This window comes from Bufo bufo, chromosome 1 (genome assembly GCF_905171765.1).
Source record: "Bufo bufo chromosome 1, aBufBuf1.1, whole genome shotgun sequence".
Classification (NCBI taxonomy): Eukaryota; Metazoa; Chordata; class Amphibia; order Anura; family Bufonidae; genus Bufo; species Bufo bufo.
Genome location: NC_053389.1, coordinates 95,527,571 through 95,599,659, shown reverse-complemented (window position 1 = coordinate 95,599,659; position 72,089 = coordinate 95,527,571). Strand labels below are relative to the sequence as shown.

The following is a 72,089-nucleotide window of genomic DNA, read 5'->3' as shown; positions in this document are numbered from 1 at the left end:
ACTGAGGGGATGATCTGTGAGGGTGCCCAGACGGCTAGGCCCTTCACAGTAGTTATTAACCCCTTTCAGCAGTCCTCCATTCACTGAAGGGGGGCACTGCTGAAAGGGATTAATAACTAATGTGAAGGGAGGACTGCTGAAAGGGTTAATAACTACTGTGAAGGCCCATGGGGGTGTGGCTTCATGGGGTGGGGGTGTGGCTTCATGGGGGCGTGATACAATGGTGTCACGACCATGGTCATGGTCGTGACTTCCCCGCATGCAGTTGCCTGCGGTTTGGTCTGTTGTCAACCACATGGTGAGGACTGCTGGTATGTTACCTCACATGTGGTTGCCGCTGGCAACATGATTGTATTCACAGTATAGCAGCCTGAGCTGTTGCTAGGCAGCTTGCTGTGAAGGGCATGCGGTAACACCTGGCAACCTCTCTTTGTTTGTGTGCACTTTCCCTGTTAGTTGTGCACGAGGTTGTTGTATGTGTGTACTGTGAGACTTTCCTGCACTTGCGGTTGTCCGTGGCAATGTGTGGATTTGTGTACATGTGGTGGCAGTGTCTTGGCCTTCTGGCTGTTCCCTAGGACATGGTTGCCACGCATGTCGTTGCCGGCGGTAACAGCTCCTGTGTGTTTATTGTGTGTGTATTCCCCTTTAAGTGGTTTCACTTCCCTGGTTGGTGTTGGTAGGGTTAACTCCCTCTCCAGTGTGTGTCTGTGTGGGTGTGGCCACTTTGGGCTATAAAGCTTCTGTGGAGAACTGAAGCTGAGGGGTACTCCAGCCTTGTAGTAAGCTGGAGGCATCCTCCTGGTCTCTAATACCATCTGCCAGTGAGGGCCACTCTTGTGGTCATAAACCTATGTATTGATGTTATTTTATGTTTATGTGGTGTCTGTTATTATTGCAGCTATGGATCTGGGTTCCTGTGTGTTTATGTCTGTGTGCTGTGTCCTTTTATGTTTGGGTTGGACATCAGCTTGTTAGCACGGGATCCAGTCAGTGTTTCTGTGGCAGGTAGGTGTGGAAGTGCTTTTCAATCTCCTGCCATATCCATAGGCTGTTTATGTTTCTCGTTTCAGGCAGCTTGGCCAGTTTAGACTCCTGTTCATCCGTATCCAGGAGGAACAGGTTGTCTTATCCAGCTCCTAGCTCAGGGATCCGTCCAGGGTTAGTAGGGAAGCGAGGTTCCTGAGTATGAGCCCTCCTACCATCAAGGTCGGCTCATACAGCTAGGAGTCAGGGTCAGATTAGGGATGCGATAGGAGGTGACCTGCTCCCAAAATCTGTTGTCCTGGTCAAGCAGCTTGCATTTAAGTTAACATCACACGGTGTCACGAAGTTGTCAAGAGCCACGCCTGACTCTGTTATACCCGGGGTCAGGAAGTCGCAGCGCATAGAGCTGTCTCTTTATGGTAGCTTTCTGGGTTTGCCTTGCAACCCTTTTTGGCTCACTCAGGGATCCGTAGCTCCTTTTCCTCAGCTGTTTCTTGTCCAGCAGTCCCAACCTCCTTATATTCCCCTCTCCCACTTCTCTGGTTGCCAGATATAGAGCTTCCTGCCTGGACTTCTATACTGACCCACTGGAGCTGTGTAGCTGTGTTCCCTGGTTGTTGTTCCAGAACGTTACCCTCCGGATCCCTGTTGGGCCTTTGTGGTCTGCTGTGGTCGCCCACCTGGGATTATATGTTTGTCTGTATTGTCTGTCCTCTCCTTGGTGTTTTCCTCTTAGTGTCAGTGGTGCGGACTAGTGATCCCACCGCCACCGCCACTAGTGATTCCACCGGACTAGTGATCCCACCGTTCACTACATAGGGCTCATCTTAGGGAAAGCCAGGGTTTAGGCACGTGATCCGCGTACGGGTGAGGAACCCATCTAGGGACGTCAGGTGCCAGCCGCAAGGTGAGTCAGGGGTCACCACCTTTCCCTCTCCCTTGGACAGGGCCTTCCCATTTCCCTCCCTCTGCGTGACGCCGATCATTACATTATATCTGGCCCTTATTTAATGTAAGTAAAAAAAAAAAAAAAAAAATATATATTTTCTTTCTACCTACTTAGAATCTAGTATGGATCCAATTGCTGCTTTGTCAAAGCAAATTCAAGGCCTGTATTTGGAGGTGGCAGGATTGAAGGCGTCGGTCCTCCAGCAACAGCAGCAATTACAACAGACCGCAAGCCCAGCGGTTGCTACAGGTAACCAGGTTGTTGCGGAACCCAAGGTTCCTCTTCCTGACAGATTTTCTGGGGGAAGGGACAAATTTGTGACGTTCCGTGAGGCCTGTAAATTATATTTTAAGCTGCGCCCTTACTCCTCTGGTAATGAAGAACAGCGGGTGGGGGTTGTTATTTCCCTGCTGCAGGGGGACCCGCAATCCTGGGCGTTCTCTTTGCCCACTGATTCCCAGGCTCTCCGGTCAGTGGATGAATTTTTTGGGGCCTTGGGTCTCATATATGACGACCCTGACTGAGTCGCACTGGCGGAATCAAAATTACGGAGACTCCTACAGGGAGAGCGGCCAGTAGAGGAGTATTGCTCAGAGTTCCGTAGGTGGGCTACGGATACCCAGTGGAACGACCCGGCTCTCAGGAGTCAGTTCTGCTCTGGGTTATCTGAAAGGATTAAGGATGCGCTTGCGCTTTATGAGACTCCCTTTTCCCTTGATGCGGTCATGTCCCTTTCTATCAGAATAGATAGACGTCTTAGGGACAGATTGAAAAATCCGGAGTAATTGGTAACGCTCCCAAGCAGCAGTTAGTCTGTACGGACTTAGACGAGCCTATGCAGGTAGGAGGAACTACTCGTCAGGTCCATCCTCCTGAGGCTCGCCGTAGGTGTGGGGTTTGTTTTTTCTGTGGGGAGAGGGGTCATTTTATTAATGTCTGTCCTTCCTTCCTCAAAAACAAAAGACCGTCGGAAAACTACTAACCCCAGGCTGTGTGGAGGATGTCAGCCGGGGGGTATACGTTTCCTCCATACGTACATCGCAATTTGTGTTGCCAGCGGTTGTTGTTTTTGGCGTTGAGACTATTTCTTTTTTTCTAGACAGTGGAGCAGGAGTAAATTTGATAGATGCCCATTTTGCCCACACTATGGGTTTGTCTCTCTGTACGCTACAGAGACCTATTCCCATATTCGCTATTGATTCTGCTCCTCTGTCTCAGAGAAACCTCACTCACATTGTCCATAACTTACACCTTCGGGTAGGGGACCACCATAACGAGTTGCTTTCATGTTATGTTCTGGAGGGGCTTCCCACTCCGGTGGTGTTGGGTCTTCCCTGGTTGGTAGCGCACAATCCAGTGGTGGATTGGCAGGCCAGGGAGATATTGGAGTGGAGTGAGCATTGCAGAGAAAATTGCTTAAATAGCAATTGCTTAGTCGCCTCCATAGCTACCCTACCTACATTTGTTTCAGACTTTGAGGACGTTTTTTCTGAAAAGGGTTGTCAGAAGTTACCACCTCACCGTCCTTATGATTGCCCGGTTAACCTGATTCCCGGTGCAAAATTACCCAAGACTAGGTTATATAATCTTTCGGGTCCGGAGAGACAAGCCATGAAAGATTATATCTCCGAGAGCTTGGCTAAGGGACACATCAGACCCTCTTCTTCACCCGTGGCTGCAGGGTTTTTCTTCGTTAAAAAGAAAGATGGGGGCCTGCGTCCTTGCCTAGATTTTCGCGAATTAAACCGGATAACCATCCGAGACCCATACCCTCTTCCTCTCATTCCTGACCTGTTTAATCAGATTGTGGGTGCTAGGTGGTTCTCCAAACTTGATCTTAGGGGGGCCTACAATCTGATTCGTATCAAGGAAGGGGATGAGTGGAAGACAGCTTTTAACACCCCTGAGGGGCATTATGAAAATCTAGTCATGCCTTTCGGTCTGACCAATGCTCCTGCTGTCTTCCAACATTTCGTTAATGACATTTTTAGTCATCTTATCGGCAGGTTTGTGGTGATATACCTAGATGATATTTTAATTTATTCGTCTGATCTGAAAACACATGAGGTGCATGTCAGACAGGTACTGCAGGTCCTACGGACGACTAAATTATATGCTAAAATTGAAAAGTGTGTCTTCGCCGTTCAGGAAATACAGTTCCTAGGTTATTTATTATCTGCTTCAGGTTTCCGTATGGATCCTAGGAAGGTCCAGGCAATTTTAGATTGGGATCTTCCTGAGAACCTCAAAGCACTGCAACGGTTCTTGGGCTTCGCAAATTTCTATAGAAAATTCATTAAAAATTATTCGGTGATCGTAAAACCCCTTACTGACATGACAAGGAAGGGGACTGATTTTTCTAAATGGTCTGACGCCGCTAAAATTGCTTTTTCCTCTCTAAAAGAGAGGTTTACCTCGGCACCTGTACTAATCCAACCTCATGTCTCCCAGCCTTTTATTGTTGAAGTCGATGCGTCAGAGGTGGGAGTGGGGGCTGTGCTGTCTCAGGGTCCGTCTCCTGGCAAATGGCGTCCTTGTGCTTTCTTTTCTAAAAAAACTATCTGCAGCAGAAAAGAACTATGATATTGGCAATAGGGAACTATTAGCTATTAAACTAGCGTTTGAAGAATGGCGTCACTTTTTAGAGGGGGCAATCCACCCCGTCACTGTGATTACGGACCACAAAAACCTTCTGTACCTCGAATCAGCTAAGCGTCTCACCCCTAGACAAGCTAGGTGGTCCGTATTTTTTACCAGGTTTAACTTTGTTATCACCTATCGTCCTGGGGCAAAAAATACCAAGGCAGATGCATTATCTCGTTGTTTCCCTAGGGGGGGTAATGTGAGGGATCCGGTACCCATTCTACAAAGAGGAGTGGTTGTCTCTGCGGTACACTCTGTTCTGGAGGGGAAGGTGTTAGAGGCCCAGGGGGACGCCCCCGTCTCTTGCCCCTCAGAGAAATTGTTTGTACCGTTGAACCTGCGTCTCGAATTATTAAAGGAACATCATAATTCGGCACTTGCTGGGCACCCGGGTAGTAAAGCAACCTTGGAGCTATTGTCTCGTCGTTTTTGGTGGCCAAGGTTGCGTCAGGATGTAATGGATTTTGTGTCTTCTTGTTCTACTTGTGCGCGCGCGAAAGTCTCTCATACACGTCCTGCAGGGTCTTTATTGCCACTTGTCATTCCCAATAGGCCATGGACACATCTGTCAATGGATTTTATCACTGACTTACCTTTGTCTGCGGGTAAAACAGTTATCTTGGTAGTAGTGGACAGGTTTAGCAAAATGGTACACTTCATTGCGTTACCCGCACTACCTAATGCTAAGACTCTTGCTCAGGTATTCATCAGTGAAATCGTGAAGCTTTACGGGGTCCCTTCCGATGTTGTTTTGGATCGGGGAACCCAGTTTATTTCTAAATTTTGGAAAGCTTTTTGTTCCTGTTTGGGGGTACACTTGTCCTTTTCCTCAGCTTTCCATCCTCAGTCGAAAGGACAGACTGAGCGTACCAACCAAAACCTTGAGACATATCTAAGATGTTTTGTGTCTGAAAACCAAGAGGTGTGGTCATCATATTTACCGTTAGCCGAGTTTGCCATAAATAATCGCCATCAGGAATCTACTAGTAAGTCACCATTTCTTGGTGCATATGGTTATCATCCCCAATTCTGTACTTTCAAAGAGGGGGGGGGTCTTCTGGGGTTCCCGAAGAGGAATGGTTTTCGTCATCTCTTTCGTCTGTATGGCAGAAGGTGCAAGCTAACTTGAAAAATATGGGAGGTAAATATAAATGCATGGCTGATAAGAGACGGTCGCCAGGTCCGGACCTAGGAGTGAATAACTATGTGTGGTTGTCTACTAGGAATATTAAATTAAAGGTTCCCTCTTGGAAACTGGGTCCTAGGTTCATTGGCCCTTACAAAATAGTAGCCATCATTAACCCCGTGGCTTTTCGCCTGGAGCTACCTCAGACTTTTAAAATCCATAACGTCTTCCATAAGTCGTTACTCAAGAAGTATGTTCCCCCTCTAGAACCGTCACCGCTGCTACCCCCTCCTGTTGTTGTGGATGGTAATCTAGAGTTTCAAATATCCAAAATTGTTGATTCTCGTCGGGTCCGCCGCTCTCTTCAATATCTGGTTGTCACGGATGGTGTACAGGAAACAAGACAATACAATATAAACAATGACTCACTGAATCCACAACTAAGGAACAAAAGGGAGACCCCTGCATGAGACCTGCCGCTCTCCCTTATTGCTCAGCCTATGCGACCACCCCAAAGGTGGATGGGCGCATATCCACGTACCTCGACTATCTTACACCTGAAGGCCCTACAATAGTGAGGGGATACGACCACCGGCTCCCTACACAGACACGGAGGGAGTCAGGGTCACCTGGATCCAGAAAACAGAAAATCATAAATACATAAACAGCACTTATCTTGCAGACGACTGGGGACTGTGGACTGAGAACTAGGAACAGCATGCACACACACTCCAGGAAGTTGTATAAGCCGCACACTACTGCATTCTGGGGAGGAACTTAAAGGGCAGCAATCAGTCCTACTGCATGACAGCTGAGATAGACTAACGAGATGAGGAACTCAACCAAAACAAAGAAATTCAAGGAGGAGGATCTGAAAGGCTCCTGTCAGAGCTTCTCAACTGTCTGGTTGTGACAGTACCCCTCCCTCTACGAGTGGACTCCGGACACTCAGGGCCCACCTTCTCAGGATGGGACCTATGGAAAGCCCTGATAAGACGAGTGGCCCTAATGTCCGTCACTGGGACCCACATCCTCTCCTCAGGACCATAACCCTCCCAATGAACGAGGTACTGGAGGGAACCGCGGACAAGACGAGAATCCACAATCCTAGAGACCTGAAATTCAAGATTTCCATCAACCATAATCGGAGGAGGAGGCAAAGGCGAGGGTACAATAGGTTGAACATAAGGTTTCAATAAGGACTTATGAAAAACATTATGGATCTTCCAAGTCTGAGGAAGATCAAGACGGTAGGCAACAGGATTGATGACAGACAGGATCTTGTAAGGCCCAATAAACCTAGGACCCAACTTCCAGGAGGGAACCTTCAATTTGATATTCTTGGTAGACAACCACACCAGATCACCAACATTCAGGTCCGGACCAGGCACACGTCTCTTATCTGCCACACGCTTATATCTCTCACTCATGCTCTTTAGATTATCCTGAATCTTTTGCCAAATAGATGACAAAGACGAGGAGAATCTGTCCTCATCAGGTAAACCAGAAGACCCCTCTCCCGAGAAAGTCCCAAACTGCGGATGAAACCCATATGCACCAAAAAATGGTGACTTATCAGAGGACTCCTGACGACGGTTATTTAAAGCAAACTCAGCAAGGGACAAAAAAGAACACCAATCCTCCTGATTCTCCGCCACAAAACAGCGCAGATATGTCTCCAGATTCTGATTGACGCGCTCTGTCTGGCCATTCGACTGCGGGTGGAAAGCAGAAGAGAATGACAACCGAACCCCCAAGCGAGAACAGAAAGCCTTCCAGAATCTGGAAACAAACTGCGTGCCCCTATCAGAGACTATGTCTGAAGGAATACCATGCAATTTGACAATGTGGTCAATAAATGCCTGCGCCAGCGTCTTAGCATTGGGCAAACCAGGAAAAGGGATGAAATGCACCATTTTGCTAAAACAGTCCACCACCACCAGAATCACAGTCTTCCCCGAGGAACGAGGCAAGTCCGTTATGAAGTCCATGGACAGATGTGTCCAAGGACGGGAAGGAATGGGTAAGGGAAGGAGAGGACCTAATGGCCGTGAATGAGGGACTTTGGCACGAGCGCAAGTCTCGCAAGCTGCCACAAAACCCTCAACCGACTTACAAAGCGCAGGCCACCAGAATCTCTGAGCGATGAGATCCAGTTTGGCTCTTGCCCCCGGGTGCCCAGCAAGGACCGTATCGTGGTGTTCCTTAAAAATCTTGTGTCTCAAAGCGAGAGGCACAAACAACCTCCCAGGAGGACAAAGATCAGGAGCCTCTGACTGGGCTGCCTGCACCTCTGCCTCCAATTCAGGAAAAAGAGCAGAGACCACCACACCTTCAGCCAAAATGGGACCCGGGTCTTCAAAATTCCCACCTCCCGGAAAACAATGTGACAGGGCATCTGCCTTCACATTCTTAACCCCAGGGCGGAACGTGACAACAAAATTAAACCTTGAAAAGAACAAAGACCATCTGGCCTGTCTCGGGTTCAGACGCTTGGCTGACTCCAAGTAGGCCAGATTTTTATGGTCAGTAAACACGGTAATAGGGTGTCTGGCTCCCTCTAGCCAATGGCACCATTCCTCAAAAGCCAACTTGATGGCCAACAATTCTCTATCTCCCACATCATAATTTCTCTCTGCGGAGGAGAGTTTCTTCGAGAAAAAGGCACATGGTTGCCATTTGGCAGGAGAGGAACCCTGAGACAAGACCGCACCCACCCCTACCTCAGAAGCATCAACCTCAACTATGAAGGGTAACGAAATATCAGGTTGTACCAGGATGGGAGCGGAAGCAAAACTCTCCTTGATATTAGAAAAGGCCTTACGTGCCTCTACCGACCAGGAAGAAAAATCTACCCCCTTTCTGGTCATATCAGTGAGTGGTTTAACAACAGAGGAATAATTTAAAATAAATTTCCTGTAATAATTGGCAAAGCCCAAAAAAACGCATCAGCGCCTTCTGATTCTCAGGAAGCTCCCACTCAAGCACAGCGTGGACCTTCTCGGGGTCCATGCGAAAACCAGAAGCGGAGAGAAGAAACCCCAGAAATTGAATTTCTGGAACTGCAAACACACATTTTTCCAGTTTTGCGTATAATTTATTCTCCCGCAGAATGAGCAAGACCTGACGTAAGTGTTCCTTATGAGTCTTGAAATCAGGAGAAAAAATCAAAATGTCATCCAAATACACTAATACAAATTTTCCCATTAAATGATAAAAAATGCTGTTCACGAAATGCTGAAAAACGGCTGGGGCATTCATCAAACCAAAAGGCATAACCAAATTCTCAAAATGGTCCTCAGGGGTATTGAAAGCCGTCTTCCATTCGTCTCCTTCTCTGACCCTGACCAGGTTGTATGCCCCTCTTAGGTCTAATTTGGAAAAGATTTTAGCCCCAACAACCTGGTTAAACAGGTCCGGGATCAGAGGAAGCGGATAAGGGTCACGAATAGTGATACTGTTCAGCTCCCTGAAATCCACACAAGGTCTTAAAGAACCATCTTTTTTCTTAACAAAGAAAAAACCAGCGGCAACAGGTGACTTTGAGGGTCGTATGTGTCCTTTTCTCAGACTCTCAGAGATATAAGCACGCATAGCAACCCTTTCAGGTTGGGAAAGATTGTATAAACGAGATTTAGGCAGTTTGGCGCCTGGGATGAGATTAATAGGGCAATCGTACTCCCTGTGCGGGGGCAAATCCTGAACTCCACTCTCAGAGAAGACATCCGAAAATTCAGAGAGGAAAGGTGGTACAGTCTTAGTAGAAACCTCAGAAACAGATGTCATGAGGCAATTCTCTCTGCAAAAGTCACTCCAACCATTTATTTGCCTCGCTTGCCAATCAATGGTGGGGTTATGTTTAGTGAGCCAGGGTAGCCCCAACACTAGAGGAGTAGGCAAACCGCTAAGGACGAAACATGACACATCCTCAACATGAGCATCACTCACAATTAAACGAATATTGTGAACCATGCCCTTTAATGATTTCTGAGAAAGTGGAGCGGAATCAATAGCAAAAACAGGAATATCCTTTCCCAAAGTGCATACCTGGAAACCATGAGTCATTGCAAATTGATTATCAATGAGATTGACAGCTGCTCCACTATCCACAAAAATCTCACAAAAAATGCTCTTGCTCTCTAGCGCCACTCTAGCAGGCAGGACAAAACGGGAACTACAAGCAAACGGAAAACCTTCAATTTCCGCCTCAACCCTGCCAATAGTAACAGACGGAACATTTTTAAAAGATTTTTTCCTTTTTGTTTCTTTATTACTCCCAGAAGACTGCCTGAATCTCCTAGAGGGACAAACATTTGCCAAATGATTTATACCTCCACAACAAAAACAAACCCTCCCATGCGGGCTGAATCTTCTATTGTCAGAGGCAATCAACCCCAGCTGCATGGGCTCCTGCTCAGAAGGGGCTGACGGCGACTGAGACCCCTGCGCACAGAAAGAGACCGCTGCACTGTCCCGGGACTGAGTATGACAGGAAGGAGAGATCTCTCCTCTCTCTCTAAGACGCCTGTCAATACGAACAGCCTGAGACATAGCAGAATCCAAGGAAGTAGGTCTCTCATGAAAGGCAAATGCATCTTTCAATCCCTCTGAAAGACCATGGCAAAATTGACTTCGGAGTGCAGCATCATTCCAACCAGTATCAGCTGCCCATCTCCGAAATTCTGAGCAGTATATCTCTGCGGATTGTTTACCCTGGCATAACAGACGTAGTCTAGACTCAGCCAGAGCAATACGATCCGGATCATCATATATCTGACCCAGGGCTAAAAAGAATTCATCCACTGAACGGAGGGGCCGTGCCCCCTCCGGCAGCGAAAAGGCCCAGGATTGAGCGTTACCCCTGAGCAGCGATATAATGATCCCCACCCTCCGTTATTCATCACCAGAGGAATGGGGAAGAAGGCGAAAATGGAGTTTGCAAGCCTCTCTAAAACGCACAAAATACTCACTACCCCCGGAGAACGTATCCGGGAGCGAAATCGTAGGCTCAGAACAAACTCCATGAACGCAAGCTGAACCGGTCACTTGAAACTGAGAAAAAGTCTTACGGAGATCAGCTACCTCCAATGAAAGACCCTGGAAGCGCTTAGCCAAAAGTGAAACCGGATCCATGCTTGAGACGGTTTTGGCGGCTTATAATGTCACGGATGGTGTACAGGAAACAAGACAATACAATATAAACAATGACTCACTGGATCCACAACTAAGGAACAAAAGGGAGACCCCTGCATGAGACCTGCCGCTCTCCCTTATTGCTCAGCCTATGCGACCACCCCAAAGGTGGATGGGCGCATATCCACGTACCTTGACTATCTTACACCTGAAGGCCCTACAATAGTGAGGGGATATGACCACCGGCTCCCTACACAGACACGGAGGGAGTCAGGGTCACCTGGATCCAGAAAACAGAAAATCATAAATACAGAAACAGTACTTATCTTGCAGACGACTGGGGACTGTGGACTGAGAACTAGGAACAGCATGCACACACACTCCAGGAAGTTGTATAAGCCGCACACTACTGCATTCTAAGGAGGAACTTAAAGGGCAGCAATCAGTCCTACTGCATGACAGCTGAGTTAGACTAACGAGATGAGGAACTCAACCAAAACAAAGAAATTCAAGGAGGAGGATCTGAAAGGCTCCTGTCAGAGCTTCTCAACTGTCTGGTTGTGACACTGGTGCATTGGAGGGGTTACGGTCCCGAGGAAAGAATGTGGGTTCCAGCGTCTGAGGTAAACGGCGACAGGTTAGTTCGGGCTTTTCATGCCTCTCATCCTGAGAGACCTAGTCCTGAGTGTCCGTAGGCCCCTCGTAGAGAGGGGGGTACTGTCACGAGGGTGTCAAGAGCCACGCCTGACTCCGTTATACCCGGGGTCAGGAAGTCGCAGCGGGTGGCTGCGTGCTCTATGTAGAAAGATAGAGCTGTTTCTTTATGGTAGCTTTCTGGGTTTGCCTTGCAACCCTTTTTGGCTCACTCAGGGATCCGTAGCTCCTTTTCCTCAGCTGTTTCTTGTCCAGCACTCCCAACCTCCTTATATTCCCCTCTCCCACTTCTCTGGTTGCCAGATATAGAGCTTTCTGCCTGGACTTCTATACTGACCCACTGGAGCTGTGTAGCTGTGTTCTCTTGTTGTTGTTCCAGAACGTTACCCTCCGGATCCCTGTTGGGCCTTTGTGGTCTGCTGTGGTCGCCCACCTGGGATTATATGTTTGTCTGTTTTGTCTGTCCTCTCCTTGGTGTTTTCTTCTTAGTGTCAGTGGTGCGGACTAGTGATCCCACCGCCCCGTTCACTACATAGGGCTCATCTTAGGGAAAGCCAGGGTTTAGGCACGTGATCGGCGTACGGGTGAGGAACCCGTCTAGGGACGTCAGGGCAGTCAGGTGCCAGCCGCAAGGTGAGTCAGGGGTCACCACCTTTCCCTCTCCCTTGGACAGGGCCTTCCCATTTCCCTCCCTCTGCGTGACGCCGATCATTACACACGGATTAGAGTTACCCCCACTCTAATCCGTGACAAATGGGCTTATTGTCCCATTTGCGTCCACCTCTTTCTAGCTGACAGTGGATCATGAGTCACCTACAAAATCAAGGTAAGGTTCTACAAAGTGGGATGCACTTCCCTGGGGTGAATCTAATAACTGGGGGTTTCATCGTCCTACACTTTGCCGCTTTTTGATGACAGTAATGGGATCTACAGCAGAAAATCACATTTAGGAACAGTTTTGGTTTTAGTTGAAGGTTTCTTTCTTTAACTCTTAGAAATTACTGCATCAATGATTTTCTTTTAGACTATTACCTTATTCCTCTGAGATAAAGGTCTCGGACTATAGAAAGAGGAAGACGGTACCTAAAAGGGCAGAATGAAGAAGCCAGAGTGCCTCTCCAGGGTAGAAGTGGACGATGCCGACGCCAAGATCCTTCACGGCGTGGCAGAGTGGAGGAAACCTGGCAGTGGAGTAGATCGCCATTATCGCGATCACCAGCTGGACCCCCCCGACCATCAGGAGTGGCCATTGCCGGGCCAAGCAGCAGGCCTATGGTTGGTGTAGCCTCCCAGACCACAAGCAATCCATTGGAAGGGAGAGCTTCTGTTCCTGTGCCAGCTGCTCCTGAGCCCGGCCCTAGTCAGCCAGTGCCACAGCACCAACCACCACCACCACAAACAAGGGTGCAGAGCAGGGTACGCAGAATAGCAGACCTCCAGTCACGCCCTTTTATCCAGGACGATGATATAACATCTTGTACCATCTGCATGGAGGAATTTACCATTGGAGAGCCAGTAACACCGCTTCCCTGCTCCCATCTATACCATCGTGACTACATATCCCTTTGGCTCAGTTGCAACCCGAGATGCCCCTTATGTAGGAGCCATTGCTTCAGATGAAACAACTAGGTTAACATCAAGTAGCTTGGATTGCGGCCCAGGTAGGAGGTCCATACGTACAACACATTTATAGTAGTCATAAAATCTGTCTTTCTAGTAATTATTTCATGTTTTGCTTCACTTTTAACCCACTGAAGATTTATTTCTAGATTTGTCTCCCTTCAGTTTACCACCACTGACCTGACACCATCAAGGAAGACCCTGCTCCCCGTTCCATCTACAACCTATGGTAAGAAGTCCTCTCTAGCATCTTCATCTGTCTCTGATGTTTTTTTACTCACTTTACTGATTATTGATGTGTTTCATATGTTGTATTTTAAATTCAGGGTCCCAGACTAGAACCATCTACGGAGCCGCCAAAAATGTCCTGTTACCATCAGCAGGACATTCTCCACCAGAATAGACATCTGCAGTGCCTGCTCATGAGGCTGAACCTCCAGTGCTGCCGTCCTTTTGCAATTATGTCTTCTTGGCCAAGACGGCAGTATCACTGGATTTGCCATCGTTCCAGACTATCCTACCAATATTCTTCAGAGCAAATAAAACATTTATGCTTTTACTTCATCCTTTCACTGACTAATAGTTTTTATTTTATAGTTTAGTTACGGAAAACTGTATTCAAAATGTAATGTTAGCCCTTTATTGACCACCGATATGTTATTTTAAGGCTGTCATTAATGACCTTTATACTAGGCCACCACTTTTTAGGCGGCCTAGAATCAGCATGGCGGCAATTGAGGGTTTAAATGTTCTTGATCAATGTTATCTATCTTATCATAAGCCATCTTTAACCCCTTCCTGACATGGCAATTTTCCACTTTTTACTTCCTGCTTTCCCAGAGCCATGGAAGAACCCCGGACATTTAGGTGTGGTACACATGGCAACACTGGCATTGCCGGTTAATGATAAAGGTTCATCACTGGGCTACAGATGAGAGGTTTTCTGCCCAGTGATGTGAAGGATATTTTTAGCCTAGGTTTTGGAGGGAAACAAATTTCCGCTTTTGTCAGGGTCACTGGGCAGAAGTTGGATTCTGCCCAGTGATCTCCCTTTTATTGGTCAGACTATATGACCTATTGTGTCCCAGGGATCCGGGCAGGGGCGGATTAAATGCATGATAGGCCCTGGGGTGTCTACTCGACCCTTGCCCCCCCCCCCCCTCCATTTTAGTTTTTTTTTCTGTATGAAGAGGTTGCGTTGCTTCGTAAGCGCCACAGTTTCTTCCTAGGCCATATGACATTGTTTACATGGTCCTGGTGCAGCTCTGTCCCATCTGAGTGATTGGGGCTGAGCTGCAGTACCAATCACAGTGCTATCAAATGGACAGCGCTGTGCTTGGTAAGGAGCAAAGAGGCTGCGGCACTGACTGGTGCATCGCGGTCTCCTCAAACAGCTGATTGGCGGTGGTGCCTGGAGTCGGACCCCCACCATCTCTTAACTCTCTGAGTACAGAGGTTATAGATGTTACCTGCAGTCCTATGTAACACCCCACATAACACAGTGAACTATTGTGTTATGTGGGGTGTTACCAGACCTCTATGACAAATTCTTCAGCCTCATCTCGTCTCTACAGAGTTTGTAAGGCTACTTTCACACTTGCGGCAGGACGGATCCGACAGGCTGTTCACCATGTCGGATCTGTCCTTCCGATATCCGTCCTTCCTTGACTATAATGGGGACGGGGGCGGAGCTCCGGCGCAGCACGGCGGTGCACGGCGAAAGCCGCCGGACTAAAAAGTCCTGCATGTCCGACTTTTTAGTCTGGCAGCTTTCGCCGTGCTGCGCCGGAGCTCCGCCCCCAACCCCCATCATAGTCAATGGGGACGGAGCGGCGGCACGGCGAAATATCGGAAGGACGGATCCGACATGGTGAACAGCATGTTGGATCCGTCCTACCGCAAGTGTGAAAGTACCCTTACACAAATATAATGTTGACTAGAGTGCCCCCAGTAATTATATTGTGCTCCGGATAATAATGCCTGTATAGTGTCCCTAAAAATAATGTCCCCTAATAGTAACACCCCCTCACTACCCCCATAAAGAAATTTCCTTCACACTGCTCCATATAGTAATTTCCCCCACACTGCCCCATATAGTAATTTCCCCCACACTGCCCCCATATAGTAATTTCCCCCACACTGCCCCATATAGTAATTTCCCCCACACTGCCCCCATATAGTAATTTCCCTCACACTGCTCCATATAGTAATTTCCCCCATACTGCTCCATATAGTAATTTCCCCCACACTGCTACCGTACATATAGTAATTTCCCCCACACTGCTCCATATAGTAATTTCCCCCACACTGCCCCCATATAGTAATTTCCCCCACACTGCTCAATATAGTAATTTCCCCCACACTGCTCCATATAGTAATTTCCCCCACACTGCCCCCATATAGTAATTTCTCCCACACTGCCCCATATAGTAATTTCCCACACACTGCCCCATATAATAATTTCTCCCACACTACACCCACATAGTAATTTCCCACACACTGCCCCATATAATAATTTCTCCCACACTACACCCACATAGTAATTTCCCTCACACTGCCCCATATAGTAATTTCCCCCACAATGCCCCATACAGTAATTTCCCCCACAATGCCCCATACAGTAATTTCCCCCACAATGCCCCCATATAGTAATCCCCCCCACTGCTCCATACAGTAATTTTTTCCACACTGCTCCCAAATAGTAATTCCCCCACACTGCCCCCATATAGTAATTCCCCCACACTGATCTCCATGTAGTAGTTTGCCCCCACAAAGTAATTTGCCCCCCACACTGCCCCATCAAGTAATAACCACCCACAATGCCCCATTAAGAAATTTGCTCCAACACTGCCATCCATTAAGTAATTTCCCCCACACAGCCCCCAATTAAGTAATTTGCCCCCATGGAAACATTTACCCCCACTGTCCCTGTAGTAATATGTCCTCCTCTGCCCCCATAGTTGGCACACACACACACACACACAAAAAAAAAAAAGGCTAATACTTACCTGTGTCTGGAATGGTAAGGCAGGCGCGCGTACGGCAAAGCCCTGTGTGCGCCCCCCCTATATAGGCGCGCGATTACGTCATCACACACGCCACGCGATGACTTCACCACACACGCCGGGCTTTTACCACCACATAGGCCTCAGGCCTACTAGGCTTGAAGCTTATTGCGGTAATTGGCGTCAGGGTAGGAAACTATGCTCTTCCGTGCCCCGCCATAGCTTTTTGGCGTTTGGGTCAGCATTGGGCCCCCCAGCGATGCTGGGCACGTGGCTACAGACCCAAACGCCCCAATTATAATCTGCAACTGGATCCGGGTAAGGTTACCCAGACCCTGGTAACAAAGATCTAATTGGTGGAGGTGGTTGAGGTGCAGGCTATAAGTGTTTGAGCTCCGTGGGCTGGTTTCACCTTTTTTCCTGCACCTGCGCGTGTAGCCGGACCCTTTTTGACGCATCTGCTGTGAAGAAAATCCCGATCGTTACCTGAGATGGACACCTCCGGCGTTAGAGTTCGATGTCCCAGCCGTGCCATCCCTGGATCCAGGGGACAACGTTGGTGGTGTTGCGGTGGGAGCCCCAGCTGTAGTGGATCTCGAACAGAGGATGGCGTCAGGATCCTGCAAGAGGAGCTGATGACAGAGAAGACAGAAGAGGAGGTTCTCACCATCTCCGGCTGCGCGATGACGTTCGGGCCGGCGAGAGGATGGCGCAAGAGGTTGATATCTGCGTGTCAAGCATCGTCTTCAGTGTTGCTGTCTGGTTTCGGGAGCGAGCAGACTTCTAACTCCCCTCTGCAGATCTTGGGCACGGTTGCGGGGCGCGGAGGGGCCTGCAGGATTCATCTATGACGGGCAGCGTGGAAGCAGAGGAGCAGGAGTCTTGGCTGGATCCCAAGAAGATGTCATCCATGCAACAGCTGCAGTTCCTCAACCTGGACCAGGTCCACAGTCTGGTAAATGGTCTCCTGTCCAGCTTGCCCCTGTGATGTCCTCTTTGTCAAAAGTTTTGTCGTCCCTTGAAGCTTTGATCCCTCAGTCGTTGCCTCCCCCCTCCTCCTCAGACTGCTGCCCCTGAGCCTGTGTGTTCTAATGTTGCTTCTGCTTGGCTGGCAGCTGGGGGGGGGGGGGGCTGGGGGAGGTGAGGCTAACAGTGTAGTGGAGCCATTATTGGTTCCCCAATGTTTTCCTTTGTTAGAAAAATCCAAGGGTATTGCTGAGAGTTGTTTTAAAGAGGTTCTACCATGCACGGTTTCCTCTTTAGGTTTGTATTTGTCTGCTTCGATTACAGAGAAGATTTGGAGTGGGGAATATGTGGATCTTTTATCTCTGGTCCCGGCCTCTAAGGACTTTGTGTCTAAATTGGAACACAAGGAGGAGAGATCAGAGGAGGACAGGTGCCGTCCTATTCCTCGCTCTTTTAATAATTGGTTGCAAGCATTTTGTATTTTCGCTAGTGTTTTAGGGGAAAAATACCCTGAGAAATGCTTGGGATTGTTCCAGGATGTGGATATAGTCTTGGAGGCTTACAAAAGTTTTGGTGGCTTGGGTTGGTTCCAATATGATGAGAACTTCCGGCATAAACTGGCGGTTTATCCGCAATTGTAGTGGGGCACGAAGGATGTGGGCTTGTGGCTCAATCTTCTGGTCCCACAAAAGCCTCCAGCTGTCAGCCAGAAGTTATCTACTGCTGGAGGTTTTATGAAGCGGGGCCTTTGCTTTGCTTATAATGAGTCGCAGTGCAAATGGCCTGCCAGTTGTAAATACAAGCATGAGTGTGGGTTTTGTTGAGCAAATCACCCAATGTCCAGATGCTTTAAGAAAGCCAATTTGCTGTCGCAAACCGATGGCAAAGGAATATCTTTTCGAAAGCATGGATGCCGGTAAATTTACTGAAAATTCTTTCTTGGCTAAGTAGGTTCCCAAACCGGCAGATGGCTGATTTGTTAACGGCGGGTTTTTCAGAAGGATTTGTGTTGCCTCCGTTTGCGGGTCAAGGTTGTGCAATGGTTAAAAATTTCTGGTCCTTTTGAGGTGCCGCCCTTTGAAAATTTCCATTTGTCTCTTCTTGGCGTGGTTCCAAAAAAGGAGCTAAATTCTTTCAGGATAAGGCTACTTTCACACTAGCGTTCTGCTGTCCGCTCGTGAGCTCCGTTTGAAGGGGCTCACGAGCGGAGCAGAACGCTTCCGTCCAGCCCTGATGCAGTCTGAATGGATGCGGATCCGCTCAGACTGCATCAGTCTGGCGGCGTTCAGCCTCCGCTCCGCTCGTCTCCGCACGGCCAGGCGGACAGCTGAACGCTGCTTGCAGCGTTCGGGTGTCCGCCTGGCCGTGCGGAGGCGTGCGGATCCGTCCAGACTTACAATGTAAGTCAATGGGAACGGATCCGCTTGAAGATGACACCATATGGCTCAATCTTCAAGCGGATCCGTCCCCCATTGACTTTACATTGAAAGTCTGAACGGATCTGCTCAGGCTACTTTCGCACTTAGAAATTTTTCTAAGTTATTAATGCAGACGGATCCGTACTGAACGGAGCCTCCGTCTGCATTAATATGATCGGATCCGTTCAGAACGGATCCGATCAAGCGCTAGTGTGAAAGTAGCCTAATTCATCGGCGTTTCGACTGCTTCCCATCCATCCAGCTGCTTTTTACTCTTTGGGTTTTCATTTTTAAGGTTCTTTTTATTTTAACAGATGTCTTCCTATAAGATGTTCTATTTCTTGTTTTTATTTTGAGGCCTTTTCCACGTTTATTAAATGGGTTGTTTCAGTACGTGCTATGAGAGGAGGAATTGTTCATTATTTAGATGATTTTCTGTTTGTTGGGCCGGCGGATTCTCATGTTTGTTGTGAATTGTTGTCGTTGTTTGTTTCAGTGTGTGCAGAATTTGGTGTTCCTCTTTCTTCTGAGAAAACTGTTTTGCCTTCTAGTTGTATTGAATATTTGGGAATAGTTATTGATTCTAGTATGGGGGAGTTTAGGTTACCTGTAGAGAAAGTGTTGAAAGCGACCTGGTTAATCAAAGGTTTTTTGTCTCGGTATAGCGTTACAGTTAAGGAAGTTCAGTCGTTGTTGGGTTTATTAGCGTTTTGTTGTAGAGTGATGCCAAAGGGGCGATTTTTTTGTAGGCAGTTAGCTTTAAGGGTAGCTGGGTTGCGGAATCCTCAATTTGCATGTCTCTTTGAATAAGTACTTGAAGGATGATTTGCTGGTGTGGCTCAGTTTTAATGGTAGGTCTTTATGGCAAGAGGATTTTGTGGATGCTGCACAATTAAATCTGATCACAGATGCCGCAGGCAGTAGTAGTTTCGGTGTTTTCTGGGATGGACATTGGTGTGCTGAGGCATGGCACAAGTCATGGGTTTCAAATTGGTGTTGTCAAACTTTGTTCTGTTAGAACTTTTTCCTGTTATGGTGGCATTGGCGCTTTGGGGTCAGTTTTTTAAGAATAAAAGGATCCGCTTGCATACTGACAACAAAGGAGTTATGTTTGCAGTAAATTGTTTATCCTCTAAGAGTAATGTGGTCGTCAAGCTGTTAAGGCATTTAGTTTTGCTTTGTTTAAAATTGAATGTTTGGATTAAAGCAGTGCATATTCCGGAAGTGAGTAATGAAATTGCTGATGCTTTGTCACGTTTTCAGATGGTCCGCTTTCGCAGTTTGGCTCCATCGGCTGATGCTTGAGGGATTCCTTGTCTGGAACATCTGTGGGTTCTGATTTGGTCGTAGCCTTGGAAATACTGAGTCGTTTAGTTGCAGCTTCAACATGGAAAGGCTATATGTCGGCATGGTTTACGCTGGGATAAGTTTACTTCTGGTTTGTCGGTATCACCTTCGTTGGTGAATGAATCTTTGGCACTGGCTTTTTGCTGCAGCTGTTCGAGGAGAAGCTGGCTCACAGTTCAGTATGCAGAATTTTGCCTGGCATGTCTTTCTTCCTTAAGTTATTTAGATCCCAATCTTTTTCAGAGTTTTTCTTGATTAAGCAGCTAATGAAGGGTTATAAATCTATGGGATGCTTACCTGATGGGCGGTGTCCTATCTCTCGGGATTTAATGGTTAAGTTGTGTGGAGTTTCAGTTTGTTTTTCGCAGTTTGAAGCGTCGTTATTCTGTACAGCGTTCATTGTATTATTTTTTGGGGCTTTACGGATTGGGGAATTATTGCCACATTCTCATTTGGGAAGGACAGGTTTAGCTTTGCATCATGTTTCGGTTCAGAATTCGTTGGTGTCAATTTTCATTGAGAGATCCAAAACCGATCAGGCTGGAAGAGGTCGTTATTTGAAGGTTAGGGCTATTGCAGATAAGAGGATCTGTCTGGTTAATGCTGTTTTGCAATATTTAGCTATTCGGCCTCAGGGAAATAGCACGTTTTTTCTTGTGCATCAGGATTTGTCTCCTTTGTTGCAATTTCAATTTAGAGCAGTTTTATCTAAAAGCCTAGTTAAATTGGGTTTAAGTGCACAGTTTTTCTCTTTTCATTCGTTTCGGATCGGGGTTGCGATGGCTGCCGCCCAGGCGGGGCTGCACAAATCTGTTATTAGACGTATTGGTAGGTGGTCTTCTAATAGGTATCAGCTTTTCATGAGACCCCATTTGTTAAATTAATCTTTTCTTAGCCTTTACAGGTCATACAGTTTGGATTCTGGGCCATTCCTCTATCCATTGGGCTAATAGGAGGGCTGCAGAGCGCTGTTATGGATTGTATCTGACCTTATCGTCAGAGGTCATCAGGATCTGCTGGGCTGGAGTTTGAGGGCTTCGCTGGTCAGGTTTGATAGATCTTGCTCTACATTTACACAATGATTTCCCTAATCCGGACATTATTATTATTCTTTTAGGTGGTAATGACACTGGCTGTGGAGACACCATGGATTTTAAGTTCCAGATGAGAAAGACAATGACGGACCTTGGCTGACTTTTTCCCGACACTAGGCTAATATTTTCAGAAATTATTTGTAGGTGGTGTTGGAGAGTTTACCCCGACCCAAAATTATAAGGTCCGGAAAATAATAAATCATGCAATGTCACATTTTATGCCATTGCTATGGGGTTTTTCTTTAAGGCACATTGACTTGGAGAGTGGAGAGACAGGCCTGTTTTTTTAAGGATGGTGTTCATTTATCGGATATTGGTTATGATATTTCTAATCTCAACCTGCAGGCTATGGTGGAAATAGCTGTTGGTGGGGTGGGGCCCTTGCCGCCTTGTTAAAGGCGATTCCGGCCTGGTGGGTGCTTAAGGATAGTCATCCCGTGATGGGATGGACTCTTATGTATGGTTATGGTTTAATTGAGTCGGAGTTTATGACTAGGCTCATAATATGGTTTATTAAAGTAATGGTTAAAGTTTGGTTTTAAATAAACAGGCCATGGCCAATTTTTACCTCCACTCTCCAGTCTGTGTATTTATTATTGTCTATGTCTACATGGTGCTTTATTTAAATTGAAAAAAGGGACATATATTTGCCATGTATTGCCATGATTTTTTAGTTTCTATGTTCGCATAGCTGTATGAGGGCTTGTTTGTTGCAGGACAAGTTGTACTTTCTTATTCCACCATGTAAAAATATTGCATACAATTTCCAACAGTTTTTTGTTTTTGTTTTTACAGTGTTTACTGTGTGGCAAAACTGATCTTTTACCTTCATTCTCTGCGTCAGTACGATAACAGCAATAACACATTTGTGTAGTCTTTCTTGTTTTTTAATACTGGGGGGAAAAAACTGGAATTATTTTTTTGTTTTTCATTGCTATATTCTGACCACCATAATTTTTTTTATAGTTATGTCTACAGAGCTGTGTAAGGGCTCTTTTTTTTTTTTTTTTTTACTGATACCATTTTGTTGTGTGTATGATTTTTTTTCATCAATTTTTTTTTTTTTGATATGATGAAAAAACATTAAATCGGCCATTTTTTTTTCTGTTACATCGTTCACCATATGGGATAATTTTTTAATATTTTAAATAGCATATAATCTTTTTTTTTTTATTGTTTATTTTAATTCTGTGGAAAGGTGGTGATTTGAAATAATTTGAATGTTAATAATTTGAATATTTTTATATACACATTTGTAAAAACTTTTTAAATTTTTTTTAGGCTCCCAAGTGGACCCCAATTTAGGCCCCCAAGTGGACCCCAACATACAATAATTGGATTACTATTTGTGTAAAGTAATAGAATTGTATCCATCTCCTTACAGAAAGATCATTATATTACAATTCAGTGCTGCCACCCATGGATTAAGGTGCATCTATTGCAGCGTAACAGATAAGCAAGGATGGCAGTTATGGTCTTCTTCCCTCTGTATCAATCTGTCTGAAGTCTCTTCCAGTAGAATTTATGGCAGGTAATAGTACTCTTGTAATGGTGGCTGTAGTGTCCACTGTGGGAAACAGGGTTTTGAAGGCATGTCTGGCCAGGATGTGTCCAAGGGTGAGCAGTGTCCCTCACTGCAGTAAAGTCTTAGCAGATTTTGGCAGGAGGTTACCTTACTGACACCAATGCTCGGCAATGCAGATTCTATGTTCTATAGTAGAGATCAGTGAACCTGAACTGGAATGTTCGGGTTTGTACCGAACATCTCGGGGTCCGGGCACCTGAACCCAAAGTCCGTGCTCGGATGCTAAATAAAGCTTGTTGACATGCTGCAGCACAGCCAATTAACACGCTTTTAAGCTGCGGGCACTTAGAAGCTATCAGTCTATTCAGACGTCTGTAAGTGTTTTGCGGTGCACAAATTACGGACCTGCAAAACACGGATACCCGCCGTGTGCGTTTTGCATATGTGGTGACATATAATGAGAATTAGCAGGACCATTCACTTTCTGTGCTCCAGAAAACAACATGGCAGCAATAATGTACAGATATCACAGATTATGCAGCCAACATGGCCTCTAGAATAAAGTGATGTCACAATCTGAGGAGCAGCACATGGCACAGACATGTGCCAGTCACATGGCCTCTAGAATACAGTGATGTCACAGTGATGCAGTGTTCCGGTCCTTCATTGTGACATCATCATTCTGAAGGTATTTCTGCCCAGCTCAGGCTGATATCGTTGCCATTTTGAGTTGACGCATCTGCTGACACTTTTATTGGCTCCGATACAATTTCGGATTCTCGAATCTATATTTTCAGAGTTTCTATCAGCTTTCAGTCCTCAGGCACTTTACCACCTGTGCTTGGACTCTGTTTTTATTTGGGGGCTTCTTATTGTCCCATTTGTGTCCACCTCTTTCTAGCTGACAGTGGATCATGAGTCACCTACTAAATCAAGGTAAGGTTCTACAAAGTGGGATGCGTTTCCATGAGGTGAATCTAATAACTGGGGGTTTCATCGTCCTGCACTTTATCGCTTGTCGATGACAGTAATGGGATCTACAGCAGAAAATCACATTTAGGAACAGTTTTGGGTTTAGTTAAAGGTTTCTTTCTTTAACTCTTAGTAATTACTGCATCAATGATTTTCTTTTAGACGATTATCTTATTCCTCTGAGATTAAGATCCAGGACTATAGAAAGAGGAAGACGGCACCAAAGAGGGCAGAATGAAGAAGCCCGAGTGCCTCTCCAGGGTAGAAGAGGCCGCCGCCAAGATCCTCCACGGCGTGGCAGAGTGGAGGAAACCAGGCAGCGGAGTCGATCGCCATTATCGCGATCACCGGCTGGACCCCCCCGACCATCAGGAGTGGCCATTGCCGGGCCAAGCAGCAGGCCCACGGTTGGTGTAGCCTCCCAGACCACAACCAATCTATTGGAAGGGAGAGCTTCTGTTCCTGTGCCAGCTGCTCCTGAGCCCAGCCCTAGTCAGCCAGTGCCACAGCACCAACCACCACCACAAACAAGGGTGCAGAGCAGGGTACGCAGGATAGCAGACCTCCAGTCTCGCCCTTTTATCCAGGACGATGATATAACATCTTGTACCATCTGCATGGAGGAATTTACCATCGGAGAGCCAGTAACACCGCTTCCCTGCTCCCATCTATACCATCGTAACTGCATATCCCTTTGGCTCAGTTGCAACCCGAGATGCCCCCTATGTAGGAGTCATTGCTTCAGATGAAAAAACATAAATAACATCAAGTAGCTTGGATTGCGGCCCAGGTAGGAGGTCCATACATACAACACATTTATAGTAGTCAAAAAATCAGTCTTTCTAGTAATTATTTCATGTTTTGCTTCACTTTTAACCCACTGAAGATTTATTTCTATATTTGTCTCCCTTCAGTTTACCACCACTGACCTGACACCATCAAGGAAGACCCTGCTCCCCGTTCCATCTACAACCTATGGTAAGAAGTCCTCTCTAGCATCTTCATCTGTCTGATGTTTTCTCACTCACTTTACTGATTATTGATGTGTTTCATATGTTGTATTTTAAATTCAGGGTCCCAGCTTAGAACCATCTAAGGAGCCGCCAAAAATGTCCTGTTACCATCAGCAGGACATTCTCCACCAGAATAGACATCTGCAGTGCCTGCTCATGAGGCTGACCCTCCAGTGCTGCCGTCCTTTTCCATTTATACATCTTCTTGGCCAAGACGGCAGTATCACTGGATTTACCATCGTTGTAGACTATCCTACCAATATTCTTCAGAGCAAATAAAACATTTCTGCTTTTACTTCATCCTTTCACTGACTAATAGTTTTTATTTTATAGTTTAGTCACGGAAAACTGTATTCAAAATGTAATGTTAACCCTTTATTGACCACCGATATGTTATTTTAAGGCTGTCATTAATGGCCTTTATGCTAGGATGCTAGGCCACCACTTTTTTTTAAGCGGGCTAGAATCAGCATGGCGGCAGCAATTGAGGGTTTAAATGTTCTTGATCAATGTTATCTATCCTATCATAAGCCATCTTTAACCCCTTCCTGACATGGCAATTTTCCATTTTTGCGTTTCCACCTTTTACTTCCTGCTTTCCTAGAGCCATGACTTTTTAGTTCCTATGTTCACATAGCTGTATGAGGGCTTGTTTGTTGAAGGACCAGTTGTACTTTCTTATTCCACCATCTAATATTGCATAAAATGTAGCAGGAATCTGGAAACAAAAAGCAATTTCGCTACAGTTTTTTTTGTTTTTTACAGTGTTCACTATGTGGTAAAACTGATCTTTTACCTTCTTTCTCTGCGTCAGTACGATTATAACACATTTGTATCGTTTTTCTTGTGTAGACACGGCACCTCCTCCTTCAATACTGTCAAAATATGGCAATGTATAGAAGTGCCAGCAAGGTCAAAAATAAATGTGGGGCATACAATATAAGAATCGCCCAATAACAAGCTATGATGACTTACCTTCGAGGTAAATTGTGCCCTCTTTAAAAGAAGAGGGTGTCCCGCAGTATGCAGTATTCTGCATGGTATACATGTTCCTCAGTTGCCTCCTTCAAGGGGTTTTCCAAGACTATTAAATGTCCCCCATATGCCCGGGCCCCTCACATTGAATATACTTACCTCACTCCCTGCACTGCTTCTGGTTCCCCCACTGCCGCTGAAGAAAACATCCAGTGTCGGGGGGAGCAACGTATGGCAGGCGGAGACAGGGATGCTAGGGAGGCTGGTCCCCGTCCCTGCCGGCCATTGGGTGCTCCCCTCCGACACCGGATGTTTTTCATCCGCGCACGGGGAGAAGCAGCAGCGGCAGTGCGGGAACCAGGAGCAGCGCAGGGAGCAGAGAGCCAGGTAAGTAAATTCATTGTAAGGGGCCTGGGCATATGGGGGGAATTTAATAGTCTTGGATAACCCCTTTAATACTTTAAATATCTCCTGCTTTTAATATTTAGCTATTTGGAGACAAAAGTCATATATTCCTAGCCTTAGTGATGACTTACCTTCGAGGGGAACTATGCCCTCTTTAAAAGAAGTAGGTGTCCCACAGTACTCAGGAAGGTATACATGTTCTCAGTTGCCTTCTTAATACCATAAATATCTCCTGCTTTTAATTATTAGCCCTTTGGAGTCAAGTCACATTTTCCTAGTCTTAATGTCACGACTGTGACTGATCCAGACAGGTCTGGGAGGAGAAGGTCGCAGCGACTTGCTACTCGTGATAGCTTGTGAGTTTGCTCCGTGGTTCAGGGTATGTCATCTGGGTTTTGCCTTGTGAACCTTTTTGTCCTGACTGGGAGTGTGTAGGCATCCTTCTCAGGTGAGTCCTGTCTGCCACTCCGAGCTACTATATTAGTTTCACTTTCACTTGCAGTCATTGCCAGATATAGTCCTTACTTCCAGTTCTATTCTGACCTTTGAAGGAGATCGTTTGATGATGTTGCTGTGGAGCTCTTGTCCGGCGTGGACTGTCGTGATTGGGATCGCCTTCTCTGCTCGTGACTCTGCTAGGTTCTCAGGAGGGAGAGATCAATTTGTAACCTTCAGAGAAGCTTGCAAATTGTTCTTCAGGTTACGCCCTAGATCTTCCGGCGGTGAGGAACAACGGGTGGGTATTGTAATTTCTCTCCTGCAAGGAGATCCGCAGGCTTGGGCTTTCTCCCTACCATCAGACTCTCTGGCCTTACGATCAGTGGAGGAGTTTTTTGAAGCCCTGGGTCTCGTATATGATGACCCGGACAGGGTCTCACTGGCTGAGTCTAAGCTACGTAGACTTCGGCAAGAGAACCGGTCTGCTGAACTATATTGTTCCGAATTCCGTAGGTGGGCTACTGATACGTTATGGAACGACTCGGCCCTTAGGAGTCAGTTCTGCCAGGGGTTGTCTGAAAAATTAAAAGACGCGCTGGCGGTATACGAGGTCCCTGGGTCTCTGGAGGCTGCTATGTCTCTGTCCATAAGAATCGACAGACGACTCAGGGAGAGACTATTAAATTTTACGGAGGCCTCTATAGGGCAGGGATCGGTTTGTTATGATCCAGTCGAACCAATGCAAATAGGGGGCGCCACTAGACGGGTGAATCCTCCTAAGTTCAGCTGTAGGTCAGAGGTTTGTTTTCATTGTGGGGGGAGGGGTCATTTTGTAAAGGTTTGTCCCTCAGAACCCAAGAGACCACAAACAAAGGAGCCGCCGGGAAAACTAGAGTCCCCAGATTGTGCGGAGGATAACAGTCTGGGCTTATTCGTTTCCTCCATACGCATGTCTCAGTTTTTGTTGTCCGTTACCGTTGAGGCGGGCAATAAGACTGAGATCTGTTCCGTCTTTTTGGACAGTGGGGCGGGGGTAAACTTGGTGGATTCACGGTTTGCTCAGGCTCTGGGTTTTACTCCAGAACCAATACGCAGAACTATTCCTGTTTTTGCCATCGACTCCTCCCCTCTTACTCAGAAAGAGTTAACTCAGATCATTCATAATATCCATCTGCAGGTAGGGGACCTCCATAAAGAGCATATCTCGTGTTATGTCCTGGACGGTCTTCCGGCTCCTATGGTATTGGGGCTTCCCTGGCTGGTGACTCACAATCCAGTGGTGGATTGGCAGGCCGGGGAGATTGTGGAGTGGAGTGAACATTGTAAGGACAACTGCTTGAGTAGTAGGTGCTCTACACTCTCTGTAACATCTTTACCTGCTTTTCTGTCAGATTTTATGGATGTGTTCTCTGAGAAGGGTTGTCAGGGGTTACCACCTCATCGTCCATATGATTGCCCGATTAATCTACTACCTGGGGCCAAACTACCTAAAACCCGGTTATACAATATTTCCGGCCCGGAGAGGAAGGCTATGAAAGATTATATTTCGGAGAGTTTGGCTAAGGGACACATCAGACCCTCTTCTTCACCTGTGGCTGCAGGGTTCTTTTTCGTTAAAAAGAAAGATGGGGGCCTACGTCCTTGCCTGGATTTCCGGGAATTAAACCGGATAACTATCCGAGATCCCTATCATCTTCCTCTCATTCCCGACCTCTTTAATCAGGTTGCTGGTGCTAAATGGTTCTCCAAAATGGATCTCAGAGGAGCCTATAACCTGGTTCGCATCAAAGAGGGGGATGAGTGGAAGACGGCTTTTAATACTCCGGAAGGGCATTATGAAAATCTGGTCATGGCATTTGATCTTACTAATGCGCCTGCGGTATTCCAACATTTTGTCAACGATATTTTTAGTCACCTTATCGGGAGATTTGTTGTGATATATCTTGATGACATCCTGGTCTTTTCCCCGGATCTGGATACACATAAGATCCATGTGAGACAAGTGCTGCAGATATTAAGGGCCAACAAATTGTTTGCTAAGTTAGAAAAATGTGTGTTCGCCGTAAAGGAACTGCCATTTCTGGGGTATGTGTTGTCAGATTCAGGTTTCCGCATGGATCCAGAGAAAGTCCGGGTGATTATAGACTGGGATCTGCCTGAGAACCTGAAGGCATTGCAACGCTTCCTGGGGTTTGCCAATTTTTATAGAAAGTTTATAAAAAACTATTCCTTGGTGGTCAAACCACTGACGGACATGACCCGAAAGGGATCCGATTTTTCCAAATGGTCACATGCAGCCAAAACTGCCCTTGTATCTCTGAAGGAGAGATTCACCTCGGCCCCTATTCTCGTACAGCCAGATGTCTCGCTTCCTTTTATTGTAGAGGTTGACGCATCAGAGGTGGGGGTGGGAGCGGTACTATCTCAGGGCCCGTCCCCTGGTGAATGGCGTCCGTGTGCTTTCTTTTCGAAGAAATTGTCTACTGCAGAAAGGAACTATGATATTGGCAACAGGGAACTTTTGGCTATTAAGTTGGCTTTTGAGGAGTGGCGTCATTTTTTGGAGGGGGCGGTTCATCCCGTCACGGTGATTACTGATCACAAAAACGTATTATATCTGGAGTCTGCTAAACGTCTCACCCCTAGACAGGCTCGGTGGTCGTTATTTTTTATTGGTTTAATTTTGTAATAACCTATCGCCCGGGGGCAAAAAATACTAAGGCGGATGCATTGTCTCGAAGTTTTCCTGGAGGGGGTGATGTTGAGGTACCAGAGCCCATTTTGCAAAAGAAGGTGGTGGTCTCTGCATTACACTCAGGTTTGGAGGGGAGGGTGTTGGAAGCTCAGGGGGATGCCCCGGCCTCCTGCCCCTCGGGTAAACTGTTTGTGCCAGAAAATTTACGACTGGAGATACTAAAAGAACACCATAACTCCACACTGGCAGGACACCCAGGTAGTAGGGCAACCTCTGAGTTAGTGTCTCGTCGGTTCTGGTGGCCTAAATGGCGCCAGGAGGTGTTGAATTTTGTGTCTGCATGTGCTACCTGTGCTCGTTCTAAGGTGGATCATACTCGTCCGGCAGGGCGTCTTTTACCTCTGGCCATCCCCAACAGGCCTTGGACGCACCTGTCAATGGATTTCATTACGGATCTACCAGTATCAGCGGGGAAGACTGTTATTCTTGTAGTTGTTGACAGATTCAGTAAAATGGTGCACTTTATTGCTCTTGCCGCATTGCCTAATGCTAACACACTGGCTCAGGTTTTTATTGACCACATCGTGAAGCTTCACTGGGTCCCTTCCGATATTGTTTCGGATCGTGGTACCCAATTCGTTTCTAAATTTTGGAAAGCTTTTTGTTCTCGTTTAGGGGTTCATCTGTCGTTTTCTTCATCTTTCCATCCACAGTCCAACGGTCAGACTGAATGTACCAATCAAAACCTAGAGACATATTTGAGATGCTTCGTTTCCGAAAATCAGGAGGAATGGTCATCTTATTTACCGTTAGCCGAGTTTGCCATTAATAATCGTAGTCAAGAATCCACCGATAAGTCACCATTTTTTGGTGCGTATGGTTTCCATCCTCAGTTTTGTACGTTTAGTGAGGGGGGGCCGTCTGGGATTCCCGAGGAGGAACGATTTGCGTCTTCACTTTCTTCAGTGTGGCAGAGTGTGCAAGAAAGTTTGAAGAGAATTGGTGGTAGATACAAACGTGCGGCTGATAGGAAGCGCTCTGAAGGTCCGGACCTTGGGGTGAATGACTTGGTGTGGTTGTCTACCAGAAATATCAAGTTGAAGGTTCCCTCATGGAAATTAGGTCCGAGATTTATTGGTCCTTATAGGGTAATTAAGATCATTAACCCGGTGGCTTTTCGTCTGGAGCTACCTCAGACTCTAAGGATCCATAATGTCTTCCACAGATCTCTGCTTAAGAGATATGTAGAACCTCCTGAACCATTGCCACTACCACCTCCATCGGTGGTTGTTGATGGCAGTCTTGAGTTTCAGGTAGAAAAGATTGTTGATTCACGATATGTTCGCCGCTCTCTTCAGTACCTGGTGCACTGGAAAGGTTATGGTTCCGAAGAGAGAATGTGGGTTCCAGCATCAGAGATAAAAGCGGACAGACTCATTCGGGCTTTTCATAGCTCCCATCCGGAGAGGCCTGGTCTTGAGGGTCCGGGGGCCCCTTGTAGAAAGGGGGGTACTGTCACGACTGTGACTGATCCAGACAGGTCTGGGAGGAGAAGGTCGCAGCGACTTGCTACTCGTGATAGCTTGTGAGTTTGCTCCGTGGTTCAGGGTATGTCATCTGGGTTTTGCCTTGTGAACCTTTTTGTCCTGACTGGGAGTTTGTAGGCATCCTTCTCAGGTGAGTCCTGTCTGCCACTCCCAGCTACTATATTAGTTTCACTTTCACTTGCAGTCATTGCCAGATATAGTTCTTACTTCCAGTTCTATTCTGATCTTTGAAGGAGATCGTTTGATGGTATTGCTGTGGAGCTCTTGTCCGGCGTGGACTGTCGTGATTGGGATCGCCTTCTCTGCTCATGACTGGATAAGTCTATCTCTGATATAAGTTTGTTTGTTGCTGTCTTCCCCTGCTGTTCTCCTAGACATGAGTGATGGTGACTAGTGCTCCCATCGGCCTTTCCCCACTCTAGGCTTTAGGGTGACTGAGGGTTTAGGCATCCTGCTCGCCGCACGGGTTCACACCCCGTCTAGGGTATCAGGGCAGACAGGTGCCAGCTTAGGGTTAGTCAGGGGTGTCCATACTATTCCCATCCTTAGATAAGGGTCCCCCTACCCCTCCGTCTGGTGCGACACGACTGCTGCTGGGGTAGCGGTCGTGACACTTAATGGCCTGACATGCAATGCATCCGATATGTGCTCTGTGACACCAAATAGCCACACATGACTTCATTTCTCCAATTTCCTTCAGCACAATAGTTCTTTCAAGCCTGCCGGATGACTACCCAAGGTGGGTCTAGTAGTGTAGACCATTTTGAAACCTACTCCTGGTTCAGATTGTGCAATTTTGAAAAGAAACTGGAGAAAAATTATGAGGACAATCATATTATGGCTGCCATGCCAGTCATTGCAAGGCAAGTCGTTGTGGATCAGAAGATGGCCACCAATGGACCTTATGAGCCAAAACTGTTGGGTATGTAGTTTTCCTTGTAACCTTTGGCAAGCAATCAAGCTTCAGGCCTCATTTCCTAAACAGAATAACCTCAACTGCAATATTGCAGCTCTGAAGGATCAGAGAGCAGCACAGGACAATAGACTAGACCTAGTCTACGTGTATATGGGCCTGTAGGTATCACTCACACTCCGGCCCTGACCACTAGACTCCCAATCCTGAGATTGCAGGATTGTCTTGAGATTGTGACTCAGGTTGATTTTGGAGGTGTGCCTAAGATGATAAGGGGTGGGGTATGAATCTGTGGCACATACTTCTAGGAGTCCATGACGGAGGACGGAAATAAAATCACACATAGCAGACATTATCATATAGAAATCCAATTTGAATCAACATTTTGATATATACTAAATCATCATACATATAAAATGCAAACTTTTATCAGATAAATTAAAGCTCAGCTTGCTGTCAGTGAACGGAAGCAATGTTTAAAATCAAAAGTCCATTGTGCCTCACAAGGCTGCAGTTTGTTACAATGTTTTCTTATTGTCTTTTATTCATTTTCAAATTCTATTGTAAGACAAAACACACTATATTATACATGATTACTTAATAAGCTTTCCCCATCCACACCCCAACCTGAGTCCCCAGATGGCAGAAGAAGAGAAATAGAATAAAAAGAATGTCTAATGTTGTATCTTCATGACTGCAAAACTTTGAACCCATTTTTTTTTTAAATAATCAATTTGGTTGGATTGAACTTGGATTGTTTGGAAGGTGTTGTCCTATAAAAAATCTACTGGACTTTTCAAACCAGCACCTGGATATGAATACTTTTGTATGAACATATTAAAAATGTATTTCATAAAATGTATCTGTTTGGCCTTACCTACTGTTACTTATTTTCCTTATTTCTCTGTTCACCTCAGTAACATCACTGAGGTGAACACAAATGCTCAGTTCTGTCCTCCAACTACCACCATCAGGATCTCTAGATCCATGTGAGGCACAGGGCTAGTTCTAGCTTTGTTAGAAAGAGAATCCCATGTACCTTTATGATGTCTTGATTTTGTTTTCTAACATTGCTTACGTTCACAATCTTAAAGGGATGTTCCATGTGCAATGTTACAGCAACTCACTAGGACATGGCATCACATAATGATCAGTTTGGGTCAGTCCTGATAATGTAGAAACCAAGGCCATTCCAACAGTTCTCCAGCACATTGGTACTCTGAGCACCCACTGGGCAGGGAATTGCAAGACAACTCCATTCAACCTCTGGAGATTGTGCAACTTGTGGTGATGGCATGTCCTAGTGATAGGATCACGTAGGGTACAACCACATGTTCAGGTGTCACGGTGAGGAGTGGGGGAAACCCCCCCACAGTGCGATGTTAAAAGGAATAGGAAGCTGCTAGGCCAGGACCACAGGATCAGGGAGCAGGTCACCTCCTAAAACGTCCCTAATACTGACCCTGACTCCTAACTGTATGAGCCAACCCAGATGGTAGGAGGGCTCATACTCCGGAACCTCGTGTCCCTACTAGCCCTCGGGAAATCCCTGGACTAGGAGCAGAGTAAGACGACCTGTTCCTCCACATCACGGAAGAACAGGAGTCTCAACTGGCCAAGCTGCAAGGAGAAGGGAACATATACAGCATATGGATATGGCAGGTAAGTGAAACCAGTTCCACACTTACCTGCCACAGACACACTGACTGGAACCCGTGCAAAAGTGCTAATGTCCACACCAACATAAAAGGACACAGCACACATCACAAATCACACAGGAAACCAGAACACCATAGCTGCAATAAGGTGAGACAGCACAAGAACATAAACTTAACATCATGACATTTACTTATGACCACAAGGGTGGCCCTCACTGGAGAAATGGCATAAGAAGACCAGGAGGATGACTCCAGCATACAGCATGGCTGGAGTACCCCTCCGCTTCAGGCATCCAGTGGAAGCTAAATAGCCCAAGCAGCCGCACCCACTCACACACACTAGGATGGGAGTTAACCCTTCCAACATCAGACAGGGTAATGTAGCCACTTAAAGGGGAAATGCACACACAACTAAACCCCGTGCACACCAAACAGGGAAAGTGCACACATACACTACACAGGTTGCCAGAGGCAACCACATGCATAGACAGTGAGCAGCCCAGCAACCGGCTCAGGCTGCTACACTGCCAACAACATCATGTTGCCAGCGGCAACCACAGGTGGGGCAAACAACTCACAGCCCTCACCTGCGGTGAACAACCAAACTGACCGCTGGCAACTGCATGCGGGTCTAAGAGTCATGACCAGGAACATAGTCAGGATTCTGCATGCAATTTTGGAAACCAAAATCAGGAGTGGATCTTAAAAAGATAGAACCTATACAGGATAAATACAAAGTCTCTCTCAATTTACTTCTGGTTTTGGCTTCTAAAACTGCATCCAAAAACCTGACCATGTGGCCATACCCTTTCTATGGTAGGCTTTACTTTTAGAAAAACAAGATAGGTTTCTTTCAAAAACAGCCCCACAGATGTCCACAATTTGGGTGTGGCATTGCAGCTTACCCCAATCACTTCAATGGCACCAAACTATAATATCAGAACACCTATGAACACATGACCCATGGACCACACTCATGGGTTTCTAATTCTGCACAACTTGTGTTTGAGCAGTTTATAGAAGAAAGCAGCCATGGTGTTATAATCTTGGATAGTGATGGACAAACATCGTCCGGGACAGTTCATGAACGCGATCAAATGTTCGCGAACCGCAAATGTTCGCGAACCGCAAGTTCGCGGCGGGCCCCATTCACTTTAATGGCAGGCAAACCTGAAAAACCTTCAGCTCATATTTGCAGCCAGCAAAAACTTACTAGAAGTACACAACATGGCGGAGAGGGGAGGCCGCCATGTACTGACAGAGCGCTAACTGTTCCTGGTGGTCAGGGATGAGGACTGTGTTTCCCAAGGATCATTCTCTACTGGGAAATACAGGGCACAGTATAATATACTAGAATCTATATAATATAAAGATATTAGCCCCCAACGATCAGATACTGATACCCCAAAGGATAGGTCATGTAAAACTCCCTGAAAACCCCCTTCAAGGAATCTCACAGTGGAGACAATGAATCATCACTAAAGTATATTCGGAAGCTTGGTGGTAACCAGAATGACCACCATTGCAGACAACAGGGGTTGTCAACCAAATTTCCTAGGTTTAGACCTAGACAAACTATTGACCATGTTGACTGACACCTGATTTTCACAGATTTCACACAATGTACTTAATGGTTCTCTTACAGTATTTTACTTTCTATCATACCCACAAAATGAAAGTTTTACCTTTACAAATAATTGGGACGAGGGGGCCATCCAAATTTCCTTTCCCATATTTGACCTGAATATCCAAAACATTGGTGCAATTAATTTCCAGAGATGAACCTCTAAAACAAGCCAAGCAGGACCCAAAAGTAAAAACTCTTTCTGGACAGAATGTGGGCTCTTCAAAGGAAAAGTTCTGATCATTATTGCTGAGGGTTACGGGAAAATCTAATACTCGAACAGAATTTTCACACTGGAATCCTGATAGAGGGAATATGAACAGAAATAAAATAGTGATTTACTAAATTAGAACAATTAGAACAACCAGTTTGATAAAAGCCTAAAAAAAACTATCTCGGTCAGTGCGTTTAGAGAGAAGGGAAGAGTAGGGGAGAGAAGTTGTTTGTGGAGGAGGAGCTGCTAGGAGAGAAGAAGCTGCTGAGATTGTAGTCATACTTGTGGTATCAGTCCAATCTAATGCTTGAAAGATATAGTGGTTGAAATGAACCTGTACAAGTTCAAAACTTGAAGTACATATGAAAGGTGTCTTAAAATAAAGGGATGTTATTTAGTATATCACCTATAGAGCATGTATAGATTGACAGTACCCAAGACAAGCAAAGCGAAGAGGAATAGCCACCCAAATATGTTCTATTGGAGAAGACCTAGATAGTGGATCTAGCAAAGTCATTGTAAAGATGACCACACTAGAACATCAGGTAGTATTCTACTTGCACACATACACCTACCAGAGTGAACCAGATGGCACTGGCAAAACAAGCAGAGGGCAATAAGGGGAAGGCCTGTAAATAAAGGATACTCTTTAGTAACCATGGCTGTAACCGATTAGGTCTTCATCTAGAACTGAGGTCACTCATTAAACATGACCTTGACTCTAGCCACTGTACATATCAATGCATAGTAAAATCCTCCACCTTAACACTACCGATGGCTACTGAAGACAGAAGCTTATTGGCCTGGTTATAATTGTGAGCAGTAATGTGCCCAGGTGTTAGATGACAAGCGGGGGTGTGACATGAAGTCATTCTGTCTTGACCAGGGCATTTAACTACAGAACTAGGACACTGAATGAAATAGTTTCCTTGGGTGACGAAAAACCTAGCTACAAATTTAGGTAAGCAATAAAAAAAATGGGGGCATATAGAACTTGGATCCAAAAGCTGAATTTTTCAGATGACTTACAATTTCCAGTAAATGTTTTAGGCAACTTCAGGCGGTATTTTCCAGACAAAATACCTAAAGTAAAGAAATATCAATTAGATGAACAAGCAAAATTCTGTGTAAGAAGAGAGGTAGTGGTAAAAGACTCATACATGCATATGATTTCCAGTGTTGGGGTACCTTTTGAGTGGGTTATCAGGAAGCAATCCATAGCTCATGCCATAAGTTCGCCAAACACAGGGTCTAACTGTCCAAGAGGCAAAAAAAGGGCAATTGTCTCAGAGCTCCAACTGTTTAGTTGTCTCCATTGTCCCAATTTTACCATAAGAGGGATCCACAGGCATCTAGATTCAGGGGTTTCTATAACTACAAAGGAACAAATCCAATGAACTGCACCTCTATCACCCAAAACCCTCTCCTGGCCCATATTTAACTCTAATAGGGCATACTGTTGAGCAGATAGAGAGGAGGACAACTCTGAAGTGATGGAGGAGAATGTGGGGTAACTTCAACCATAGATAAGTTGGACATCATATGCCATTTGTTATTATTTAGGTCACGGACGGATCTAATTTCCCCTCGAGAACAGGGAAACAGAAAGAGAGAAAGAGAGCGCACAATAGTGTAATATGTTCAAACGGGTAAAGATATCAAGGTGAGAAATATCCAAACTCACCTTATGGAGTTGTGCTCCGGCAGGCACAACTCTACTGAAAACTTTGATGAGAATAAGACCTTTAGACCAGGACTGCAGCCGCAGGTTTTGTGGTCTCTTGGATGGGATGTCCAGTCCCCCAAGAGAAATTAGTGGTGAAGAAAAGAGGTTCTGCGTCGGCGCGAAATCACTAGTTCAAGCGGTCTTATAGATGTAATCTTCTTTTAATCAGAAACAACGCGTTTCGGGGATCAAAGACTCCCCTTCATCAGGTTTCACAAACATATAACAGGTATTATTGCAAGGTAATATTTATAGGTAAATTCTTTCAAAAAAACCGCCAAAAGGATGCACCTGGGTGACGCGCCTTGTGGGAGGAGCCATCACCAGGTGTCATCCAATACATGCAGGTCTTCTTAACATACATAGCATTGGATGGAGGTGATTAGCTTTTTATAGTGTTGTAGCTGAGATCGCTTCTTTATTTAGTTGTAATTTGCCACCGATTGTGAGATTCATAAAAACATATATAATTCCCGGTCATGTGATCGCTCGTACAGGCGTCACATGACTCGGGAGTCCGGAAGTGTTTTGCTGGCTCATCTAGCCGGGCGGAAGCAGCAGTGCTAGGATTACCCTGGCAACGCATGCTCACACAAACAGTCTGAGCCGGCGGCAGGAGTCCATAGCAGGGGGTATCACATGATCGCAGATATGTGGTCATGTGACCTGTCGTCTTCCAGCACGGCACTGTGGATCTGTATGTTTTGTCTTCTACAGGCACAGGGTTAGTTTTTAGACCTATTTAGACCGATCCTTATTATCTATATATATATGGAGCTCATATAGAGAAAAGGACAAATATATAAATAAGGCATCCTATTTCATAGGTCATACCATATTTTATATAGTTATAGGGCTAATTTCCAACCTATTTTACACGCTATGTATTCAGTGTAGAAAAATACATAGCAAAGGGAAGAGTGTATGTAGCAGCCAATGGATCATAAATTGACATAAAATTGGCTAATATAAAGTTATAATGTTAAAAACACATACGGTAGATATAGAATAAAAAATACAGACAATATACAATAATGATGCATATACGTATATATATATACATACATACAAGATATATAAAAATGTATAAATATGAAGATAAATGAAATTGTATAGAAAAAATATATATATTGTATAAAAAATTGTATAAAAAAATAAAATAAAAATATAGCAATTTTTTATAGCAATTGATGTTTGTTCTTTCTTTTTAAAGATTAATTTCAAAGGCCTCATTGAGCCCATACGGATTGAGGCTATTAAGTTTGAATATCCAATACATCTCCCGACGTCTGATGTATTGGACGTCTGTTTGGAGATGTATTGGAATGAGTTCAATGGGTGTTATCATGAACCCTGCAGTATTGCCATCATGATGTTCCGCCGCATGTCTGGAAACGCTGTGTTTCATATATCTTTTCCGGATTTTCAAACGATGTGTGTTAAAACGTTTGCGTAGGGTTTGTATTGTACGGCCTACATATTGTAGGTGGCAGGGGCACTCTAATAGATAGATGATAAAGTTGGAGTTACAGGTCAGATGATGTTGAATTTGAAATAATTCCCCGGTACTCTTACTATGAAAGGAAGATCGTTGATTAATGCTATTACAGCAGAGGCATCTTGAGTGACCGCATTTGAAACTTCCTTTGGGGGCCTCAGTATCCAAATCATTGTTAGCGGAATGTGTTATTGGTCTCATTTTGCTCGGAGCTAAGATATTTTTCAAAGTTTTAGCTCTTCTGTATGTAAATTTGGGATTCTCCGGAATAATTTGGCTGAGTATGGGATCCCTTTTGAGGATATGCCAGTGTTTCCCCAGTGTCGCCTTAATGGCGTTGTGATTTTGGTTGTAGGTTGTTATGAAATTATAACAATACGAGTTGGTCTCATTTTTATCCTCTCTTCTTTGGGGTGGGGCTAAGCTTTCTAATTGAGTTAGCCTATTTGCTTTTTCTCTGGCACCAACAATGATGTTACTAGGGTACCCCTTTTGGTTAAACCGGGATGTCAGAATGTTACATTGTAAGTCAAAGTCTGAATCCAATGTGCAATTTCTGCGGATCCTTTTAAATTGGCTGAAGGGGACATTTGACTTCCACTTTCTATAATGTGTACTGCCAAAGTCAAGATAGCTGTTGCTATCTACCTTTTTGAAGAAGGTACGTGTATTAATTTCATTATTCAGGATGAAAATTTCTAGATCCAAGAATTCAGTTTTTGTTTTGTCATATGTGCCTGTAAATTTGATCCCCCAGTTATTGGTATTTAGATGAGATATGAATTCCTCTATTGTAGATTGTTCGCCTTCCCAAATGAAGATCAAATCATCGATATATCTTTTAAAGTAGATGATGTTTTTGTGCCAGAACTTGGTTTGGTATATGAAGTGTTCTTCAAACCTACCCATAAACAGATTCGCGAAGCTTGGCGCGAAACGCGTCCCCATCGCGGTGCCCCGTATCTGTTTATAGGTCTGGTCCTGAAAGGAGAATATATTGTGGGTGAGGATAAATTCCATCCCATTGCGTATGAATTTTTTTTGCTCTAGGGGCATATCGATATCATTGTTTAGAAAGGTAGACACACATTCCAATCCTAGGTTGTGGGGTATGTTCGTATACGAACATACCCCACAACCTAGGATTGGAATGTGTGTCTACCTTTCTAAACAATGATATCGATATGCCCCTAGAGCAAAAAAATTTCATACGCAATGGGATGGAATTTATCCTCACCCACAATATATTCTCCTTTCAGGACCAGACCTATAAACAGATACGGGGCACCGCGATGGGGACGCGTTTCGCGCCAAGCTTCGCGAATCTGTTTATGGGTAGGTTTGAAGAACACTTCATATACCAAACCAAGTTCTGGCACAAAAACATCATCTACTTTAAAAGATATATCGATGATTTGATCTTCATTTGGGAAGGCGAACAATCTACAATAGAGGAATTCATATCTCATCTAAATACCAATAACTGGGGGATCAAATTTACAGGCACATATGACAAAACAAAAACTGAATTCTTGGATCTAGAAATTTTCATCCTGAATAATGAAATTAATACACGTACCTTCTTCAAAAAGGTAGATAGCAACAGCTATCTTGACTTTGGCAGTACACATTATAGAAAGTGGAAGTCAAATGTCCCCTTCAGCCAATTTAAAAGGATCCGCAGAAATTGCACATTGGATTCAGACTTTGACTTACAATGTAACATTCTGACATCCCGGTTTAACCAAAAGGGGTACCCTAGTAACATCATTGTTGGTGCCAGAGAAAAAGCAAATAGGCTAACTCAATTAGAAAGCTTAGCCCCACCCCAAAGAAGAGAGGATAAAAATTAGACCAACTCGTATTGTTATAATTTCATAACAACCTACAACCAAAATCACAACGCCATTAAGGCGACACTGGGGAAACACTGGCATATCCTCAAAAGGGATCCCATACTCAGCCAAATTATTCCGGAGAATCCCAAATTTACATACAGAAGAGCTAAAACTTTGAAAAATATCTTAGCTCCGAGCAAAATGAGACCAATAACACATTCCGCTAACAATGATTTGGATACTGAGGCCCCCAAAGGAAGTTTCAAATGCGGTCACTCAAGATGCCTCTGCTGTAATAGCATTAATCAACGATCTTCCTTTCATAGTAAGAGTACCGGGGAATTATTTCAAATTCAACATCATCTGACCTGTAACTCCAACTTTATCATCTATCTATTAGAGTGCCCCTGCCACCTACAATATGTAGGCCGTACAATACAAACCCTACGCAAACGTTTTAACACACATCGTTCGAAAATCCGGAAAAGATATATGAAACACAGCGTTTCCAGACATGCGGCGGAACATCATGATGGCAATACTGCAGGGTTCATGATAACACCCATTGAACTCATTCCAATACATCTCCAAACAGACGTCCAATACATCAGACGTCGGGAGATGTATTGGATATTCAAACTTAATAGCCTCAATCCGTATGGGCTCAATGAGGCCTTTGAAATTAATCTTTAAAAAGAAAGAACAAACATCAATTGCTATAAAAAATTGCTATATTCTTATTTTATTTTTTTTATACAATTTTTTATACAATATATATATTTTTTCTATACAATTTCATTTATCTTCATATTTATACATTTTTATATATCTTGTATGTATGTATATATATATACGTATATGCATCATTATTGTATATTGTCTGTATTTTTTATTCTATATCTACCGTATGTGTTTTTAACATTATAACTTTATATTAGCCAATTTTATGTCAATTTATGATCCATTGGCTGCTACATACACTCTTCCCTTTGCTATGTATTTTTCTACACTGAATACATAGCGTGTAAAATAGGTTGGAAATTAGCCCTATAACTATATAAAATATAGTATGACCTATGAAATAGGATGCCTTATTTATATATTTGTCCTTTTCTCTATATGAGCTCCATATATATATAGATAATAAGGATCGGTCTAAATAGGTCTAAAAACTAACCCTGTGCCTGTAGAAGACAAAACATACAGATCCACAGTGCCGTGCTGGAAGACGACAGGTCACATGACCACATATCTGCGATCATGTGATACCCCCTGCTATGGACTCCTGCCGCCGGCTCAGACTGTTTGTGTGAGCATGCGTTGCCAGGGTAATCCTAGCACTGCTGCTTCCGCCCGGCTAGATGAGCCAGCAAAACACTTCCGGACTCCCGAGTCATGTGACGCCTGTACGAGCGATCACATGACCGGGAATTATATATGTTTTTATGAATCTCACAATCGGTGGCAAATTACAACTAAATAAAGAAGCAATCTCAGCTACAACACTATAAAAAGCTAATCACCTCCATCCAATGCTATGTATGTTAAGAAGACCTGCATGTATTGGATGACACCTGGTGATGGCTCCTCCCACAAGGGGCGTCACCCAGGTGCATCCTTTTGGCGTTTTTTTTTAAAGAATTTACCTATAAATATTACCTTGCAATAATACCTGTTATATGTTTGTGAAACCTGATGAAGGGGAGTCTTTGATCCCCGAAACGCGTTGTTTCTGATTAAAAGAAGATTACATCTATAAGACCGCTTGAACTAGTGATTTTGCGCCGACGCAGAACCTCTTTTCTTCACCATTTGTTATTATTTGGCGCTATATGATGCTATAGAGATGGGCACTGGATTCTAGAATTGTGGTATATGGTGGTTGATGGGTTGGGGGCTGGAGGCTTTACATGGGCATCCATAGACATTTATGGATAAAGGTGTTAACCCTCTCAAGAATGTCTTCAACTTCATCCAGGTTTTATCTACATTGACTTCTACACATTTTTTTTACATTAATTTGGCATCATAAACTTGCCAGGTTTAGTACGTCGCCCCTTGATGACTACCACTGCCTTTATCTTCTTTCTTTTACGTTTCCTCTTCCTTTTCTTCTCCATTTTTTGAGCCGGTAGAGGAATGGGTGATTCTGTGGCAGTTTCTGGAGGTGGAGACTTCTCTTCTGAATCCTGGTCAATCTTGCAAGGTTGATGGAACTTTTTGCTTGTTTTGTCTATGGAAAATCTGGAGAAAAAAAAACATTCAAAACATTTATTGTTGTCTACATTATGTTTTTTGGAAGAGGTCACCACCCCCCTTATTAGATTTCATCAGTGTGAACGATTAAGCCAAGTATTTAATACTGACCCCGATGCTACTCACTACTAGTGATGATCCAATCTGGATATGTTTCATTAATTCTACGACTCGTTTTTTTCTCCTGCACATGTATTGTCTTAGTCCCAGTTTCTTATGTTATGTTTCAACCAAGATCAAGATGATATGATACTCACAGATCACCTAGGCTCAGTCAACAACTTACTTTCTCATAGAAACTTATTTTTGATGGATGTGTCCCTAGATGATAAACTGATTCTGGGGAATCCCTGTGATCAACTGAAGTTAGGCAACCTAGCAGCATGTGTTCAAGGTGTAGACAGCCCTTAGAACATTATAGTGGACTTCATATGTTTAGGTAGTCTCTGACTTTTCACTCACTTACCCCTCCTTCTTGATAGGTGTGCCATAGGCAATCAAATTGCTGTCTACAGGAGTTCTGTTGAGAAAAATCAATAGATGTAAGTACTGTATACAGATGTGTCCTTCCTTACAGTTTCTGTTGGCTTGAGAGCTTCTCAAGACGAATGGCTTGAATTCTCCAGCTTGAAAAATACAACTTTAGCATTACTCTGTTGGGGGTGTTTAGAGTAGCAGAAAAATTTTCTGGACATCTAATTTCTGGATATCTTGGACCAAGAGGAAAAGTAATGAATGACACATCTGTATGTACATGGTGGCATGGCTCCATATACAGCAATAGCCATTGTGACAATAACCTGAATCCCACCTACCATCACCCTCAAAGTAGAATATCAAAGTGGTTTCCGACCCTCGAAGCTGTTTTTCTTCTGCCCTCGAAAGTGCTTAGCTTCAAGGTAAAAAAGTCACTTACCTGTTCACCAGTGCTCCATTATAGCACTGAAGGTCCTCTCTTTGCTGCTTCTGGTGACCTAAAGACCAGAAGTGTAGCATCCCATCCATCATCACCTCTGCAGCCATTCACTGACCTTAGCAGTGACGTGTCTTTAAGAGACACAAAACCTCTGAGGCCAGTGAATAGACGCAGCAGTGCACATGATGGCATCAGGGTGTAAACCTCTAGTCCACAGGGGACCAGAAGCATTGGAGATTGGACCCTCGGCACTGGAATAGAGCATCGGTGAACAGATAAGTGGCTTTGTTTCTTTATGCTAAGCACATTAGGGAGCACATGTTAAACTGCTTTGTTGGTTGGACAACCACTTTTAAAAGGATATTACCAATTGGAACATTTATGGCAAATTGATAGAATATACCATAAGTCTCCTATAGGTGCAGGACAGGTCCCACTTCTGGAGAATGGAGCCCTGAAGCGAATGGAGAGGAAACTGCCACTGTCCATTCGCTTCTATGGCACTGCAAAAATTAGCCGAGCCCCTGGGATCTGCTTCTATGTAAAAAATAGGGCCTTAAGTGAATGCACAGTAAGGTGCACATGTGTGGTGTGGTGGTAGCCTGTTTTTAAGATAGGAGCGCGTGCCAGAGGTGGACATTTATGGAACAACCCCTTTTAATGAGCAGCATCTGTGGGTAAAGGTGGGGGAAAGGTGTTATATGAAATATTTCTATGATTTCTATGTACAGTAGTGGGCAAAAGTTTTGAGAATGACACAAATATTAGTTTTCACAAAGTTTGCTGCTAAACTGCTTTTAGATCTTTGTTTCAGTTGTTTCTGTGATGTAGTGAAATATAATTACACACACTTCATACGTTTCAAAGGCTTTTATCGACAATTACATGACATTTATGCAAAGAGTCAGTATTTGCAGTGTTGGCCCTTCTTTTTCAGGACCTCTACAATTCGACTGGACATGCTCTCAATCAACTTCTGGGCCAATTCCTGACTGATAGCAACCCATTCTTTCATAATCACTTCTTGGAGTTTGTCAGAATTAGTGGGTTTTTGTTTGTCCACCCACCTCTTGAGGATTGACCACAAGTTCTCAATGGGATCTGGGGAGTTTCCAGGCCATGGACCCAAAATGTCAAAGTTTTGGTCCCCGAGCCACTTAATTATCACTTTTGCCTTATGGCACGGTGCTCCATCGTGCTGAAAAATGCATTGTTCTTCACCAAATTGTTGTTGGATTGTTGGAAGAAGTTTCTGTTGGAGGGTGTTTTGGTACCATTCTTTATTCATGGCTGTGTTTTTGGGCAAAATTGTGAGTGAGCCCACTCCCTTGGATGAGAAGCAACGCCACACATGAATGGTCTCAGGATGCTTTACTGTTGGCATGACACAGGACTGATGGTAGCGCTCACCTTTTCTTCTCCGGACAAGCCTTTTTCCAGATGCCCCAAACAATCGGAAAGAGGCTTCATCGGAGAATATGACTTTGCCCCAGTCCTCAGCAGTCCATTCACCAAACTTTCTGCAGAAGATCAATCTGTCCCTGATGTTTTTTTTGGAGAGAAGTGGCTTCTGTGCTGGCCTTCTTGACACCAGGCCATCTTCCAAAAGTCTTCGCCTCACTGTGCGTGCAGATGCGCTCACACCTGCCTGCTGCCATTCCTGAGCAAGCTCTGCACTGGTGGCACTCCGATCCCGCAGCTGAATCCTCTTTAGGAGACGATCCTGGCGCTTGCTGGACTTTCTTGGACGCCCTGAAGCCTTCTTAACAAGAATTGAACCTCTTTCCTTGAAGTTCTTGATGATCCTATAAATTGTTGATTGAGGTGCAATCTTAGTAGCCACAATATCCTTGCCTGTGAAGCCATTTTTATGCAACGCAATGATGGCTGCACGCGTTTATTTGCAGTTCACCATGGTTAACAATGAAAGAACAATGATTTCAAGCATCACCCTCCTTTTAACATGTCAAGTCTGCCATTTTAACCCAATCAGCCTGACATAATGATCTCCAGCCTTGTGCTCGTCAACATTCTCACCTGAGTTAACAAGACGATTACTGAAATGATCTCAGCAGGTCCTTTAATGACAGCAATGAAATGCAGTGGAAAGTTTTTTTTGGGATTAAGTTAATTTTCATGGAAAATAAGGACTATGCAATTCATCTGATCACTCTTCATAACATTCTGGAGTATATGCAAATTGCTATTATAAAAACTTAAGCAGCAACTTTTCCAATTTCCAATATTTATGTAATTCTCAAAACTTTTGGCCACGACTGTACATTCCAGTCCCATAGTGATCTCCACGGTCCACGAGTAGTTTTTCTCGCACCTTTATGATCACTTACATTTTCTCGTGGGCAGGAGAATCATCTGGGATCACTGCCATGTCTACAGGATAACTCTAGAGATAAACAGAGAAATAAAAATATATAAATACCAAATCTATCAGAATCACCTATGTCTCTCATCTACCACCTGCCATGGGCTGCAGTAGAGTGCACTGCATCAAGCAGGGGGTCGGCGTATTGATGCCCTATGCTTAGGACAGGCCATTAAAGGGGTTGTCAAGGAGTAGAATATTGATGTCCCAGTAGAATAGGGCTGAACACTGTATGGAACTGTTAGTGGCGTAAGTAGAGAAGTAAGGGCCCCATAGCAAGGATCAAACCAGGCCCCCCACACAGGACAGAAGGGTTTCCGCCTAAACCCCTTTAGTTGACCCTTGGGCCATTTTTTCCACCGCCTCATTTGCTAAAAGTTGTTCCTTTAGAGGGTAGAGTCCTGACCAAGTTTTCACCCCCAGTAGAAGAGGGGATTATCCCTCTAGCCCTGGGCCCCATAGCAGTCGCATGGTCTGCCGCTATGGTAGTTACGACCAATCCTACCTCTGCACAACACAACTGATCGTCTCAGACACATGAAGGCAAGAGGTTCTACAAATTAACTCTCGACATACCTGTTAATTAAAAAAACATTCCAGGTGACTACCTCATGAAGCTGAGGGTTTGTCTCCTCTGAGACATTGGTGGTGAATTGATAGAAAATGCTACCAATGTTCAAAAGGTGAGCGTCCTGCCCCTGGGACCCACAGCTATCTCCAGAACAGGACCCCTGAAGTGAGAGGAGAGCAGCCAGGCCGCCTTCCATTCATTTCTATGGGACTGCCGAAAATAGCTCTCAGCTACCTCCAGTATTCCCATAGAAGTTGATGGAGCAGTGGCCGTGCTTGCGCAGCGTGCTCTTTATTCATAACTATGAGACGCACTCACTCCAGGTATTTTCTGAACTCCCATAGAAATTAACTGAGAGCAAGCTGTGCATGCGCGGTGCACTTTATTTCACTTTAGGGGGCCGTTCTGGAAATAGGTGGGGATTCCAGAGGTGGGACTAGTGATGTGTCATCGAAGTTCCAGATGTGTCAAGCCCTTTAATTAAGTGTTCTTGCATGGCAAGACCACTTACTGTTATCTCACATTTATATAATAGCCAAATTTACCACCCTAACTCCTCCCACAGATAGACATAGACAGTAATATACCGAAACGTGCGGATTGTTCCCGATTGGTGTGCTATTTCTTTGTGGAACGTTTTCGCCGAATTGTTTACGAAATATCTGCGTTTTTGTGGTGAAATTGGTCCCATGGGAATGAATGGCGGAATGTTCGAAACTAGAGTGGGAGCTGAAAAATCAGGACATGATTTCTAAACTGCCACCACTCCCTTATTTTCAAGCCCACCTACACAAATCTTATATCAAAACATTCAGCTATCCCTGCTGCCACAAAAATTCCCACTGCTAAGCCATAGTCCCGATAGTTTTCACAATATGATCATTTGTTTGTAACTCATGCTGCCCATTGACATTCATTGAAACTCCACTCTAGCCACCTCAAATTTGAAGGGCAATTTCTAAACTGCGACTGTGCCTTCATTTTTTATATTTCAGAGACATACTATGCATTAAAATGTAGGTCTGGGTCTTGTGATTTTTTAACTACGACCATTTGAAGAAGGCAACCGCCAGTGAAGTGAGCAAATTAGAGCAGTTTGTTTTTAACCGCTCTTCTCTGCCCTTGCTGTAGAGTGAGTTGCCATAGGAACCCAGGTGTGTGAGCAGCCAGCAGAGTGACAAAAGCTAGAGTGTGAGCTGAAAAATCAGGACATGATTTCTAAACTGCCACCACTCCCTCATTTTCAAGCCCACCTACACAAATCGGCTGCTAATGTTTTTATAAAAGTATGTTTTAGGCTACTTTCACACTTGCGGCAGGGGCGGAGCTCCGGCGCAGCACGGCGGTGCACGGCGAAAGCCGCCGGACTAAAAATCCTGACATGCATTAATTTTAGTCCGGCGGCCTTTCGCCGTGCACCGCCGTGCTGCGCCGGAGCTCCGCCCCGTCCCCATTATAGTCAATGGGGACGGAGCGTCGGTCCGGCGGCACGGCGAAATAGCCGCAGGACGGATCCGACATGGTGAACAGCCTGTCGGATCCGTCTTGCCACAAGTGTGAAAGTACCCTTAAAGGGGTTGTCCCATCTTGCTTTTTCAATCTTACCAGCAGTAAATGTCCTGATAACTTCCTGGTTTGGCTCAGGCAGTTGAGTGAAGGCCGGCCACGCCTCCTCATGACTCACCCTGAGAGTTCAGTCCTTGCGTGCTCGTTCATGTGGATGAGTGATCATTCTGGGAGATGGGAAGTTCGGATCTTTTTCATGAATCGATTCATTTGAATCAGTTCATTCAAAAGAACCGATTCATGAATCGAATCTTCGGTTCACTTGCTGAGTCGGCTCTCAAGTGAACCGAAGGTCTGGAGGGACTCGCTCCTGGCAAACACAGCTCTGCTGCAGTGAATGCAGTGGAACAGACTGTGATGTAACAGCTCTGCTACATGCAATACTATACCACCCTATAGCACCCTATACACACACAGCTCTGCTACCTGCAATATTATACCCCCCCTATAGCACCCTATACACACACAGCTCTGCTACATGCAATACTATACCCCCTCTAGCACCGTATACACACACAGCCTGCTACATGCAATATTATACCCCCCCTATAGCACCCTATACACACACAGCTCTGCTACATGCAATACTATACCCCCCCTATAGCACCCTATACACACACAGCTCTGCTACATGCAATACTATACCCCCCCATAGCACCCTATACACACACAGCTCTGCTACATGCAATACTATACAACCACCCACCCACAGACTTGTCAGTAGACAGGGAGCCGCAGAGCAGGAAGCTTGGCAGGGACTCGGTGACACGGTCTCTGACTCATTCGATTCTTTTAACTAATAAACTCAGACGATTCTCTGAGTCCCTGCGACTCCCCCTGTGCTGTGAGTCAGTGCTGGACTGCTGGTTGCCTCTGATTGGTTGGAGGGCAGGGAGGGGCGGGGCTAGCTTCCACTGTCGGCTCCTATTACACTGCCTGCTGCTGCCTCTATGCTAATCTGACTGAGCTGTTTCACTGGTGCGCGCTCACAGTGTGAGTGAGAGGCCGGCTGCAGGATCGCAATAGAAACCAGTGCGCAAGTGCGGCATGGATGCGGCCGGCGAGATGTGGCCGTATCCATGGGATACCAGCACAAACACAGGGGAGTGAAAGGAGCATTTTTCTGCTGAATGGTATGTTTTTTTTAATTACATGTATTATAAGAAATGTTCAGTGGGGGGCAATGATTTAATGTAACCCTATTTAATGAAGTGGGAATACCCCTTTAATGTAACTGTGAAGCACTGTGAGCAACAACATTGCAATTAAATGTGCTATATAAATAAATAAAAGTTGAAATGCATTTCTCACTCTATCAAGCTTGCCATGTGCACTTTTTAAATTTGTTTACTATCTTTACTCACTCCAAACACTCTACACAGTTACTCTGCCCACTCCATAAAGTTACTCTGCCCAGTCCAACCTTGTTTTTTTTTTTTTTAACCAAACTTTATAAAATTTCCAACAATAACAATTATATAAAGCATATCATTATTAACATTTTTTTTATACCCCCCCCCAAATCCCCCACCCTTCACCACCACTCCTCCGTCCCAAGACCGAGGGGTAGTGGTGGAGGGTGGAAGAGCGGAGGAAGCTCTATGAATTCCAGTCTCCCCAGATTCCAATCCATTTTTTCTCAGTATTTCTCTGCTTATACAAAATATATTCATATCTCTTAGTAATATTCACCAGATTTAACCATGTATTCACAATGGGACTATTTCGCGAAAACCAAGAACATGCTATCAAAAGTCTTGCCAAAAACATTATCTTAAATAAAAGATTTTTTTTATATTGCTGACAGCTCACCTTGGCCAGCTCACCCAATACCCAACATTCAGCGGAAAAAGGGATCCTCACCTTCAATTTTCCCTCAATATATTTATGAATAGCCCCCCAGTATTGTTTCAACTCTACACACGACCAAAACATATGCAAATAATCCGCTTCAGGAACATCACACCTAGGACAGTTGGAATCATTCCTAATCCCACATCTACTAAGCCAGTGGTCGGCAAAGTGCGGCTCGCGAGCCACAAGCGGCTCTTTAGAACCTTCAATGCGGCTCTTTGGTGCGGGCTGGCGGGTGGGCGGCCGCGCATCCATATCGCGCCGCTCAAGCCGCTTGCAAAATGTCCGTCATGCGCCTCCTGCCCCGTCTGTCTGCTCCTTCCACTTTATGAATGAAGCAGGCAGGCGGGGCAGGAGACGCATGACGGAGGGTGAGATGTTACGCTGCGCACAGCAGCAGAAGGGCGGGCAGCGCGGCTCTAGTTTGGCTGCCCACTGTGAGGAGGGGTGGAGTGGTGAAGAGGCCGCCGCTCAGGAGACTTGGAGCGAAATGTCCTGCAGCAGAAAGGTAGGAGCTGCCCCCGATGTGTGCCCAGCGCCGGGTACTGCACCGGCCCCGCCGCAAGTGTCCCTGCCTCCTCCCTTCCCCCCACTAATACATTACTTTACTTATTAGAAGTGACTTATGGGGGATATCTGTGGAGGGCACTTATGGGGGATATCTGTGGAGGGCACTTATGGGGGATATCTGTGGAGGGCACTTATGGGGGATATCTGTGGATGACGCACCTATGGGGGATATCTGTGGATGACGCACTTATGGGGGATATCTGTGGAAGGCACATATATAGCATCTTATGCTATATACAGGGAGTGCAGAATTATTAGGCAAGTTGTATTTTTGAGGATTAATTTTATTATTGAACAACAACCATGTTCTCAATGAACCCAAAAAACTCATTAATATCAAAGCTGAATATTTTTGGAAGTAGTTTTTAGTTTGTTTTTAGTTTTAGCTATTTTAGGGGGATATCTGTGTGTGCAGGTGACTATTACTGTGCATAATTATTAGGCAACTTAACAAAAAACAAATATATACCCATTTCAATTATTTATTTTTACCAGTGAAACCAATATAACATCTCAACATTCACAAATATACATTTCTGACATTCAAAAACAAACAAAAACAAATCAGTGACCAATATAGCCACCTTTCTTTGCAAGGACACTCAAAAGCCTGCCATCCATGGATTCTGTCAGTGTTTTGATCTGTTCACCATCAACATTGCGTGCAGCAGCAACCACAGCCTCCCAGACACTGTTCAGAGAGGTGTACTGTTTTCCCTCCTTGTAAATCTCACATTTGATGATGGACCACAGGTTCTCAATGGGGTTCAGATCAGGTGAACAAGGAGGCCATGTCATTAGATTTTCTTCTTTTATACCCTTTCTTGCCAGCCACGCTGTGGAGTACTTGGACGCGTGTGATGGAGCATTGTCCTGCATGAAAATCATGTTTTTCTTGAAGGATGCAGACTTCTTCCTGTACCACTGCTTGAAGAAGGTGTCTTCCAGAAACTGGCAGTAGGACTGGGAGTTGAGCTTGACTCCATCCTCAACCCGAAAAGGCCCCACAAGCTCATCTTTGATGATACCAGCCCAAACCAGTACTCCACCTCCACCTTGCTGGCGTCTGAGTCGGACTGGAGCTCTCTGCCCTTTACCAATCCAGCCACGGGCCCATCCATCTGGCCCATCAAGACTCACTCTCATTTCATCAGTCCATAAAACCTTAGAAAAATCAGTCTTGAGATATTTCTTGACGTTTCAGCTTGTGTGTCTTGTTCAGTGGTGGTCGTCTTTCAGCCTTTCTTACCTTGGCCATGTCTCTGAGTATTGCACACCTTGTGCTTTTGGGCACTCCAGTGATGTTGCAGCTCTGAAATATGGCCAAACTGGTGGCAAGTGGCATCTTGGCAGCTGCATGCTTGACTTTTCTCAGTTCATGGGCAGTTATTTTGCGCCTTGGTTTTTCCACACGCTTCTTGCGACCCTGTTGACTATTTTGAATGAAACGCTTGATTGTTCGATGATCACGCTTCAGAAGCTTTGCAATTTTAAGAGTGCTGCATCCCTCTGCAAGATATCTCACTATTTTTGACTTTTCTGAGCCTGTCAAGTCCTTCTTTTGACCCATTTTGCCAAAGGAAAGGAAGTTGCCTAATAATTATGCACACCTAATATAGGGTGTTGATGTCATTAGACCACACCCCTTCTCATTACAGAGATGCACATCACCTAATATGCTTAATTGGTAGTAGGCTTTCGAGCCTATACAGCTTGGAGTAAGACAACATGCATAAAGAGGATGATGTGGTCAAAATACTCATTTGCCTAATAATTCTGCACGCAGTGTATGTGTCATCCACAGATATCCCCCATAAATGCGTCATCCACAGATATCCCCCATAAGTGCGTCATCCACAGATATCCCCCATAAGTGCGTCATCCACAGATATCCCCCATAAGTGCGTCATCCACAGATATCCCCCATAAGTGCGTCATCCACAGATATCCCCATAAGTGCGTCATCCACAGATATCCCCCATAAGTGCGTCATCCACATTACATCCACATCTGCAGACAAGTTTAATAAAAGTAAAAAATGATAAAGATAAAATGAAATAATAATCAAGATCCAAATAAAAGAAAGTACATATAAAAGTATGTAAAAACACACTCTGGGCTCATGCCCAGGAATGTAAGGGCACCGTGCCATGCACGGACACAGACCATGGGGCAGCTGCATGAGGATTGTGGACCCTTTCACTTGAATGGGGTTCGCGATCCACATCCGACTGCCCGCACCGCAAAAAAGTAGCGCATGCTGAAGTGAATGGGTCCATGATGCGGGCTGCACACGGCCGTGTGAAGCCCGCATCATGGACCCATTCACTTCAATGGGTCCAGGATCCGGGATATGAGTGCTACAGAGTGCTTCCGTGGTGCTTCTGGCTGTGCCTCCGCACCGCAAAAAAAGTAGTGCATGCGCTACTTTTTTGCGGTGCGGAGGCACAGCCAGAAGCACTACGGAAGCACTCTGTAGCACTCATATCCCGGATCCTGGACCCATTGAAGTGAATGGGTCCTTGATGCGGGCGGCAGACGGTCATGTGCATGAGCCCTAATAGTCCTCACTGGTACTGTTGACGCAATATTTTAGGTTTTAAAAATGTGGCTCTCGAAAGAAATTTCAATCGTGGTTTTGCCAATATTTGGCTCAGTTGACAAAAAAGTTTGCCCACCACTGCCCTAGACTAATGACATCTCCAAGAGCTAATTGGAGTGAGGTGTCATCCAACTGGAGTCCAATCAATGAGATGAGATTGGAGGTGTTGGTTACAGGTGCCTTGCCCTATAAAAAACACACACAAGTTCTGGGTTTGCTTTTCACAAGAAGCATTGCCTGATGTGAATGATGCCTCGCACAAAAGAGCTCTCAGAAGACCTACGAATAAAAATTGTTGACTTGCTTAACCACCTCCGGACCGCCTAACGCAGATTCGCGTTCCGGAGGTGGCAGCCCTGTGCAGAGTCACGCATATACGCGTCATCTCGCGCGAGCCGAGACTTCCTGTGAACGCGCGCACAGGAACGGAAGGTAAGAGAGTTGATCTCCAGCCTGCCAGCGGCGATCGTTCGCTGGCAGGCTGGAGATGTGTTTTTTTTAACCCCTAACAGGTATATTAGACGCTGTTTTGATAACAGCGTCTAATATACCTGCTACCTGGTCCTCTGGTGGTCCCCTTTGTTTGGATCGACCACCAGAGGACACAGGTAGCTCAGTAAAGTAGCACCAAGCACCACTACACTACACTACACCCCCCCCCGTCACTTATTAACCCCTTATTAGCCCCTGATCACCCCTGATCACCCCATATAGACTTCCTGATCACCCCCCTGTCATTGATTACACCCCTGTCATTGATCAACCCCCTGTAAAGCTCCATTCAGATGTCCGCATGATTTTTACGGATCCACTGATAGATGGATCGGATCCGCAAAACGCATACGGACGTCTGAATGAAGCCTTACAGGGGCGTGATCAATGACTGTGGTTATCACCCCATATAGACTCCCTGATCACCCCCCTGTCATTGATTACACCCCTGTCATTGATCAACCCCCTGTAAAGCTCCATTCAGATGTCCGCATGATTTTTACGGATCCACTGATAGATGGATCGGATCCGCAAAAATGTATACGGACGTCTGAATGAAGCCTTACAGGGGCGTGATCAATGACTGTGGTTATCACCCCATATAGACTCCCTGATCACCCCCCTGTCATTGATTACACCCCTGTCATTGATCAACCCCCTGTAAAGCTCCATTCAGATGTCCGCATGATTTTTACGGATCCACTGATAGATGGATCGGATCCGCAAAACGCATACGGACGTCTGAATGAAGCCTTACAGGGGCGTGATCAATGACTGTGGTTATCACCCCATATAGACTCCCTGATCACCCCCCTGTCATTGATTACACCCCTGTCATTTATCAACCCCCTGTAAAGCTCCATTCAGATGTCCGCATGATTTTTACGGATCCACTGATAGATGGATCGGATCCGCAAAACGCATACGGACGTCTGAATGAAGCCTTACAGGGGCGTGATCAATGACTGTGGTTATCACCCCATATAGACTCCCTGATCACCCCCCTGTCATTGATTACACCCCTGTCATTGATCAACCCCCTGTAAAGCTCCATTCAGATGTCCGCATGATTTTTACGGATCCACTGATAGATGGATCGGATCCGCAAAAATGTATACGGACGTCTGAATGAAGCCTTACAGGGGCGTGATCAATGACTGTGGTGATCACCCCATATAGACTCCCTGATCACCCCCCTGTCATTGATTACACCCCTGTCATTGATCAACCCCCTGTAAAGCTCCATTCAGATGTCCGCATGATTTTTACGGATCCACTGATAGATGGATCGGATCCGCAAAACGCATACGGACGTCTGAATGAAGCCTTACAGGGGCGTGATCAATGACTGTGGTTATCACCCCATATAGACTCCCTGATCACCCCCCTGTCATTGATTACACCCCTGTCATTGATCAACCCCCTGTAAAGCTCCATTCAGATGGCCGCATGATTTTTACGGATCCACTGATAGATGGATCGGATCCGCAAAACGCATACGGACGTCTGAATGAAGCCTTACAGGGGCGTGATCAATGACTGTGGTTATCACCCCATATAGACTCCCTGATCACCCCCCTGTCATTGATTACACCCCTGTCATTGATCAACCCCCTGTAAAGCTCCATTCAGATGTCCGCATGATTTTTACGGATCCACTGATAGATGGATCGGATCCGCAAAACGCATACGGACGTCTGAATGAAGCCTTACAGGGGCGTGATCAATGACTGTGGTTATCACCCCATATAGACTCCCTGATCACCCCCCTGTCATTGATTACACCCCTGTCATTGATCAACCCCCTGTAAAGCTCCATTCAGATGTCCGCATGATTTTTACGGATCCACTGATAGATGGATCGGATCCGCAAAAATGTATACGGACGTCTGAATGAAGCCTTACAGGGGCGTGATCAATGACTGTGGTGATCACCCCATATAGACTCCCTGATCACCCCCCTGTCATTGATTACACCCCTGTCATTGATCAACCCCCTGTAAAGCTCCATTCAGATGTCCGCATGATTTTTACGGATCCACTGATAGATGGATCGGATCCGCAAAACGCATACGGACGTCTGAATGAAGCCTTACAGGGGCGTGATCAATGACTGTGGTTATCACCCCATATAGACTCCCTGATCACCCCCCTGTCATTGATTACACCCCTGTCATTGATCAACCCCCTGTAAAGCTCCATTCAGATGGCCGCATGATTTTTACGGATCCACTGATAGATGGATCGGATCCGCAAAACGCATACGGACGTCTGAATGAAGCCTTACAGGGGCGTGATCAATGACTGTGGTTATCACCCCATATAGACTCCCTGATCACCCCCCTGTCATTGATTACACCCCTGTCATTGATCAACCCCCTGTAAAGCTCCATTCAGATGTCCGCATGATTTTTACGGATCCACTGATAGATGGATCGGATCCGCAAAACGCATACGGACGTCTGAATGAAGCCTTACAGGGGCGTGATCAATGACTGTGGTTATCACCCCATATAGACTCCCTGATCACCCCCCTGTCATTGATTACACCCCTGTCATTGATCAACCCCCTGTAAAGCTCCATTCAGATGTCCGCATGATTTTTACGGATCCACTGATAGATGGATCGGATCCGCAAAAATGTATACGGACGTCTGAATGAAGCCTTACAGGGGCGTGATCAATGACTGTGGTGATCACCCCATATAGACTCCCTGATCACCCCCCTGTCATTGATTACACCCCTGTCATTGATCAACCCCCTGTAAAGCTCCATTCAGATGTCCGCATGATTTTTACGGATCCACTGATGGATGGATCGGATCCGCAAAACGCATACGGATGTCTGAATGAAGCCTTACAGGGGCGTGATCAATGACTGTGGTTATCACCCCATATAGACTCCCTGATCACCCCCCTGTCATTGATTACACCCCTGTCATTGATCAACCCCCTGTAAAGCTCCATTCAGATCTCCGCATGATTTTTACGGATCCACTGATAGATGGATCGGATCCGCAAAACGCATACGGACGTCTGAATGAAGCCTTACAGGGGCGTGATCAATGACTGTGGTTATCACCCCATATAGACTCCCTGATCACCCCCCTGTCATTGATTACACCCCTGTCATTGATCAACCCCTTGTAAAGCTCCATTCAGATGTCCGCATGATTTTTACGGATCCACTGATAGATGGATCGGATCAGCAAAAACGTATACGGACGTCTGAATGAAGCCTTACAGGGGCGTGATCAATGACTGTGGTGATCACCCCATATAGACTCCCTGATCACCCCCCTGTCATTGATTACACCCCTGTCATTGATCAACCCCCTGTAAAGCTCCATTCAGATGTCCGCATGATTTTTACGGATCCACTGATAGATGGATCGGATCCGCAAAACGCATATGGACGTCTGAATGAAGCCTTACAGGGGCGTGATCAATGACTGTGGTTATCACCCCATATAGACTCCCTGATCACCCCCCTGTCATTGATCACCACCCCTGTCATTGATCACTCCCCCTGTCATTGATCACCCCCCTGTCATTGATCACCCTCTGTAAGGCTCCATTCAGACATTTTTTTGGCCCAAGTTAGCGGAATTATTATTTTTTTTTCTTACAAAGTCTCATATTCCACTAACTTGTGTCAAAAAATAAAATCTCACATGAACTCACCATACCCCTCACGGAATCCAAATGCGTAAAATTTTTTAGACATTTATATTCCAGACTTCTTCTCACGCTTTAGGGCCCCTAGAATGCCAGGGCAGTATAAATACCCCACATGTGACCCCATTTCGGAAAGAAGACACCCCCAGGTATTCCGTGAGGGGCATATTGAGTCCATGAAAGATTGAAATTTTTGTCCCAAGTTAGCGGAACGGGAGACTTTGTGAGAAAAAAATAAATAATATCAATTTCCGCTAACTTGTGCCAAAAAAAAAAAATTTCTATGAATTCGCCATGCCCCTCATTGAATACCTTGGGGTGTCTTCTTTCCAAAATGGGGTCACATGTGGGGTATTTATACTGCCCTGGCATTCTAGGGGCCCCAAAGCGTGAGAAGAAGTCTGGTATCCAAATGTCTAAAAATGCCCTCCTAAAAGGAATTTGGCCACCTTTGCGCATCTAGGCTGCAAAAAAGTGTCACACATCTGGTATCGCCGTACTCAGGAGAAGTTGGGGAATGTGTTTTGGGGTGTCATTTTACATATACCCATGCTGGGTGAGAGAAATATCTTGGTCAAATGCCAACTTTGTATAAAAAAATGGGAAAAGTTGTCTTTTGCCAAGATATTTCTCTCACCCAGCATGGGTATATGTAAAAATACACCCCAAAACACATTCCCCAACTTCTCCTGAATACGGCGATACCACATGTGTGACACTTTTTTGCAGCCTAGGTGGGCAAAGGGGCCCATATTCCAAAGAGCACCTTTAGGATTTCACAGGTCATTTACCTACTTACCACACATTAGGGCCCCTGGAAAATGCCAGGGCAGTATAACTACCCCACAAGTGACCCTATTTTGGAAAGAAGACACCCCAATGTATTCCGTGAGGGGCATGGCGAGTTCCTAGAATTTTTTATTTTTTGTCACAAGTTAGTGGAAAATGATGATTTTTATTATTATTTTTTTTTTCATTCAAAGTCTCATATTCCACTAACTTGTGACAAAAAATAAAAACTTCCATGAACTCACTATGCCCATCAGCGAATACCTTGGGGTCTCTTCTTTCCAAAATGGGGTCACTTGTGGGGTAGTTATACGGCCCTGGCATTCTAGGGGCCCAAATGTGTGGTAAGGAGTTTGAAATCAAATTCTGTAAAAAATGACCAGTGAAATCCGAAAGGTGCTCTTTGGAATATGGGCCCCTTTGCCCACCTAGGCTGCAAAAAAGTGTCACACATCTGGTATCTCCGTACTCAGGAGAAGTTGGGGAATGTGTTTTGGGGTGTCATTTTACATATACCCATGCTGGGTGAGAGAAATATCTTGTCAAAAGACAACTTTTCCCATTTTTTTATACAAAGTTGGCATTTGACCAAGTTTATCAAGACATTTTGCAGGAAAATTTAAGGCCATCTGTCCACCAGCTAAAGCTCAACAGAAGATGGGTGTTGCAACAGGACAATGACCCAAAGCATAGAAGTAAATCAACAACAGAATGGCTTAAACAGAAGAAAATACGGCTTCTGGAGTGGCCCAGTCAGAGTTCTGACCTCAACCCGATTGAGATGCTGTGGCATGACCTCAAGAAAGCGATTCACACCAGACATCCCAAGAATATTGCTGAACTGAAACAGTTCTGTAAAGAGGAATGGTCAAGAATTACTCCTGACCGTTGTGCACGTCTGATCTGCAACTACAGGAAACGTTTGGTTGAAGTTATTGCTGCCAAAGGAGGTTCAACCAGTTATTAAATCCAAGGGCTCACATACTTTTTCCACCTGCACTGTGAATGTTTACATGGTGTGTTCAATAAAAACATGGTAACATTTAATTCTTTGTGTGTTATTAGTTTAAGCAGACTGTGATTGTCTATTGTTGTGACTTATATGAAAATCAGATCACATTTTATGACCAATTTGTGCAGAAATCAATATCATTCCAAAGGGTTCACATACTTTTTCTTGCAACTGTATATGATCGGCAAGCTCTCTTTGATTCTCGGGCTTCTGTATATGCTCCTCATGTCCTTTCTTGGACTGCTGCAACTCTTGACTGAACGGTTCCAGTTCATGGTTGTGTCTCAACCCTTTCTCCTTCAGCAGAGCAAGCTTGTCCCCGCACGCTTTTTTAAAGTGCCTCCGGTGCACATCTTCCATCTTCCCAGCTGTGGTTTTCCCCACTTCGGCAGCAGTTTCAGAGACCTCTGCTTCTTTAGTGGCTTTTTCCACATCAGTAGCCACTCCTTCGGTCTCTGCAGCACCTGAGGACTTCACGTCCCCCCCTCTGCTCTGAGTTGCCTGTTCAGCCTCTCAAATTCATCTCGCTCCTCAAGTACTTGTTCAAGAGCTCTGGCCAAGGAGAGGGCCTTGGTCGCCTTCTCTCGAGCATCAGTCTCCACTTGGTCACGTTCTTCGGCATATCTGGCCGAGGTGGTTTTCTCTTCAGCCAGCAGCTTGTCCAACATCTTCTGTTTCTTCTCCAATTTAGAGCAGATTTTTCTGAGGCGCTGTTTAGAACCTCATCAGCCAGCTCATCTCTTTCCTGCTCTGCATGAAGTCTGGATCGCTCAGAAGCTGCAAGTTCCTCTTGAAGTTTGAGAATTTCCGCTTCTATTAGTGACTCTAGTTCCTTTAGTTCATTCATCTCTTTCTGTGACTCCTCTGGAGATTCCTGCAGTTGCTCTGCGAGAACCGCTAGCCCCATCTCTAGTGTATCTAGGGACTGTGCAGAGCGAGCGAAAACATCTTCAAGTTTGTAGCTGTACTGTCAGGTCATCTACAACTGTCTGGATATGAGCTTCAGACACTAGGCTGTCACTCGACTGAACTCGTCTCGTCAGATATAACTGTCATCTGGTCGCTACTAGTAACCACTTTAGTTTTGCTGGGTCTTGACATGGTAGCCTCACTCTCGGAGTTGTTAACTGTCACGGCACATAAGCCACTTATACTGCTCGTGTCATTATTAACCCTGACCTCTAGGGGCACCCATGAGTCAATCCCTACCTGGGACATTTTATTAATCATAGAAACCTGTGGAGACTGCACATCCACCTCTGGTACGTGTGGTACACCCTCTAGCCCCGCCACATTGTCTACAATGGTTTCTCCTAGCGGTGTTTCTTCAACATTTATCAACACTTTTATATCAGACACATGTTAACCAACAGGGGGAGCTTTTTCCCCAATCACAGCCTGCAAAGGAAAAGGCATGTCATTATTATCACATATTTCACATGACATCACATTTCCATTATGTATTTCGGCAAACATGGTACCATCACTTTGCACCTTATCTGCACCCTTGTTCTCAATGTGCAGCTCCTTCACATTATCATTTAAAGGGACAGGTACAGGTTCTGCAGGAGTTTTGTCACTCTCTGCAGAAGTGTCTCCATTACTTAAAACCTCCAAGCATAAGGGGGAATTACGGCCCACCATTCCCTCATGTATGAGCGTATTTGTAACATCAGGTTCACAAGTCCCAGTTCTCACCGGAGAGTCTCCTTCAGTGAGAACCACCTGATAGTCCGTATTATCCACATAATTGTCCCGAACATGTAACACTCTATCAGTCTCTGGGGCGGCCATCATGCTACCTCTTACCTTGGCTAGCATGGGATCTCTGACTTTCACCACCCCAAATCTAGCTTTGATCACAGGCTCTTTGGGCAATCCAGAAACCTTCTCCCCTGCAGGTTCCTGTGAGGGAGTAACCGCAACAGGCTTACCCGCCTGTTCAGACACTGTGTTTTTCCCAATGTCATACACTTCCGAGACGTTTTTTCGCCTCAGTGATTTTTTCGTCACTGACCCAGCCGGTTTTCACTGCGGCCGGCTCACGGTCACTGGATCTGCCACACAACTATTAACAGGAACAGTCTTACCGCCTGACGTCGTGGATTTGGGAGACGACGATATTCCCAGGACATCTCTACCAAGATCACCAGCCTTCTCTTGGTTCCTGGTATTCCGAACATCCGCAGACTCCTTACTGCAAACGTTGCCACCGGAAACAGCATGGCCTGGAGTCCCGACTTTTCCTGGACGGTAACTTCAGCCGCACTCTTTAGGACTTTGCGCACACGTGCAGGAAACATAGGATCTCCTGAGAGCCGCACCGCTCTCCACCTCCTTTTCTTCCCGACGGTTGCCCATGGCAATGGCACACATCTTTTCCACTGGAACTCCAGTCGCACAACTCGAAGCCTTTTCTCAGCTCCACAGCTGCCAGAAGAACGGAAAGTCTTTGCCGAGCACAAACTCCACTTCCAGGGTCTCACATTTTAAGAGCTCCCATTGCACAGGGCCATAGTCCATAATAAAGGTCAGAGATACAGTGACATCTGTCTCTGGCCCCCTCTTTAGAAAGTCCAGTACTTTGGGCTTAACCCAGGACACGCGTTGGCGGGAATCTAAAGTGACCCACAGCGGGATTCCCCCAATCACCAACTCGCAGGATCTTTCTGTATCAGATCTTCTGACCTCACAATCATCCATTGCATAGTCCTGCTGCAGGTGGGTCTGGCCCTTTGAATCTGTGCACCACAGCAAAAATATTCCACAATAGCACGAGTAGCACCTGCTCCACCGAACAAACAGGCATTGCACCCGCGCGATAAAAACTGAACAACGGAACGCAATCGCAGTCAAAACTGACTGCAATTGGGTACCTACTCGCGCGGGTTTGCCGCAACGCATCCGGACACGCTCACGTGAACTCAGCCTAACAGTCTGGACTGGGCTCTTATCCCAGACTGATTGTTCCACCTGGTGCGGCCTCTGACCTGCTGATTGACAGTGAAGAAATGGAAACTCCTGCCTTAGCTCTCCCCTAGCAGCCGTGAGGCCTGTCACTGCCTCACAGAGGTTAAAAAAGAGAGTTGAACACATCGGGAACAAAATAAATCTAGACAATGGAATTAATTAGTTACACCTAATATAATTCCGTAATGCACAAAATGGTTTGCAACGATAGGGATTCGATTTGTCAAATGAATGTGTTTGGTTCCGAACGTCTCTGTTTAAAGTAATTTGTGCAATTCATAAAACAAATGCTTCAGTTATTAAGATTGCTAATTTATTATGGGCTTTGAATTGCTTGGAGCGTGACATTACTTCACTATGAGTTGAGCCATCTAATTATTCTCAATTAGCCGATCAAGAAGATTACCTAGTAAATCCTAAATGCCTATGGTATGCACATGACATATAGATCAAGCTTTCAAGCAGGTGTCATATCAAGTTCTTTTAGGGTTATTATACAACTTGTGGAAGGCATCACAGTAAGATCATATGTTAACTGTATCATGTACATTTCTTTAGACCCTTTTAGACAAGCGAGTTCCATGCATGGGACTGGCAGCATGAGTATGCAGCAGCTCCAGCCCTGACCTCCCAGCACTGACGGGGCCCCTTAGCATTATATTGATTTATGATGGTATATAACCCCTTAGAGGTCTGGATTGTATTGTATAACGCTGACAGCATTATATCAGTGTTATACAATACATTCTAGTACTGTAAGGTTTACATAGCATCATAAATAAATATAATGCTATGCGACCCCCGTCAGTGCCGGGAGGTCAGGACGGAAGCTGCCACATACTCACAGGGGCATCATATTGTCCCTAGTTTCAGAGGGAATACAGCTCCCAGTTAGGCTATACAGCACTATACAGCCTCACTGCAGCGCTGATCGAGGTCTATGGAAGACCTGGCAGCTCCTGCAGTCTCCAGCTTTCTCAGCTGTATATACATCGCTCTGTCAGCACAGTGTATACAGCGATCCAGAAGGCAGGTACACTGAGGAACAGTTTCAACCTTCTCTGTGGGGAGCTCTGCTGTCACTGACAGCGGACCCCCAGCTCAGCAGCTGCACAATTAGCGAGCAGCTACAATCTCCAAACAGATGTTTCAGAATGTCTGCTCAGAGATAAGTCCCGACCACCAGCACTTATATAATCTAAGGTCGGCCCGGGAACTGGTTAAGATCTGACTGGCTGGTCACAGTGAATGTGAATTCACCCTTAAAGAGGACCTTTCACCAGTTTTTACTTTATAAAAGCAATACCTATAATTCATAATTTTTTTCATGATCTGCTCCTCCGTTGCACTGCTGTGCCCCCCCGTTTGGTTTTGGCACCTGGTATGCTAATTAATAGCATCGGTACAGGAAGGAAACATCAGCTTTTCTCAGTGGGCATCTCCTTCTCCCTGGCTGTGAGGTGGTCTGCTGCGATTGGACCGTGCCACAGTCAGGGAGAAGGAGATGACCACTGAGAAAAGCTGATGTCTCCTTCCTGTACTGATGCTATTAATGAGCATACCAGGTGCCAAAACCAAACGGGGGGCACAGCAGTGCAACGGAGGAGCAGATCATGAAATCTACTGAACTGAGATATAACATCTACTGAACATGGACCACAGTGTGAGGTAGAAACTGGTGAAAGGCCCTCTTTAACGTAGTCTGGTCCAATTCTGCATTTAATCACTTAATAATCTCAATATTGTACTCCTCGTGATAAAAGGCCAAGATAGGAAGAACCCTTTCAAGATATTACGCTGTTCTATTTTTGCAGTTTGTATATTTACATACTCTATTAAACAGGAGTGGCTTCAAATTCATCAGAAAAGTCAATATTAAATTTCTAATCAAAAAAACAATATTTATATGAGCTAATATCAGGACTTTATTAAGTATTATATGTATTTAATATGTAAAACTGGCATAGATATGACCACACTATGTATGAAAAGTACATAAAAGCGTTACATAATTAGTATTAGCATTATTAGTATTTAACTTCACCACATCAGTCTCCACCATTTACATTAAAATATACTAGTATTACTGCCCTGTGTCTTGTAATTTGTCTATAAAATCGCTTTTATTAATATGCTAATTACCTCAATAAGGAGCCCAAGGGGTTGTCCCTCCGGCCGTTGGAGCCCAGCACCACCCCACTGCTAATTTATTCACTCCTCTTCACCGATGTAATGTTTGTGCAGCACCTGTAATCCCGCACATGCGCTGTGGATACTCATGCCAGCGTCCGCGCGGTGTCCTGGCATCGGCCTCACAGAACGAAGTGCGCATGTGCCAGCTTCACTCGACCCAGAAATGCGCGAGATTTCAGGCGCAACAAACACATTACGTCGGCGATGAGCAGTGAATAAATTAGCAGTGGGGCGGTGCTGGGCTCCAAGATAATGGGCGCTGCTGGTCTCCAACGGCCGGAGGGACAGCCCCTTGGGCTCCTTATTGAGGTATTTAGCATATTAATAAAAGCGATTTTATAGACAAATTACAAGACACAGGGCAGTAATACTAGTATATTTTAAGTCGTGGAGACTGATGTGGTGATGTTAATAGCTCAGTAAGTGAAATCCAGGTGAAATAGTCGCTGCGCACTCTGAGGCTACATTTGGTTTCTGTACAGCTCTATTCATGCACTCATACTTTCTCTAATGCTGGCTGCTTGCTACTGAACCTAAACACACACCAACGCAGACCCTGCTTCCCGACATGTTTCGCCGGAAAACCGCCGTCCTGAGGGGAAAGTGCAGGTCTGTATGTTGGGGGCGGGGGCCATCTTTTCTTAGGTAGGTATGTGATGTCACAATGATTCCACTTATGGCAGTGTTTATTACTCCCCTTATCAGCCTATATAAGTCTTATGCTATCAAGGATTGGCGCTCCCCTCCTCCATGTTATGCCCGCTAACTGCGTCACTCTAATATCTCCTGAGCCTTCTCGTCCATAGCGGGAGGTTCGTGCATGCGCGCGCACTTAGAACATTTTCTTTCTCTATTGCTGGCAGTGCGCATGTGTCAGGACTTAGTGCATTAGGAGGACTGTTTTTCCTTGTATTGGGACCTAATCCTGGATATCACACATTGACAATAGTTCCTTCTATATATTGATCTTATCATTATTATTTCAGCTTTTAACCTCCAGATTACTGGCAAGGATTAATACATAATTCTAGACAAGGTTATATATTTTTCTAATAATAAATTACTACTGTAGATACTTCAACTAGTTAGTATGAAGGTTTTATTTACATCTAATAACTTAGTATCAAAATATTCCAAATATATATATATATTGTTTTTATGACATATTTTATATTCTATATCTACTATTTATGACAAATTACATATATATCCTATTTAGTATAATACTACATATATATGCATTTTTTTTATTTTCCAATCCTATTATGTTCAGGGCTCGTCTATTCATAGAACACGCTAAAATAAAAATAACAACAACCATTTAATTCTGCTCCATTGAGATGATAATTATCCCTACTCTTTGAAAAAAACGACTATAATTTATAAAGAAAAATGTGTTTCCCCAATATTAAGTGGGGTTTGTTGTGGCAGACCAAGGGTCAGTCACGTGATGATCGTTGCCAATGTGTTCAGGTGAATGACATCGACGGAGGAAAATGACAGAGGTCAGCGCATAGTTCAAAACTCTGCCAGGATCCCAAAAAGGGAGTGTCCTGGGCCCTTTATTTATACCCCATTCCAAGGGTGTAACCCCTTAAAGTATTGACATGATTGGTACACAAAATAATACTTTTAATTGGTCAGAACTGAATTCATCTATTGATTGGTTAGTATTCTATATTCTACTAAGGGGTTAACTGCTGAGACCATTTTTTTCTTTAGCACGAAATGCATATTGGCTACTCAGCGCTTACAAACCTTATCTTATCCCAACACACATGGCTAACTTCTAGATGGTCTCTTTCCTCATCTTCTCCTTCCAGACCTTCAGACCAGACCATCATTTTTCAGCCATTTCTCATCTCTGCAGTTTGACAAACAAAATCTTAGTTTACTACTTTTCCATCATCCTCCCATCTTCTGGACAAATCATCCTACTACCCCCAATACTGTGCTCCCCAATACTATACTGCAGAAAAATATAAACCCCCTGATAATACTAGTACCACACATAGCCCCCCATATAAAATACCTCTTCTTTGTGGCCTCAGTAGAAGCCCCCATAGTGTTCCTCTCCCCCCTTCCCCTATATAAAATACCCCTTCTTTGTAGCCTCAGTAGATGCCCCCATAGTGCCCCCAATAATGTGCCAGTAAGAAGTGCCCCCATAGATGCCCCCAATAATGTGCCAGTAAGAGGTGCTCCCATAGATGCCCCCAATAATGTGCCAGTAAGAAGTGCCCCCATAGATTCCCCCCAATAATGTGCCAGTAAGAGGTGCTCCCATAGATGCCCCCCAATCATGTGCCAGTAACAAGTGCCTCTCCATGCCCCCCCCAAATCATGTGCCACAAGTATTGTCCCGTATAAAAATAAAAAGCACATAAACTTACCTCCATGTCAGCGATGCGATGCAGGTCTCTTCCGGCCTGTGTCCCGCGCTGTACGGCTCAGGCGGCGGCCTCTGATAGGCTGCGGGTATTGTGCCTGCAGCCTATCAGAGGAACAAGGAAGGGAGACGCCTCTCCCTCCCCTGCCCCGCCGCAGCACTTCCATCTGTATCGCTGTCCTGAGAACGGCGATACAGATGACTATGGAGATGCGCTCATCTCCCCCGATCCACTCTCCACCCTGACTCTCACTATATTCTCGGGGGGGGGGGGGGGGGGGGGATTGACCCGTTGCCCCTCCCTGGATCCGCCAGTGGTTATCAGGGATGGATCTTGCTTGACAACAGGCAGTGGACTGCAAGTTAGGTTGAAGTGACCTTTACAGCTTTTCTTCAGGTGGATACAGGCAGATTTTTAAAATGAAGTGATTTAGATATGTGCTACTTACACCATTCTCTACTAAATAAAGTATAATATTGTGAGAAAATACAGTGACTCTTTAGATACCTTTACACAAGGCGATGAGCGATACGATTCAGGGAAAAATGTGTCATTTCATGGTTAAATGAACATTTCAACAATGACCCTTTAGATTATCGTTCACAAAACTGTAATTTCGATCGCATATCCCATAGTTTGTAAAGAAGACTGTTGCATTGTGTTGCAGGGCGTTATGGGCAAATTAAGCGTCTGTAATCGTGCGTGCAGTGAACGATTCCTGTTTACATGTATGAAAGCGTTAACGTCCAGCGATGATTTTTGTGCCCACACAAACGATCAAACCAACGAGAAATCTACCGATTGTCGGTTGTCGCATTATTGTTCATTGCTTTTACACTGCTTGATAATCGTGCAGTTTCCCTCGATTTAAAAGGGTTATCCCATGACTAATGTAAAAAATTAATATCAGACATCATCTAGTACATGACAATCTCTTTCTAACAGAACCGGCCCTGTACCTCACATGGAGCCAGAGATCTCCCCATTCCATTGCTCTGCTACATTTATATCAAGCTGACAGCTCAAGGGGAGTGTCCATTCTGCTGCAGCTCAGGAGGCGTGTCCCTGCTCTACCTATCAGAGCTCAGGGGGCGTGTCTTTCTTCTGTACCTCTCTCCCTATCACAGCTCAGGAGGCAGTTGAAGGATGAAACTGAGCATGTGCGGCCATCTCAGTGAGCAGGTCAAAGAAATAATAAATAAAAAAACAGCAGGCGGCGTTATACAGATATATTTTACTGAATAACTCAGTGGCTATGCAAATTTCGTGATTACATGCATTTACAAAAGTATTCAGATCCAGGTGCTGGTTTGAAAAGTGTACAATATTTTTAGTGGGAAAACCCCTTTAACTATAACTTGCACAATAATTGTCTTGTGTAAAGGTACTTTTTAACATTGCAGAATAACCCAATAAAATGAACACTAATAGTAGCAACAAAACTATGTTTGTTAGGTGCCTGTTCACCTGACAGAGACCACACCCAGGCTATGTTGCTTCACACAGTCTCACGCCCCCTACAGATCTTGTCACAATCTCTCCCTCACTTTCTCACCCTGCATTAACGGTCTCCATCTTCTGGTCAAAGGTCCCTGTATCTCAAGTCTACTCTCTTTCTGTCAGAATATAGTATAGAAGGTAGTCTCACTACTGGACACTCAGACCACACTTCAGGTCCTCTCGACAACTACTCTCTAACTCCAACACTAATGTAGCTTTCACACAAGGGTCTTGAGTGTTCACTGTAACCGTTTGTCTGACAATACACTTCAGCCGTCACCACTTAGGCTGTGGCCTTCCGGTACACTGGCAGTCTCACCTCCTACATGGCACATGTCCTGTCTACTACTGGTCACATTCTATCTCACCGTCCTCTCTGAGACCCATGCTCTATGCTCCTCTTGGCAAAACAGCCATACTGCCCCCAACTTCATAGCCATTTTAGATGGTCTTGCTATGTTAATGAGTATTCCTGTCTTGGCCTGTCATGGCTGAGATGGAAAGTGCCAGCGGGGGTTGTCCGGAGTTATGGAAACATCCAGCTGGTACTCCTTTATTTCTGTAACTCCCATAATGGTAAATGGGAGCGAGCTATGCAAGCTACGCTGAATCTGGTAATTTGCGAGTTATGGAAACAGCGAAGCTTACTGTGGGTATTCCCATCTTGGTCATAAAAGCCAAGATAGGAAAAACCCTTTCAAGATATTACGCTGTTCTATTTTTCCTCCTAGTCTCTAGTCTCATAGGTATGTTGCCTCACCACTCAGTGCATGACCTGGTATTTTCACTTGTTTCACTTGGATCCAGGCCGCATTGCCGTTTAGTAGTGCTGGGGCTCAGATACGTATCATATATATCTCCCGTTCATTGTTTGCATCATATCTTTCAGATGAATTGTCACCAATTTGTTTAATTATTGAGATATTGTTTTTACATTTCACATGACTGGGCTGATAACGGGGTGATGTAGGACTGTGGCTGTCCCTGCCTAATTACCTATATACATTAAGCATTATGTACATTTTATCGATACTTTAATAAAACAGATTTTTATTTCTCTACATTGGTGTGTTTCACACTCCTTCCTTGTTGTGTTATTTTGTAAGTTGCGGGAGTGGACCGTTTATATTGAGACCGCAGGTGATCTAGCTGTTCTATTTTTGCAGTTTGTATATTTACATACTCAGGAGTGGCTTCAAATTCATCAGAAAAGTCAATATTCAATTTCTAATCAAAAAATCAATATTTATATGAGCTAATACCAGGACTTTATTAAGTATTATATGTATTTAATATGTAAAACTGGCATAGATATGACCACGCTATGTATGAAAAGCACATAAAAGCGTTCCATAATTAGTATTAGCATTATTAGTATTTAACTTCACCACATCAGTCTACACCATTTACATTAAAATATACTATTATTACTGCCCTGTCTTGTAATTTGTCCAAAAAAAAATAATCGCTTTTATTAATATGCTAATTACCTTAATAAGGAGCCCAAGGGGCTGTCCCTCCGGGCGTTGGAGCCCAGCACCACCCCACTGCTAATTTATTCACTCCTCTTCGCCGACGTAATGTTTGTGCAGCACCTGTAATCCCGCACAGGCGCCGCGGATACTCATGCCAGCGTCCGCGTGGTGTCCTGGCATCGGCCTCACAGAACGAAGTGCTAGAGGCTAATTAGCATATTATAAAAGTTAGATTTCTAGTGTAACGGGGACATAGACACAAGTAGGAATAGGCTAGTTAGGTTCAGCTGAAATTAGCACAATCACTAATGTCAGCTAGTTTAATAGGGTTAAATCCAGGTGACCGTGTCCAAATAACAAGTTGTAACAGTGTAGCTTGAAATAGTCGCTGCGCACTCTGACGCTACGTTTGGTTTCTGTACAGCTCTATTCATGCACTCATACTTTCTCTAATGCTGGCTGCTTGCTACTGAACCTAAAAACAAACGCACACCCTGCTTCCCGACATGTTTCGCCGGCAAACCACCGTCTTTAGGGGAACGTGCAGGTCTGTATGTTGGGGGCGGGGACCATCTTTTCTTAGGTAGGTATGTGATGTCACAATGATTCCACTTATGGCAGTGTTTATTACTCCCCTTATCAGCTTATATAAGTCTTATGCTATCAAGGATTGGCGCACCCCTCCTCCATGTTATGCCCGCTAACTGCGTCACTCTAATATCTCCTGAGCCTTCTCGTCCATAGCGGGAGGTTCGCGCATGCGCGCACCCTTAGAACATTTTCTTTCTCTAATGATGGCAGGACTGTTTTTCCTTGTATTGGGACCTAATCCTGGATATCACACATTGACAATAGTTCCTTCTATATATTGATCTTATCATTATTATTTTAGCTTTTAACCTCCAGATTACCAGCCAGGATTAATACATAACTAAGTATCAAAATATTCCAAATACATATATATTGTTTTTATGACTTATATTTGATATTCTATATCTACTATTTATGACAAATTACATATATATCCTATTTAGTATAATACTACATACACTCACCTAAAGAATTATTAGGAACACCTGTTCTATTTCTCATTAATGCAATTATCTAGTCAACCAATCACATGGCAGTTGCTTCAATGCATTTAGGGGGGTGGTCCTGGTCAAGACAATCTCCTGAACTCCAAACTGAATGTCCGAATGGGAAAGAAAGGTGATTTAAGCAATTTTGAGCGTGGCATGGTTGTTGGTGCCAGACGGGCCGGTCTGAGTATTTCACAATCTGCTCAGTTACTGGGATTTTCACGCACAACCATTTCGAGGGTTTACAAAGAATGGTGTGAAAAGGGAAAAACATCCAGTATGCGGCAGTCCTGTGGGCAAAAATGCCTTGTGGATGCTAGAGGTCAGAGGAGAATGGGCTGACTGATTCAAGATGATAGAAGAGCAACGTTGACTGAAATAACCACTCGTTACAACTGAGGTATGCAGCAAAGCATTTGTGAAGCCACAACACGCACAACCTTGAGGCGGATGGGCTACAACAGCAGAAGACCCCACCGGGTACCACTCATCTCCACTACAAATAGGAAAAAGAGGCTACAATTTGCACAAGCTCACCAAAATTGGACTGTTGAAGACTGGAAAAATGTTGCCTGGTCTGATGAGTCTCGATTTCTGTTGAGACATTCAAATGGTAGAGTCCGAATTTGGCGTAAACAGAATGAGAACATGTATCCATCCTCTGATGGCTACTTCCAGCAGGATAATGCACCATGTCACAAAGCTCAAATCATTTCAAATTGGTTTCTTGAACATGACAATGAGTTCACTGTACTAAAATGGCCCCCACAGTCACCAGATCTCAACCCAATAGAGCATCTTTGGGATGTGGTGGAACGGGAGCTTCGTGTCCTGGATGTGCATCCCTCAAATCTCCATCAACTGCAAGATGCTATCCTATCAATATGGGCCAACATTTCTAAAGAATGCTATCAACACCTTGTTGAATCAATGCCACGTAGAATTAAGGCAGTTCTGAAGGCAAAAGGGGGTCCAACACCGTATTAGTATGGTGTTCCTAATAATTCTTTAGGTGAGTGTATATATGCATTTTTTTATTTTCCAATCCTATTATGTTCAGGGCTCGTCTATTCATAGAACACGCTATAATAAAAATAACAACAACCATTTAATTCTGCTCCATTGAGATGATAATTATCCCTACTCTTTGAAAAAAAGTACTATAATTCATAAAGAAAAATGTGTTTCCCCAATATTAAGTGGGGTTTGTTGTGGCAGACCAAGGGTCAGTCACGTGATGATCGTTGCCACGTGTTCAGGTGAATGACGTCGACGGAGGAAAATGACAGAGGTCAGCGCATAGTTCAAAACTCTGCCAGGATCCCAAAAAGGGAGTGTCCTGGGCCCTTTATTTATACCCCATTCCAAGGGTGTAACCCCTTAAAGTATTGACATGATTGGTACACAAAATAATACTTCTAATTGGTCAGAACTGAATCCATCTATTGATTCTACTAACGGGTTAACTGCTGAGACCATTTTTTCTTTAGCATGAAATGCATATTGGCTACTTAGCGCTTACAAACCTTATCTTATCTCAACACACATGGCTAACTTCTATAGTTTTTAGCCTACACATCGTTGTCATCTTCTAATGGTGCACACAGAAATTAAACACATAAAGTCTCTTTATAATATCCAGTTTTCAGGAAAGCTGGATGATTTCCTTAACAGGTTTTCCTAAACCATGAAAAGCTGAGCCCTGAACATAATTGGATTAGAAAATAAAAAATGCATATATATGTAGTATTATACTAAATAGGATATATATGTAATTTGTCATAAATAGTAGATATAGAATATCAAATAT

At 44.8% G+C, this 72,089-nt stretch overlaps 1 long non-coding RNA gene across 1 annotated transcript; it reads left to right on the top strand.

Moving 5' to 3' along the window:
* The first annotated feature begins 32,607 nt into the window (after window positions 1-32,607).
* On the top strand, window positions 32,608-33,905 carry LOC120986854. The gene is made up of 2 exons (XR_005775816.1): window positions 32,608-32,764; window positions 33,744-33,905. It is a non-coding gene; the product is annotated as an uncharacterized LOC120986854 (long non-coding RNA).
* The last annotated feature ends 38,184 nt before the right edge of the window (window positions 33,906-72,089 follow it).